At 38.2% G+C, this 72,089-nt stretch overlaps 1 non-coding gene and 1 pseudogene across 1 annotated transcript; one reads left to right on the forward strand and one right to left on the reverse strand.

Moving 5' to 3' along the window:
• Positions 1 to 26,505: 26,505 nt before the first annotated feature.
• Positions 26,506 to 26,602, reverse strand: LOC138819759 (U6 spliceosomal RNA; annotated as a pseudogene).
• A 41,359-nt stretch (positions 26,603 to 67,961) lies between these two features.
• Positions 67,962 to 68,064, forward strand: LOC138819757 (U6 spliceosomal RNA). Its single transcript, XR_011369611.1, has one exon. It is a non-coding gene; the product is annotated as a U6 spliceosomal RNA (small nuclear RNA).
• Positions 68,065 to 72,089: the final 4,025 nt, after the last annotated feature.

The following is a 72,089-nucleotide window of genomic DNA, read 5'->3' on the forward strand; positions in this document are numbered from 1 at the left end:
CCATTTTGTATATACATTATCTGATTTGGAGAAGGAAAGGGAAATAACATAATGATGAAAGAAGTGATCCATTGCAACAATGATATTCACAATACACTATACTGGCAATGAACTTTACAACTTTGGGGTGGTGGGGGTAAGGGGGGGGAAGGATAGGAGAACAACAATGGAGTGGGTAACAATATTCAACATGGAATGTACCTTACTCATGTAACTGTAACCACTCTGTACAGTACCTTTAAATAAAATACAATTTAAAAAAGTGAACCTACCCTAGAAAAAATAGCCTTTCAAAATAACCCATCTGTAATAGTACTTGTGTGGGATTCTAGAGTCAAACTGTTATACCTGTAAAGGAATATATTGGGAATCCATCTCAAACGGCAATCAAAAGGCTGAGAGCTGTGCTCTGGAAAGGTCAAACAGTTAAGTGAAGACAGGGGTATGGGTTATTAACTCAAAAGTATTTAAGTTAGAGCTGTTGTACACTAAAAGTTTAAGACTTTGGAGACAAGATGGATGTCTGTGCTATGGTTGTAATGACTATTGTTCCCTTCTGCTCCCGAAAAATAAGGGATTCAATTATCACTATGTATACAAACAATACCTCAGTTAATACTTGTAACCACAAGCTAGATTGATGCCTTAGTTTGTGGACATACCTGTAGCCACTCACTACCTCACCTCTGTAGTAGAATGAATATAAAGCATGATAAGCAGGATTTGAGGATCCAGAAGATAGCAATGAGGCTTTGGGTCCTCTGGTGTCTCTTTCCTATCACTTCCTGTGATTTCTCAGTTCTTTGGCAAGGTATCCCATCATCTTTGCTGTTCTATGTTTGTGGTTAGTGACAGTACTGATATTTTGAACACCTCAAAACAAACGATGGAAAAACATTTCCTCAAAGAAAATTTACAAATATATAGGAGCACCTGAAAAGGTACCAAACATCAGCAGTCTCCCTATGATCCTCTAGCAAGAAAGTATAATACAGGAGTATCTACCTTCTGATAATATAAGCGATAGACAATTGTCCCATTTTTACATTTGGTATTTGATACTGTATAAATTTTCAGAAACGCATATACATTGTGAAATAATGTAATTTTTTATTTTGGGGAGGTTTTTAAATTTTTTTATTTATTTTTATTGTGAAAATAATATACAATTACATGGGCAAGGTAATGAGTACATTTCTTTTTATTTTTTTATTTTTTATTTTTTTATTTTATTGTGAAAATAGTGTACAGAGGGGTTACAACTACATGGGCAAGATAGTGAGTACATTTCTTATCAAGCATTGTATTTATTTCATAGTTTACAAACCTCGTCACTGGAGTAATGAGCCTAATGTCTTACCATCTCAGTTGCCTGATTCCGACTTAGATGAGTGTGAATTGCATAATTATGAACATTTCTCCATTATACTTAACAGAAGGAAATATGAGGGTCAGGCCACTCCATACCTCTAAAGATTTTACATATATTACAGTAATACACACCTAAACGGCTCAGTATTCACAGCAAATTGGTGTGTTATAATTGTCTTCTGATCAGAAATACTCTAGAATTTAAAGTAGAATGATGGGCTGTACATTTTCAATACAATTTTTCTCAGTGGAAAATCTTTCCTGTACATTTTACTGACTTAGCTTCTACTCTGTGCTATACCATTATCAGGGAGGGTCACACTGTATCGAGCTACAATAGTGCAGCAACCTTAGCTGCCTTTGAATTTTACCTCTAATCTTAAACCAAGGTCAGTTCCGCAACTACAATCACATCATTAGTGGACACCTGAACTTTCCAAGCTTGGTTAAAAATTCAGCTATCATTTCTCATTGCCAGTGTTAAAGATCTCATTCCATTAGATTTATTGTGTTTCTACTTGTATTTCCAGCACTGCCTTAGATGTTGGTTTTTGATATAGAGCTTTTAGTTTGCATTTGATTTATGGAAGTGTTAGTGATGCCAGTTGAACTGCATATATTATAATGTACGTAATTTGATGTTTTGACATATGAATTTAATTTTATCAATTGAGGAAGTCAATCCACATCACTCACAAATGTTTCGTTATATGTACTTGTATTGCTTTATTGTGAATTTCCTAAAAGCCAGTCATTGGAGCACATGTCCTAATCCCATCACTTCTGTCACTGAGACGAGGCTTGAAAGGTCCAGACGACTTGGCACTTCATAGTGAGAAGGTTTCTACAATGAAGGATGAGAGAATAGAAAAAAGAGCAAATGAATCTTCCAACTGTTTTGTTACATGTTCTTTACACTTAGCCATTAAGACACCATAATAGTATTTTTATGACTTCTTACCTACTCTTTTCCAATTCTGAGATGTTTTATTTATGGATCTCTAAGAAATCATATAAGAATCACATAATAAATATATAAATCATATAAGAAATCTTAATAAATGGTTTGTTAAGGATATATAACCTAAAAGGAATAATTATAGGAAAGTACTAAGCACATAAAATGTAATGCACACCTAAAATTGTCTCTTTATTTATAACTTCAGCAGTTGTAGTTTATTTATTCTGATAACAAAGATTATAAACTAAGTTACAATAGTATTCCAAATGGAACACAGAACTAGATAAATGAAGGGTAGCACTAAAGAATGCTACTGATACCACTAATAGAGTAAGAATCAAATTTAGGCAAAACTTCAGAGTAAAAGCCACAGGACAGCCCCAACATTACTTTCATTGTTTCATATGAAGAAAAGACTTTTTTTTTAATTAAGACAAATTTTCACAGATATTAGTATCAATTGGGCATATATGTCTTAAGGCCTTCAGGAAGGATGCTGGGACCATGTTGATGGAAGTTGACTTCTCTGGGACCTAGTACAAATGTGCAGACACCATTCCAAAACTGCACCTGCATTAGGGTAATTTTAGTGCTCATGATAGTTCTTCCAGTTAGGAAATGAATTATTTTATGAAAAACAGAAGTAGGAAAGAAGGCCAAACAAATTTCCCAAGTACCTAATACTGATCAGCCGTCGACCCATAATTCAAATCCAGGTTTCCACCAGGCATATCTGAGGATATTCTGTAAGTCTCATATTCATTACCTTTCAAGATGTATGGAGCAGATGAACCTACATAATCTTCCTAATTATGGTTATAATGGCAATAACATTGCTACAAAATATACATATTTTTAAATGAAAAGGGTGTGCGTAATGACATTGTAGGTGATCTTTATACCAAGTAAAGCCTAAGCAAAAAAGAAAAGTAAGGGGCTGGGAAGGTGGCTCAGTGGTAGAGCGCTTGCCTTGAATGCATGAGGTCCTGGGTTCAATTCCTCAGCACCACATAAGCAAAAAGGAAAAAGTTGGAAGTGGCGCTGTGGCTCAAGTGGTAGAGCATTAGCCTTGAGCTGAAGAGCTGAGGGATAGCACCCATGCCCAGAGTTCAGGTCCATGACTGGACCCCTCCTCCCAAAAAAAGAAAAATAAAAGAACCTAGGCCCCAAATTTAAGTCATAGTACTGGCACTCATATACCATATATATATATATATATATATATATATATATATATATACATATATATATATATATATATATATATATATATATAGTTCCTAAAATATACAGTGAGTTAATTTGTCGAAACCTGGTCAGAGATTAAATATGAGGTGTGAAAAAGTATGTAAGTCTGAAATGACTCCAAGGTATTTTGAAAAGACAGCTGGAAGATTTATCACTTAATCAAATAGTAATGAGGGATTGGTTTGTAGATAGAGATCAAAGCTCACTTTGGGATCTTTTGAGTTTGCTAAAATCAGTAGTTAGGAGTTTTCAGTAGATAGGCTGCTATTAAGGACTTGAATTAAAGAAAACAGAACTGGAGAAAAAATACAGAAATAATTACTGTACTCAGTGGTAACAACCATGAGAAGGAATATTACAGAGCTAAGTCCTGGGATACACAAATATGTAAAACATGACAAATGAAGAAAAACAGTAATAAGTATGTAATGCAGACTTATATGGGTAGGTATTTTTAATGTTTAAGGGCTATGACGTGATTGTGTGATGACCTAAAACTTAAGAAATTGGTAAGGTCAACTATCCTTCGGGTCAACAATAGCTGATACTTTAAGTAAAACGGGGCCACAATAGTGTGTCTTGTTTTACCAAAGTGAAAATAGGCCAATATTTGGAAAGCCACTTTTTGGACATGTGGTTGGAGTGGCAATTGCTGCAGTTTGTTCAACTGTAAATAGAAAACTACAGGTTTAGCACAATGATAGAAATCTTTCAGGGATCTGGTAGATTTTCCCTCTGTCTTTCTGTCTTCAATTTCCCTTTTATTCTGAGAGCTAAAATATCATTAATGGAAGCCTGTCTCCATTGTGCCTTTGGCAATTAACAGATAGTCAGTCTATCACATGCCCAAATAAAAGAGAATGGGAACAGGTCAACATTGAGCACTCACAGTAGAACGATCTCTGGACTTTCTCAGGAAGAGCCTTATGCCATTGTGGGAGGGATAGGGCAGAATAATATGCAAAATAGACACCATAGATTGCAAGTATTCTCCTAAGTTGAAACTTGAGATATCAGATGTTTTAACTGAATTGTATTGATTTTTATGAATCAGTTAATCAGATTCATCATACCATATGATGTTACTAGACTGTAAAATGCATGCTTATTGAATTTCCTTTGTACAACATATAGTATGTTTTTAAATTTGGTATAAAATATTCGTCTTTTCATTTATTTATTTTTAATATGGATTACTCTAGTTCTCAAGAGTAGGGAAATGCCCTGGAACTTTGTAATTTGATGTCACATATAATTTATTTTTTTAATTCTTATTTATTGTCTATTGCAGCACCGGCTATATGTAATTTAACTGTAGTTTTCTTCAAGTGTATCATCCTACACTGAAGTTTTTTTCTTACAAGCTTTCTAATAAATATGTAATCTATTCAATTTTGAAAAGTACTGCTGTACCTCCCACTTATTTGTGGCATTTCTGAAATCCAAGTTCCTCTATGTTTCAGGGTGGATACTTTTGCCTGTAACAGTTTTGTTATTGAATACATACCATCTGGCTACTTAGGGAACAAAGGATGTGAAGCTACAGTATACCGATAAAGAACGTCCAGGTCAATTCAAGGGCAACTCATATACTCCCTGTGTTGGTGAATAGGAGCAAGAAAAGAAATTCGTATACATTAAGGTGACTGGGAGTGTGTGCATATAAGTATTCACTTATTTACTGTTGTTATACATTTACATATTCACTATTATTAATGATATGTTATATATATTTAAATATATATATATATATATCATCTATATCATATACATATATATATATATATATATATATATATATATATATATATATATATATATGATCACAATTTCCAAAATCCAGAGAACCACATCCATGGGCTTCGCTTTCCTATGTTGCTCTCTGGGTAATAAGAATGAAACCTGGTATTGTACTGTGGTAGAGAAATAACTCAGAGATTTAATCATTTTTCTTTCAATATGTTGCCTGTTCCTACATCTAAAATTAGGAAGTCTCTTAATACATAATACATGTTATAATATATTTAATATATAATACAATGTATAATATATTCTATATTATAATATATTATATAATAACTGACAGTATTATATATTTATAAGGAAAAATACAACAAACATATCAATGTCCATACTTTCCAAGCCATGATTAGGTCAGTAGAGTTAGGTGCATTATATCTCAACAGGAAAAGTCTACTGAAGTTCTGATGACCTTGAGCTATATAAGGAGAATATCTGTAAAAGGAGCCTCTCTTCAATTATGAGAAAAGATAAGTTTGGAAGTTTTTTCTTTTGTTTTATTTTTTTGTTTTTATTTAGGACGGACACTGGGCCTGAACTCTGGACCTGAACACTGTCCCTCACCTCTTCAATTCAAGGCTAGTTCTCTACTGCTCGAGCCATAGCAGCATTTCTGTCTTTTTCTGCTTATGTGGCACTGAAAAATCGAACCCACGGTCTCATGCATGCAAGGCAAACACTCTACCACTGAACCACATTCCCAGCCCAAGTTTAGGAGTTTTTGAGAAGAGGAATTTGGCATTTGCTTTGCATCCTGGATTAGTAAAAAATAGATATCATTTTGCTCCAAATTTTGTCTCCTTTTATGATCGCTAAACAGTTACACATGATCATCATTCCATCGCATATCTTTAAGTCCTTTTATTTCTTTTGTCATTATTGTTTCTTGTTGTTTTGCTGATCCTAAAGCTTGCACTCAGGGCCTAGGCATTGTCCCTGAGCTCAAGGCTCATGCTCTACCACTTCAACCACAGCACCACTTCTGGCTTTTTCTGCCTGGGCTTGCTTTGAATCATAATATTCATATCTCATCCTCTCGGGTAGCTAGGATTACTGGTGTGAGCCACCAGTGCCCAGAAAGTCACTCTCTTTTAGATATTATTCTAAAAGCCTCCTATCCAAGGTCAATCCTAAATGGACCTATGCTAATAGTTCCTTCATACTCTCATCTCCTGTTATGGCTATGGCGTGTCTTTCCATTGTATCCTGAACCTACTTCACTGTTCGCTTCCTAATCCGTGATTCTAGATGTATTACTAATAATTACCTAATTTTGTTGCTATAAACCCTAAATTACTTACCTATTAATTTAATTGAATTTTTTCAATATGTTTGTTGTTCTGTACAAATCTGAGCTTATATTCACCTCTTGAATCTACCTCTTGGCCAGACCATAGCCTGGGCCTATTCTACCTTAAATGCAAGAGGTTAGCCAAAGAACAGCCTATAGTATTCCTGCCTAGGAGTCAGGACAGGTAGCTGAGTGCCTGAAAGAAGCAATGCATTCCTGACATGAGAACGGGTGAGAGAGACAACAGCCTAGAGAGCAAACTGGCAGTCACAACATTTAACAACTTCTCCTTTGGGGAAACTGACCTCCTGCAAAGGAGCAGTGAGATAACTCACCTAGTGAATTTTTTTTATGAAGGAAGTTTTCATGTCTCACTACATAACTCCCTTGTAGTCAATGAGAGGGTCATTCTTTTGTTTCCTCCTTAGGCCTAGTCTCAGTTTATCTCCATCTTAGACTTTGCACAGACTCTATTCCAACCAGAAGGTCCTTGATGAGGAGGAAAGTGTGATCTCTTGGTTTCTGACTGGCCCTTTGGGACCTGAGGCCACTTTTAGTTTTCAACCTGTTCCTTCTGACAATGGGAAAGCTCATTCTATGAATTGTGCCCTAGTATCAAACCTCGTCAGAGAACGTCAAGGAATGACAGATTCTGCCTGAGGGAGTGACTTTCTCCATTTCGAAAGAGGTCAATTAATATCAGATTCTGAGTCCCAGGTGGAAGTTCTTTACCAGATCCTCCAAGCTGGATTGGATGTTAGCTCAGACTCCAAGGCATCCTCATATTTCTCCAGCTCTTTCTCATGAACCAAAAGGTTACAGTTGTTTAGTTCAGAAACAAGGAGAAATGAGAGTAGCAGAACCATTGGCAGTGTGAGGAATTAGAAACTTTTGGTGAAAAAAAGGGCTCAGAAAATCGAGAATCAGGGAGCTGGGAAGGTGGCTGAGTGGTAGAGAGCTTGCCTTGAATGCCTGAGGCCCTGGGTTTGATTCCTCAGAACCACATAAGCAAAAAGAAAAACGCTGAAAATGGCGCTATGGCTCAAATGGTAGAGCACTAGCCTTGAGCAGAAGAGCTGAGGGCAAGCGCCCAGACACAGAGTTCAGGCCCCACAACCGGACCTCCCCACCCCCCCCAAAAAAGAAAATCTAGTATCACTCACATCATTTGGGAATCACATCATAAGATTAGGGAATAAAAGTAATAAATTACTACCTAAATTACTACCTCCACTGCACTACATTACAAGTGTTCTGTCAAAAGTTAGCTGTCCTAGCACTATTTTGATCAGGAAAACGGAGCACATTCTTTCCTCACAAAGTCCTACTGAGTATCTTTATCCATACCCCAGGTTGTTCTTACTCCCTAATTCTCTGTTACTTTCCTTTGCTGGATTCTATCAATGACACTTGAAAGTGTTAGCATCTTCAGACATTTAATTACACTTTATTCTAATCCATTTGTTATAAAGTAAAACAAATTATGGGGAAACATATATCTGTCTTTTTGATATTGTGTAAACTTCCATTAAGATATCCCTATGGTTTGCACTAGTTTACAATGCCACAAAACCAAATATAGTTCCTGATTTATTTCAACCTCTCCAGCATTTTATTTATTTGAGTGGTGATAGCTATTCTGGTGTGTAAGATAGGATCTCAGTGACTTTCCTCTTTATTTTTCTTCTTATTTTCTATTTGGATATGAATTTCAAACATTTCATTAATTTATTAAACACTTACATTTTTCTTTCATTCCTGATTAGTGTCTTGCTTTTTCTTTTGGTATTTGATCAATTTTTAAGATTTGTAACATTTGATTTTTTTCCCATTACAAATACTCATTTTAGTAAAAAGATTTTTTTTTCATTACAGTTGTGCACAATTAACTTAAAACAACAGATTGTACATTTTTTATCACTGGATGTTTTTGTTTGTATTTACAGCCAGGAAATTGTTTCAATAAAGATGCTGAACTTCTTTCACTGATATACTAAAGTATAGTATCTCAAATTGGCATAAACTGAACTCAGAATTAACAGGCACAGCCTGGGCCACCACAGTCTGGGCTAAGTAAAACCACTAACACAGCACGAACTGCATTTAAAGAGAGCAAAGTGCTTCATAAAAGTTAGAAGAAAGACATCACCTTCATGAAGCAAATATTGAAGTTCATAAGCAGACCTTAGGAATCTGAATATCAAGAAGATCAAAGGATAAATATATTTAGAAGGACAACTTTAGAATTCAAAATTGGGGAGGTGGGACTAACAATAGATACCAAAACTCAATTCTGAAGGGCAAGAGTATTTTACCCCAAACCTCAGCTGTGTCTGACTTTCTCACACAACACACACACACACACACACACTCACACACACACACACACACACACACACACACACACACACACACACACACACACACACACACACACATCCCTATTGAGAAGTCTTTGCCAAAGTACAGGCATTCTAGACTTAGACTCCAAATACTCTGAAAATATCCATTGTGAAGACCTTTACTGAAAGTACCCATTGTAAGTAGACTTTTCCTGAAAGTTAGAACTCAGGTTCCTGGAAAAAACGTGAAATGTCACAATAACGTTCTGCCCATAACTCCCCTAGCAATAGCCATCAGCGGATGACAGGAAGTACCTAAAGCTACAGATTTTTTTTAATCTTTTAATTTTTTTTAACTTTTTTATTGTGAAAACATTGTACAGAGGGGTTAAAATTACATGGGAAAGATAATGAGTACATTTCTTATCAAGCATTGTAACCTCCTCCTTTGTTTCCCCCTCCCATCCCTTCCCATCCTCCTCCCGCACCCTCCATCGAAACCTCCTCCCCCCTTTCCCCACCAAAGTTGTAAAGTTCGTTTTTCTCCATAAGAACTTGTACATCTCATTGTTGCAATGGGTCCACCTGTATCCCTATTTAAAGATTTTGGTTTTTTTTCCCTTCTCCTCCACAAATTATTGTTTATTGCTTAGCTTGCAGTTGATAGCCAATAAGATTTTTATAAGATTACCCAGTTAACTGAAGGGTCGGGGCTATCAACTCTGACCCACTGCAGTGGTGACAGTTGTGAGTCCAGGCTCGATCTTGAAATAAATGACTCTAATGTGGTCACATGAGACTGGCTTCATGGTGGTCTTTGGGGATCGTTATCTAAGCACAAGACTAGTGTACACAGAGACACCCAGGAGCAGCTGTATCTGGGACAATGAAGCTTTTTTCCACTTCTTTTTAGATAATCAATCATGATGTTGCAGTTGGCTCCACAGCTGCTCCACAGCTGAGCAGGAGGAAGGAAAGGATGCCTTAGACTGCAGGACAGCTTTGTGTACCCCTGGATTTCTGTGTAAGAATGCAGTTTGTGACCCTCTAGGCAGGAGTCGCCAAGCTGAAATGGGGGTATGCTTTGCCTGGAGAATGGGATCTTGTGAGCCCTGCATTCATGGTGAAGCAGCCTGGAAAGCCCTGTGAACATCTCCGGGATGGCCTCTCAGTGGCTTGGAGAAGTTGACTCCTGTAGTTGGACATGGCAGGAGGCAGGAGGAGAGCAGGAATCCAGAAGATGGGAGAGGCACAGAAGCAAATGCATCTCTCCATTGAGACTCCTCGGCCATTCTAAGGAGGTTCACAACCCACACGTGGCAGCCACTGCACAGGTCCCCAAAGGCCCTACTTGTCTGGAGCAGTGCCTGATCCTGATCCAGAGCTGGAACTTCTCATGTGGCCCTGTGCTTGGCTGGGCTGGAACTGAGCCTACCAGCCATGCTTCCTCTGCCCTTCTGTGTATAGCCTCCTAGCAACTGCCCAGACTACAGCACCCACAACAGGCCACCTCCTTGGGCCAAGCTGAGGCTGTGCTGACAATTCCTGGTGCCTGTTTCAAGGCAAGAGCCAGGCCTAGATCACAGCAGAGCTGGCCTTCACTTCCAAGGGCATCGAAGGAGGCATGACAACCAAGGCCCAACCTTGCTGTCCTCACTGCCCCTAGAGGTTACCTATAAGTCCCTGCCTTTGTTCTTGAAATTCTTCAGGCATTGGTTGTCTCATTTTTCATTATCTATTTGGGTGGGACTCGAGACTTCTTCCTCTCCTCACCAAACAAACAGGCCCTAGCAAATTCACCCCAAATTCTACACCTCACAGACACTCCCCAGAACCCAGCTGCCTTTAGGGCTGCTGCTGCATGAGCTGTTGGCCAACTGCCTCTTCCTCCCTTCACAGCCTCTGTCAGGGCCTCCCCACCGTCCTCTCCCCACCGCTCTTAGCCCCAACCAAAGCTTGGCCTCCCCTGTGGCATCCTCCCTCTCCAAACAGACCCCATTTCCAAGCCCAGCAGGGCCACTGCTCTAGGGAAAATAACTGTGGGCCTGGCACAGCAGAATCAAAGGTGTCACAGTTTGAAGCCTGCTGAGAATTAGAGGCAGCATAGGTCTCTGATAACTGTCTTTCACTTCACTTATATCCATCAGAAATTCTCATTTACATAACAGAGTGTTATTCAGAAAATATTTGCTTAGTCATCTGTTATCAATTATTTCCAAGACTAGAAACTTTTAAAGTTCCAAATATTATAGGAAGATCTTTGATTCATGTTGAATGAATGTGACTAGGTTGAGCTGTTGCATACATTCGTGTGTGTGTCTGTGTGTGTGAGCGCACGCGCGTGTATGGGGGGGTTTATATGTATCATTGAAATCAAGGACAAGGAACTTTTTTCCTTTTTCTGAGATATGCATTATGGTGTTTCTTTGTTGGTGGTAAGCTCTGATTTCTTGCTTTTGCCTGATGTGCACATTCCAGCTCAATTTTTCAATTAAACCTTCTTATTTAATATTGAGCATATAGTGCTCTGATATTGCTTTGTCTTTAATTTGTCATCTAGGATCTTCTTTTCCTCTTAACTATTAACATTCAATATAAATTTTACCTCATGACTGTTTTTCCCCTTTAATTTTCATCTCGAAATAAGAATTAAAAGACCTTTGATCTCTGTATTCATGAAAAAAACCATTTTGAATTTTCTGTTTAATGTAATAACACCTGGACACATTTGTTAGCAAAAAGATCTTAAAATTTATTTTGTAGTTTTAGTTTTAAAAACCCTCCTCCGTGTTTTCAGTATGGGGAGACAAAGAGTTCCTAGTATCAATTATAAGAGTTTTATTCATTAAAATATCAGATAATTCAGAATTTTGAATATGTCTAGTGGCAAATGAATACATTTGCTCAATAGATTTGCTTGATAGACCTGTGCACAAACATACCACTCATAAGGGCTGAGAAGGTGGATCAGTTGTAGACAACTTACCTTGAATGCAGAAGACCCTGGCTTTGATTCCTCAGCACCACCTAAGCAGAAAAAGGTAGAAGTGGTACTGTGGCTCAAGTGGTAGAGCACTAGACTAGAGCTGAAGAGCTGAGGGATGGCAACCAGGCCCAGAGTTCAGCACCACCCACAAATTAAATCAATAAATAAAACTCATACTCAAATACATAAATTTAAAAGATTAATTACCATTTTAGTTAGGGGCAGGGTGCCAAGATATAGCAGACCTTTGTCACAAAGCTTTAAGAAGGATTCAACACCTGACAAGTACTAAAAACAAAAAGTAAAAATTTAGATCTAACAGCAACATATAGAATCGCCACTCAAAAAGAAAGAGGTACTAAGAATGAAATACTTTTTATAACATTTCTTAAGAGATTCTGGCTCTACATTAATAATCATATAATCTGACCTTCAAAAACTCCAGGTGAACCTGAGTCTTAAGGACCTCTACAAAAACTGGAATAGAGAATCATCCACCTGGATTTTTCAAATGGTTTTTGTTAAGGTAGTGTATATACAGATCACCATTTTATAAGTGGCTAATCAGTTCACTTCTTGTTTGACAATCTCATCACTTTGTTCTCTCTCTGATTTTCCATCCTGTCCCTGTCCACAAGTTTAGCTCATTGTGAATATAATATGTACAGAGTACAACTGCTGCATTGGTTTCCCTGTTCTCCTTGAATTTCTGTGGCTCCTTCAATGTCCATAAAAGGATAAACAAGAACAGAAATATCCCTCTTGTTTCCAATTCCTGGAATTCATTTCAATATAAATACCAGTAGTTTTATGAGAGTGTCAGACTCTGTCCACACATCCTGAACACTTATACTTCCTGCACCTAGTCATAACTCCCACTGGATTCATAGGTCCACAAAGTAATTCTTTTCACTTTCCACACAGGAAGAACCTGAGTGTCAGAAAGATTAAGTAACTTACTGGAAATACTGGGCTGAGCATAGTGGCTCAGATCTGAAGATCATAGTTTGAAACTAACTCAGGTTGACATATCCATTACATGATTATCTCCAGTTTGAGGCAACCTGGACATCAAAGTAACCCATACTAGCTACAAGAGTCTGGATATCCAGAGACTCAGAGAGAAGTTGGAAGAGCATCGGCAAATGCTCTTGCCCTATTCTAGGGAGTGACATGGTGCCAGCTTAGGGTATAGCTTCACCAGTGAAGGGTAGTAAAACAGGAGTGGTTATTTAAAAAAGCACTGGTCTGAAGCCACAAAATGAGGACCCCAGTCTGTGTGGACCAAAAAGTCTCTAGCATGAGGTTCTTTTTAAATTAACAGGCACGATTGTAGATTTTTGCAGAGTGGGATGGTGTATAGTTTCAGGCAATGTCTACTATGTCAGGTAATCCAGTCTGCTCTTTCACCTGTTACCCAATAGCCAGGTTTCAACACAAATGACTTCAAGGAGATTGTTAAAATTATACTGTGACTTTTACCTCTAATGAATCAAAATTCTGGCAAATGATTTCTGGCTTCCAGATGTTCACACAACATTTCTCATGATCTTTTCTACTAGTTTCGTCTTTATTATTGATGTTTATACTACTTTTTTGTTGTTGTCTTTTGTGTATTTACCATTTTTAGGGCTTGAACTCAATGTTTAATGGTCTCTGTTGTATTTTTTGCTCATGGCTTATGACACGCCATTCCTTAAGCCACATCCTCACCTTCTGCTTCCTGCTAGATAATTGGAGATAAGTTTTCACATTTTTGTCTGTTTGGACTGGTATTGAACTAAAATATTCAGGTCTTAGCATCCTGAGTTTCTATGATTCTACACATGAACAGCTAACACCAAATTTTCCAATAATGTTATTTTAATTATGTGTTAGAAGAAAGTGGAAGTATATTTGTGCTGTGTGCAATTTTCAAATACAAGTTTGAATCAATTTGATATAATATAATTATTATCAATTTTAAGTTAAATCAAAGAATATTACACATTCCAAAGAAATATAATTGAAAAAGTGCATAATCATTTTCTTTAAACATGTAATGGAACTATGAATTTCTTTCACTTTACAATTCATGTTTGATATAACTTTATGATTCCAACATTTTTTTGATATAACTTTAATTAGCAGACTTCCATGACTAAAAGTAAATATATCAATTTTATACTACAAGAAGCAAAGTTATTATAGTTATGAATAGATATTTCATCATAGCCAGAAGATAAGTTTTTGAGCATTATCACTATAAAGAAGTGTTACATGCAGAAATTAATGGATATGATGTAGCTTGATCATTACACAACATATAAATGAATGGGATTACCACTCCATACTTCATAAATGTGTAAAAAATAATTATATAGCTAGGCAGCAATGGCTCATGCTTGTAACCCTAGCTACGAAGGAGGCTGACAAGTGAGAATCATATTTATTTTTCATTTTTTATTGTGATCATACTGTACAGAGGGCTTACAATTACATGGGCAAGATAATGAGTACATTTCTTATCAAGCATTGCAGCCTCCTCCTTTGTTTACCCTTCACATCCCTTCCCAGCCTCCCCCGCCCCAACACCCAATCCTTGCCCCCCCACCAAAGAGGTAAAGTTCTTTTTCGACATGACAACTTGTACTTCTCATTGTTGTAACGGGTCCACCTGTATCCTTAAATGACTTTTTTTTCCCCTTCTCCTCCACAAATCATACCGACATCAAATATAGTGAAAGCAGGGGTTTTACTGTGGGGGAGGGACATACAAAGCAACAAACAAATAATCTTATAAATGTGTTAGAAACAAATGCATGAAAGAAAAAAAAAACATTTAAAATACATATCTTGTAATACCTGTTTGGTCAAGTTGGTCAAAATCACTCCATGAGTATATCTTAAAAGTATATCCAATTTAAGAGGTCAAATACATATTTTGTACTGACAGTCATCTTACAGCAATAACTTACTACCTAATTATATGTGTATCTTCTTACCTAACATTTACTAAGAGCTGAAAATGCTCTCTTTTATCTAACTTAATGATCTAAATTCTTTGATTATGATGATGTTATTATTTGACAAATAAAATGTGCAGAAGGGTGGTTCCACTGAAATGACAGGAAGGAACACTGATAAATAACAACATTGCAACACAGCTCTTTTTAGCCTCACTCTGTCCACATTGGCAAGCAACATTGCAACCTCACACACACACACACACACACACACACACATGTGTGCACATGTACACACACATATACATGCATGCCAAATTCAGGGCTTATTGCACAAAAAAGTTCAAATAAAATATTAGTGATTAGGAAAAATGATAATTTGACTTATTACAAAATAATACATAATCCAGTCACCACGGTTTTTACATTTTACCTGTCTCTCCACATGTGACCACTTAATTTATTTTTAGTTCATTCATTCATTCATTCTTTCATTCATTAGTTTGGTGCTAATACTAGAGCTTGAACTCAGGGCCTGGCTCTGTCGCAGAATTTGTTAACTTTTTTGTTTTAGGTTTCTCCAGGCTAGCATTTTACTGCTTATACTACAGCGCCATTTCTAGATTTTGTTGGTTACTTTCAAATGAGATTCTAAGGGACGTTTTTTGTCTGGTTTCAAAGCACAATCATCAGATTTCATCTTTCTGATGAGGTAGGATTAAAGACCTGAGCCACCCGTGTGGCTCCTACTTTTTCCTGTACTTATGTAATGCACATACTTAGATATTAATTTAAAACTGAGAACATAGAAGCAAGATGTACAGTGATAATATTGTCCTGTCAGAAATTCAAGTTAGTATTGCAAATTTCTTAAGATCATACACAAAAAAATATTTAAGAAGAAATCTGATGATGTGTGTGTATATTTGTGTGTGTGTGTTTGTGCTGTTGCAATATGTTCCACAAATAAGCACTGAGCAGGGGTGTCCAGCCATTCACAGTTATGTCATGAATATCTGCCTTGAGATACCAACTCATGGACAATGTCTAGGTGTCCACTATAGGCTTCCCGATGAAGAGGGGTATACTCATCCTCATCCCTAGTATTCATATGAGTGGCCTTTTTGGAAAGTCGTCTCTGCACTGTAGTAAGCTGCAAGGCAAGCACTCTACCACTGAGCCACCTTCCCAGTCCAAGGATTAAGATTCTTCTCTTTATGTAGGCGACTAAAAACGTATTTACTAATTTCTATATATAAATATTATTTCCGTCTCTTTTAAAAAATAAAAAAATTGTTTGCTCTGTAAATTGATTAGAAGCATGGATTTTGTGGCTAGTTAGGTCATTGCACATCTGTATCTCTTTTCCGCTTTCTCTTTCATGGATCTCATAGACAATATGGTTGCTCAATAATTATCCTAATTTATTTTGCTTTTATATTTTTGGTTGCATCATTTCACTTTCTGCTCTGCCATTTCCCAAAACAGCACCACACAAATAGAAAAATCCAGAAGTGTTTCTGTGGCTCAAGTGGTAGAGCGCTTGCCTTGATTTGAAGAGCTAAAGGACAGTGCCCAGGCCCAGAGTTCAGGCCCCACAACTAATTTAATAAAAAAAAATCTATATACTTGATAATTCTACTAAAAGATCTGACTGAAATCAGGTGAATTACACTTTTCCTGTACAATTAAGGAATAAGTCCAGGCTACGAAATCAACTAGAGAAGGCAGGCAGATTGTATCTGTGACAAAACTTTGTGGAAAATGGAATCACGGATTACTTACTGGTGATTCACTTGCAGTTGAACCATGATTCTGAACTGTTGCTTGCTGATTGTGAACTATTGCTTTGATCATTATATTCTCCAAGAAGAAAAAGTCAAATTTAATTGACAGCAAAGGACTACTAATACATTTTGACTTCTCATTAATCATCTTCAATCATCAAAATCACCTGAAGACAATAGACAGGCCTATTTGTAGATGAAAACATGTGTATTTTTTAAAAAAAACAAAGAATTGGGGAGTTCCGGGAAGATGGTGGAGGAGAAGCTGGAGTCTAAGTAAACTCTCGCATAGAAAGCAGTTTTAGAGTTCCAGTGAACAGTCCTAAGCCAGAGAATTACATGAAGTGAGCCATCACAGGACAGAGTGATAGGCCAGAGAGGGGAAACCCAGGCAAGGAGACACTTCTGAGCTCTTGCCTGCAGCCACCGAAGGGGCTGCCGCTGTGGCGATGGCGGGTAAGCGCAGAAGCCTACCTGAGCCACAGAGAGTATGTCATGAAGGAGCCAGACACAGGAGGCAAGCAGATTCTACTCAACACCAGCAAGAACCAACAAAGAGCAGACATCTTTATCGTGCAGTTTGTAGACCAGAGACGACCCAGGAACCAAGACTCAGCGTGAGTAGAAGCCTGACATGCTCACTCCTTCTCAGGGAGCAGAGGAGGGAAGGCCATCCCCCCCCAGCACCGGAGATCTCCATCTTGGATACCGACAAAGCTCAGAAGAGTTGCAAGCTCCAACTCAGGCCTTGGAATAAAACGAGTCATTTAGCAGGTCACAAGAACTTAACGGCAGCCTGACCTGCCAGACTCAGCTCCACCCAGGGAAAAGTCCCACAGCTCGGGTGCCAGCCCTTGGAGTGGCTTTCTCCACTGCGTAATGAGATCCAGAGGCCTGCTCCTCCCTCTAGCAGCCTCGACAATCAATTGAAATTCAGTAAACAGAAACCCTGAGAATGGCTCCAGGCTGGGCTCTGTGAGTTTTCACAAACTAGCCCCCTGGAAAAGCTACTGTTTGTTGAAAGGCCTCAACTCTACCCAGAACCTAGCCTCAGCACAGCATCCCCCTCTTTTCTGATACTCAAAGCAGATCTGCCTCCCAATGAACTAGCCAGGGAGGAGGATCGCCAAATCCTGGGTAAAGCAGAGCATTTTTCTGCCTGTTTGAACAAACTGACTTAAGAAACCAACCAAACCACAGGACCACAAGCAAACCAGAGACTCCAACAAGAGGCTGGTTACGGACACAAGGGAGATGCAGGACTTTTCCCACTCCTCCAAAAAAAAAAAAAATCAAAGAACTTTTTTCTTTCTTTCTTCTTCTTCTTATTTTTTCATTTTTTATTTTTGGTACCTTGTATAAAATTTTTTTTCTAAAACTTTTTTTTAAATCTTCAATCTTTGCCTTTTTTGAAAAATAAATTGTTTTCCAGAAACTTTTTTTTCCGCTTATAATTTTTATTTTACGAATAAGTGAGTGTGCGTTTTTCTTTCTTTTTTGGTTTTCTTTCTCTTTTTTTTTGTCTTTTTTAATTATCTTTTTGTTTTTTGCTTAGCTCTACTAAACTTCTCATCTTTTTCTTCATCCTTTCTTATCCTTTTCACCTTCTTCTCTCTTTCGTTCTTCTTTATGTGACTTAATTCTTGTCCTGCACATCCTCAGATAAACAAGTAGTTGACTATTAGACCCTACCCACATTGTGTACACACTTAATCCACAAATTTATTACTCAAGTCAAAACCTCTAAGACTTAAATTCCTTAATAGCAGTACTACCTCTTTATACCTATGTAATATTTTAAGCATTTTTATTTTTAAGTTTTTCACATTTCTTTTATATCCCTCCCCTTCTCTCAATAAATTCACATTCTTATCTAAATAGATTGTAATTGATTCTACATAATTTTATTAATTTTTACCTTTCTATTTTTTCTGGTCTTTTGTTTCCCCTTTCCCTTTCTTCTTTTATTCTCTCTCTCTACTTTCATCCTACCCAACCTATTTCCTGCTTTGAGGTTAGGTCTTAGTTAACTCTCCCTAAGCCTCCCCACATCAATCTATTCCTATTTTTACCCACATCTCATCCTAACCCTAATAATTTCTGGTCTTCCAAATTCTTCTTTGGGGTTCGTAGCTCATTAATGTATAGTTGTTTGACGTTGAATAGATGTATCTGTTGAACTAGATTGTATCTGTAGACTATTGACTGTGCAAATTCAGACTTGGGTTGATGCTTGCCTTAAGATAGTGTTCTAGCACAAAACTGGTGCTATTTTCATCTCAAATGGGCAGAGTAAACCGGAAAAACACAAGAAAAATTGCAAATCTGGGTATCTCAATTCCCAATCTTGATAATCAGGGGACAGAACAGATAATGAATAATCCACAGGAGAATTCCCAAATAGCTCTACAAACACTGCTGGCAAGCATGATAAATGAAAAGATTGAAAGCATACAAAGGACTCTGTATGAGCATGTAGGGAGGGAGAGTAGGCAATCCAAAAGTTTATACAGGAATATCATAAGCATGAGGAAGCTACTCAAAAACTGTTATAGGATTTGCATAAGCAGCTTGAGAATACTCAAAGAGAAAGGCAGGAACTGCGTTAGCAGGCTGAAAGCACTCAAAGAGAACTACAGGAGTCCCACAAACGGGAGGAAGCTAATCAAAGAGTAATAGAGGAATTGAGAAAACAGGAAGAGAATACACAAAGATCACTAAAGGCATTGATGGAATCCATTAACAATGAGCTGAAGGAAGTCAGGGATGCCACAAAGGGAATGCTGAATGGAACCCAACAGAAGGAATGGGAGTCCAAGGAAACCATACCCAATCAACTAAATGATCTGAGAATAAACACTGAACATCAAATTAAGGAGGTAAAGAAGTTCATACAAGATCTAAAACAAAGCTTCAACAAAGAATTTGAAGCCATCAAAGCTGACCAATTAGAAGGAAAAGAGATAAAAAACAAAGTAGAAAGACTTGACAGCAGGTTAGACAATGCAGATGATCGAATCTCAGGGATTGAAGACAGCCTAGATATTATAGAGAAAGAACATACAACCATCCAAGACAAGTCCAAGAAATATGATAGATCTATCCAACACTTGGAAGACACCATCAGAGGCCTAATCTAAGGATAATGGGTGTAGAGGAGCACCTGGAAACAGAAGTTAATGGCCTAGGAAATTTGTTTAACAGGATCCTAGCAGAGAACTTCCCAAACATGCAAAATGATAGGCCTATTCAGATACAAGAAGCTTTTAGAACTCCAACAGACCAGACCAGAATAGGACATCCCACTGTCACTTTATAATCCACAGGATCAACATAGAGCAAGGGAAAGATCCTTAAAGCTGTGAAGGAGAAAAGATTAATCACCTATAAAGGGAAACCAATAAGAATCACCTCAGATTTCTCAGCACGGACAATCAAATCAAGAAGAGCCTGGAATGATGTATGCCACGCCCTAAAAACAAACAACTATCAACCAAGAATACTGCACCCAGCTAAACTCTCCTTCATAACTGAAGGCCAAATAAAAACCTTCCATAACAAAGGAAAATTGAAACAATACATCTCCACCAAACCAGCCCTACGAAAAATTCTTAAAAATGTCCTACACATAGAAAACCAACAAGACCACAATAAAGGCCAAAAAACTGCACCCAAACTGAGAATCCAAGAACCATAGGAAGAACCCAGTTTTTGCAGCCCCCAAGAAGGTAGATAACATGGCAGGAATTCCAAAATACCTCTCAGTCCTTTCTCTTATTGTTAACGGACTGAACTCTCCAATTAAGCGACATAGACTGTCTAGTTGGATTAAAAAACAAGATCCTTCTATCTACTGCCTTCAGGAGTCACATCTTGCCCATAAAAACATACACATTTTCAATGTTAAACGTTGGAACAAAATTTACCAAGCAAACAACCCCCATAAACAGTCGAGATTTGCAATTCTAATATCAGATAAAAGAGACTTCAAATTAAAATTCGTGAGAAGAGATAAAGAAGGTTGCTACATACTAATAAAGGCATCTCTCCTTCAAGACGATATTAAATTCTAAATATCTACCTGCCAAACAATGGTGCACCCACATATATCCAAGAAACACTACTTTTCCTCAAATCCCCATATAAATACAAAGACATTAATTGTTAGGGATTTTTACACAACAATCTCCCCACTAGATAGATCAACTCAGCAAAAACTCAACAGAGAAACTAGAGACCTAAACAACTGCATATATCAACTAGATTTAATATCTAGTTGATATATCTAGTTGAATATTTCACACAGCAGCATCAGAATACAAGTTTTTCTCAGCAGTACAAGAAACATTTTCCAAAATAGATCACATTTTAGGCCACAAAGCAGACTTGTCTAAAATCAGAAACATTGAACTTATACCTTGCATTCTTTCTGAACACAAAGGAATAAAATTAGAACTCAACACCAAAAGCCACCAAAGAAAGTCCGGTATCACATGGAGACTGAACAACACACTGATGAATCACGAGTGGGTCATGGAAGAGATTAGAAAGGAAATTCAAATGTTCATGGTATTCAACAAAAATGAGCACACAAATGACCAGCACCTCTGGGACACAGCAAAACTCCGAGGGTAATTTATACCTCTGAACTCCTACATCATCAAACTGGAGAGATCTGAAACCAACAATGTAGTGACACATTTAAACCTCCTTGAAAAAGAGCAGCAAGATAAACCCCAATCCATTAGAGGAAAGAAATAATTAAAATTAAATCAGAATTAAATGAATTACAATCAAAAAAAAACTATAGAAAGAATCAACGAAACAGAGTTGGTTCTTTGAAAAAATTAAAAAATTGACAAACCCTTAGCAAATCTATCAAAAAAAGAAGGGAACACACCCAAATAAATAAACTCAGAGATGAGAATGGAAACATCACCATGGAAACAACCAAGATTCAGAACATTATAAGGGAATACTCCTCAAAACTTTATGCTAATAAGTTTGAGAACTTGACAGAAATGGACCTTTTCCTAGAAAATATTGACATGACAAAACTAAACGAAGATGAATTAAACCAGCTTAATAGGCCCATATCAAGCATTGAAATAGAAACAGCAATAAGAGACCTTCCAGCAAAGAAAAGTCCAGGACCAGATGTTTTTACAGCGGAATTCTACAATTCCTTCAAAGCAGAGCTCACACCAATTCTCCTTCAACTCTTCAATGAAATTGAAAGAGAAAGCTCACTATCGAACACATTCTATGAAGCCATCAAAACCCTCATCCCCAAACCAGGCAGGGACTCATCAAAGTAAGAGAACTATAGACCCATTTCTTTGATGAACATTGATGCAAAACTTCTCAACAATATTTTGGCCAACCGACTTCAACAATTCATCCAAAAAATTATACACCACGATCAAACAGGATTCAATTCAGGGATGAAAAGCTGGTTCAATACACGCAAATTAATTAATATTATTCATCACATCAAGAGGGGCATGAGTAAGTACCACATGGTTTTCTCAATAGACACAGAACAAGCATTCGACAAGATCCAACACCCCGTTATGATGAAGGTATTGGAAAAATTAGGAATCCATGGGACATTCCTCAATACAATAAAGGCTGTATATGACAAACCTACAGCCAGCATTATACTTAATGGTGAAAAATTAAAGCCATTTCCTCTTAACTCAGGAACAAGACAAGGATGCCACTCTCTCCACTTCTCTTCATTCTGGTATTAGAATGCCTAGCTACAGCAATAAGACAAGATGCAGACATAAAGGGAATCCAAATAGGGAAAGAAGAAACAAAACTCTCCCTCTTTGCAGACAACATGATCTTGTATTTAAAGAATCCCATAGACTCCACTCCCAAATGACTCAAGCTGATTCAAAACTTTGGCAAAGTAGCAGGGTAAAAAATTAACCCTCAAAAATCAATGGCTTTCCTGTATGCCAACAATGAGAAAAGTGTGGCTGAAATTAGGAAAGCAACTCCATTTGTAATAGCTCCACAAAAATAAAATACCTGGAATTAATTTTACCAAATAAGTGAAGGACCTCTATGATGAAAACTTTAAAATCTTGAAAACGGAAATCAACACAGAACTTAAAAAATGGCAAAACCTCCCATGCTCCTGGATTAGAAAGATTAACATCGTGAAAATGGCAATACTTCCCAAGGCTATCTACAAATTTAACGTGATACCTATCAAAATTCCAACCTCATTCTTCAAGGAAATAGAAGAGGCAATCCAAAAATTCATATGTAACAATAAAAGACCCCGAATAGCAAAAACGCTCCTCAACGGAAAACACACTCCTGGAGGAATATCAATACCAAATTTCAAACTCTACTATAAAGCCATAGTAATCAAAACAGCTTGGTATTGGCATAAGAACAGACCTCAGGACCAATGGAATAGAATTGAAAACCCAGAAATGAACCTACAGACCTATAGCCATCTAATCTTCGATAAGGGAGCTAAAACAATTCAATGGAACAAAGACAGCCTCTTCAGTAAATGGTGCTGACAAAATTGCTTAACTACTTGTAGAAAACTAAAGCTAGATTCTTATGTATCACCCTACACCAGAATCAACTCCAAATGGATCAAAGACCTCGAAGTCAAAGCAGACACTCTGAAAACATTAGAGGATGGAATGGGAGAAACCCTAGGTCTCCTTGGCTCAGTCCCAAATTTTCTGAATAGAGACCCGGAAACACAACAAATCAAAGAAAGGTTGGACAAATGGAATTGCATAAATTTGCAGAGCTTCTGTATGGCAAAGGGCATAGCTAGCAAGATCAATAGAAAGCCAAACGATTGGGAGATCTTCACTAGCCATACAACAGACAAGGGTCTCATATCTAAAATATACTTGGAACTCAAAAAATTAATTCCCCCAACAATAAATCCTCAAAGAAACAACTGCCCATTATATAAGTGGGCGAAAGTCTTTAAGAGAACCTTCTCTGAATAAGAAAGAAGGATGGCCAATAGACACATGAAGAAATGCTCAACATTCCTGGCCATAAAAGAAATGCAAATCAAAACAATATTGAGATAACACCTCACTCCAGTTAAAATGGCAAAAATCAAGAACTCTAACAACAACAGATGCTGGAGTGGATGTGGACAGAAGGGAAACTTACTTCATTGTTGGTGGGAATGTAAACTTGTTCAACCACTTTGGAAAGCAATATGGAGGTTCCTGAAAAAACTTCACATAGAGCTCCCCTATGACCCAGCAATCCCACTTTTGGGCATTTACCCAAATGTTTACAAACAAGACCACACTAAACCTACCAGCACAACTATGTTTATTGCAACATTATTTACCATAGCTAAGATATGGAACCAACCCAGATGCCCCTCAGTAGATGAATGGATCAAGAAAATGTGGTATATATACACAATGGAATTCTATGCCTCCATCAGAAAGATTGACATTTCCGCATTTGTTCGGAAATGGAAAGACTTGGAAATATTTATATTAAGTGAAGTCAGCCAAGCCCAAAGAAACATAGATCCCATGGTTTCCCTTATTTTCAATATCTAGTATATGTATGACTCAATCAGAGAAGGTCAGATAAGGTGATGTTAGGAAAATGAAATCTTAGATATGTATTTAAAAGGTTTTTTTCCTTTCATGCATTTGTTTCTAACGCATATAAAAGATTATTTCTTTGTTGCTTTGTATGTCCCTCCACCACAATATAACCCCTGCTTTCACTGTATTTGATGTCGATATAATTTGAGGAGGGGATGGGGAAAAGCAATTCGTTTAAATAAGGATACAGATGGATCCGTTGCAACAATGAGCAGTACAAGTTGTAATGTCGAAAACGAACTTTACAACTTTGGTGTGGGGGGACGATTGGGTGGGAGGTAGGAGGAGGCTGGGAAGGTATCTGAAGGGTAAACAAAGGAGGAGGCTACAATGCTTGATAAGAAATGTACTCATTATCTTGCCCATGTAGTTGTAAACCTTCTGTACAGTATGTTCACAATAAAATTTTTTTAAAAATTCAGAATTTTATAGCTATTAAAAAAAAGAAAAGAATTTAGGTAGTCATACAAAGGACTTCTATTTTACTACTGCATTATACATTTTTTCTAATGTTGGTTACCAACATTACAAAGCTATTAGAAAGCTATTAAAGCCTTTATGTTGAATAGTGAATTCTTTCACACTCTAACATGGTATTTCCCAAATCATTGACATAGAAGGCATTGTTTCCTATTTTCTCATTCCTAGAATAAGCTGCACATGAAGACCCCACTGGTCCTCATTTTCAGACTGTACTTTGAATACCGAGGAAAATCTTTCCTCTGCTGTCTATCAATTCCCTACTATCCCGTTAGATTAATTCAAAATATTAAAAATGGAAAAAGAGAAAATAAATCATGGTGAAAAAACATATGCAGGAAATTCACCAGATTTTTCTGCTCAGTTCAACCATTGTGAACTCATGGTGAAATACATGGACATCTCATTCCCATTTGCACTCAAAGTCTCTGGTTAGGCAATTCTGACGAAGACAAGGAACAAGATGAAAAAGTGAGAAACGGTATCAATTGCACGAAAAAAAAATGGAGTAGGATTCAAGCAAATATATTCTTTGGGATGCTGAAATTAATCGGCTTACTATGCTGTGTAGACTACTTTACAAAAAGGCCACCCAGATGAATACTAGGGATGAGGATGAGTATACCCCTCTTCATTGGGAAGCCTAGAGTGGACACTTAGACATTGTCCATGAGTTGGTAGCTCAAGGCAGATATTCATGCAATAACTCTGAATGGCTGACAACCCTGCACAGTGCTTATATGTGCAATAATACTAGAGTGGCTTCTTTCTTAATTCATCATTATGCAGATACCAATACCCAAACTAAAGGCCTCTTGATTGCCTTGTATCTTGCTGCTGGGAATAGAAATAGAAAAGATACTCTGTTGAACCATTATATCAAACCAGGTCTGAAGAACCACTTGGAAGAAACTGCATTTAATATTGCCAAAAAGATAAGTATGTATCACTACCTCTATGAAGTTGTGGAAGGCTCTACTAATTGTTCTCCTAAGTCGTAAGGGTGTGGTTAAGTTTCTTAAATTTCAAAAATGCCAGTCCATCCTTTGTGTCCCTTAAATTTTTTTTCAAAATACAAAGCAACAGCAATATCTTACTTTAAAAATTCATGGATTCCATGGTATTCTTCGAAGTGAATTGCCTGACTTTGATGTCAAAATGTATTCAATAGTTGTTTGTATTCATCTATAATGATTTCTGCAGTTTGTGATTTTTTTAAATCAGAAATAATTTTAACTTATCTGTTGAAATGCATAGTAAAGAAACTAAAGTTTTTCCTCGTAGTTTTCTGAAAAAATGTATGTCTATGTTTGTATGATATCCATAATCTATTTCATTCACTCCTAGATATAATAGTTGGAATTCTACATTGTTATATAATGTATAGGTTCATAAATAAATGTGTCATTTCAGATTGCATTCCATATAGAAGAAGTTTAAGATTTCTTTTTTTCCTAGGTCCTTATTTTATTTCTTTGGGATAAAATTATAATGTTATCTAATTTCAAGTTTTGTAAAGGTTATGCTATGTAAAGGCCTTTCTAAGGTGAAGAATTAATACACTGATGTCAAACTAACCTTTAATTCTATAAATTACATGTATTGTTACACTTGTTTTTTGTAATTAACTTTTTAATAACTGTTTTTCATTTCTTGCATCAGAAGAATGAAAAATATGGAATACTTCACAAATTTTCATATCATCTTTGTGCAAGTGCCATGTTAATCTCTTTATTGTAATTTGGGTAGACCTGCTTCTGAAGTATGTAGTACCCTCTAAATTTAAGTACTTAATGATTTAATCTTTATACAGGCATCTATCCATGGTTCATTATTTGTAACAAGGAACCCTTTTTGTTCCTAAAAATGCTATTGATCTTATTACTCTAAAAATCTGTGTATTGTGGAAAAAACATATCGTTTGGTCGATTACTTACATTTACAATTTTTTTGTCAATGTCTATTTTGTCATTTTCATTTTAAATTTCATCATACTTTAAAACCTTTTCAGCTAAGTCCAAAGGTGATGGCTTTTCAATACTTATTTATCAACTCAGTTAGCTTTGTAGAGCTAATGGATTCAAAGTAAGTCTTGCTTAAGAGCTACTTCTAAACTTCTGCAGCTTAAAATTTCCCAAATGAGGTCTTACTGGGACAAATGTCTACCTGAACCTTTACCCTTCTTCCGTGTAGGAACAGACCAACCAGAATATCTTACCCTGACAGCATAGATTTTCTTACTGGAAGAAAACTAATCTTAGTTACAAGGAATCATAGAGAGATGAACAGTTCAGACCGAATTGTTCGGAATGGAAGGTATTTTATCAAAATATAATTGTTTATTATACTTATCATTTCAAAAGTAGCTAAAGCCAAGAAGGTGAAAAAATTGTTCATATGCATGATTACCTACTGTTCTAGCCTGTCCATCATCCAACCTGGCAGGAATTTACACTACTGATTTTCTATCACCAAATATTTCCATAGGTCCTGAAGAAGGCCATATGTTTCTCCTTGATATTAGGCCTTAAATTGGTAATGTTTTAATCATATTGTTTCCTCTTGCCTCTAGGCTGTAAATCTACAAATGGTAAAGCTTGAAGTCTAACTCTACCAAAAACTGAGATAGAGATAATGGAATAATACTTTAAAACAGAGTTGCTTTTGATTCCCTAACCACAACACAATAATGTAAAACAATTTTTATTTTATATATACTTATATATTTTATATTTATATGTGCTGATTTTAAATTTTACACAGTGAATCTAGAAAATAATTGAAGACTCATCTCAAATGCTCATTTCCTACGTTATTTCAGGACCCCAATTCCTTACAAGAATTAGCAGAAATCAATTGTGAAATGCAAGGCAACTTAAAATGAAAGATGAGATCACAAAATCTGAGAGAAAGTACTGTAATTCAAACTTTCAATTTACACATGACCAGCCCATATGAGTGAACAAAATCACAAATGAACAAGATTATTTTTAGTACCCCTCTCCTAATGAATAATGAAAGATTTCAGTGCAGCCAAAAAAAATAGTTTCTGTAGGGCTGGGAAGGTGGCTCAGTGGTAGAGCACTTGCCTTGCATGCCTGAGGCCCTGGGTTCGATTCCTCAGCACCACATAAGCAAAAAGAAAAAAGCCGGAAATGGCGCTGTGGCTCAAGTGGTAGAGAGCTAGCCTTGAGCTGAAGAGCTGAGGGAAAGTGCCCAGGCCCATAGTTCAGGCCCCATGACTGCACCCCCCCAAAATATAGTTTTGTAATGATAGATCCATAATTGGTCTACCAAGGCTAGGAATACTTGATTTAGAGGTCAAATATCATTTAGAAAAACATTAACTGGGAAGATCCTTAGTTTTTCAAAACACTGGTAGTTCAGTAAAACTAGGTTCTGTGGTATAAAAATGTTGTCATTCTCAAACCAATGATAACCTACATTTAATCTCCTGAAAGTATACTCATTTTCAAATAAACTATTTAAAATCACACATGCCAAACCCTTGACATGTAGATGATAGTGCATTACAATGTTTTCAAGTGTAGGGAGCAAGTTACAATAGAGTTGATTTACGTACCCAGCACTAATACCAAACAAGTTAAACCATTCATTAAAGTGTAGAAATAGTACCCCTCACCATTTGTGTTGTTTAGTAGGTGCCTTCCAGAAATGTGTTAAATAGATCAGCCTCCCATATTTCAAAACCAAATATTAGCTAACAAAGTAAATTTCATCAAATAAGAAGGTACATTTGAAAAAGTCACTAATAGCTGCCTTATCATGTGTTGTTTTATGTTTTCCCTATCTGTTTAACATAGTAAGAAATATGATTTTAAGTCTTGAATATGGGTACTGATGAGAGATGTGACAAACATAAAATCTGTCTTCTATTTCTGTCATATTCCTTTAAGAAGTAAATTTTAGTTTTGTTCTTTTTTCCAAAACGTATAGGTAGTAGAAAAAATTATCATATGTAAAATAAAATAATCACACACCATTGTCCAAAGCTATTTATAAAAACTGGTAGTTAGGAATAAATTCTAAGCCATTTTTAAACTTTCTTATTGATTAAAGATTAATCTTCCAAATGAATGAGAATAAAATCATGTCTAAGTGCTTAACATCTCCAGTCTTGCAAATTGTTATTGCAGATGAATGAATTATGGAAATATAAGCTGACAACAGTTCAAGTCTATGTGAGAGTGAAACTCCATGGAATGTATATAAACCTTTCAAAGTATTAACAGGCAGTTTAACAGAATGACTATCAGGAAATTGAAACCAGAGAGGAACAATAGTCAAGAAATAGAATGAATGAAAAATGGAACAAGGGGCAAGTACAGCTAGAATACGCAATGTACATATGTAATAAAGGAAGTGGTAAATCTGAACTAAATCATGGAGAAAGGGTTGGTTGAGAATGATAGAAGGAGTGACTCTGATCCAGGAACATTAGACAATTAGATGGACATATTTAATTGTAACACACTTGCACAACCTTTTGAAATTCACTTAAAAACAACAATAAAAACACACAAAAATCACAACCAAACAGCAATCTCTAGAGAGTATGAATATGCCCTCTCAAAATTTTAAGCAGTTAAAGAAGGGAGGTCTTTGGAAAAGCAAAGAAAGCTGTTCAAAGAGGGAAGTTTGGGGTAGGGGAGAATTTTGAACAGATTTAACAAGATTGTCTAAGGTTATAAATCACCTATATATACTGCAAATATTTTCTTCTGCGAGTGCTCTTTGTCTGAACTGGATACTCCAGTCCTGAGGCACACTTGATAGCTTGTGAAGAAAGAACGGAAGAAGCAAGATCAAGAACCTATTACTCCACTGGAGAGAAAATAGTACTCTATGTTTTCTCTCAATCTCTTCACTACTCCATTTTCATACTTTTAATAACGTCATGTGATTTTGAATTTTCTTTCCTTCTTTGTTCTCACAAAGTAATTGTTCAAAATAATTCATTAAATATTTTTTGCCATTATTTTCTATCATGCTGTTTACTTGTTCAAGCGAGTCCATTAAACTTCCCATTTTCATTTGGTTGCCACGAAAACCCAACAACTATGTTAATGAGGAGCAACACTAATGCAAAACTTTGTCTCCAAAAATCCAGTCCAAGGACCTATAATCATAAGTATTTGGCTATAATTTTTTTTCTTTTTTCTTTTACCTTGAAATTTTCTTGTGTCTAAAGTGCCCACAAAAATAAGTACTCCACCACTTTTTGGTTCAATCACTTCTAACCTCAACGATATATTTTGCTAACAAGATATTTGGAGGAAACCTAAGAATACTCCACTATTATCTTCTTTCTTAAGACTTTTATCTTCTCTCTTAAGAATCTCCTTAGATACCATATCAGGAACAGTGAAGTTATTCTTTGCAAAATTATTTAAATAGATTATTTTCCTCTTGGTCTTGTATTTGCTCAACATGATGTATGGAGAAGAATAGAGTTAAATCACCTATTCCTTGGATGACATTGTCTGTTTCAAAGGACAATACTTCTATTTCCTACTTCTATGTCCTCCTCTTATCTCTTGCTTGATTTCCAATTAATCACAACTTCTTGGCTTCAAGTCTAGTGAAGCTGAATGACTATAAGAAGTCCCCCACTGCTACATCTTCATGGTTTCTCTTTGAAAGCTCTTTTACTTGGAGGTGGAATTTATTGTCATGTCTTCATTCAATTTGTTCTTCATTACACTGATCCAAATAGGCTCTGTAAAATCATTTTAGGTAGCAAAAACATTAAGACAATCTATATCAAAAAGTTTTGGTCCCCTCCACAGCTGAAACCAAAATGCCTAGCTAGGGTTTCTAATAACATGTTTTCTTACCTTTTAATTTGCTCAATTATTTTCTGATCCCCAAACTTTTTGGCTTATGTAATAAAAGAAGTCTTCACTATCTCATGTTAATAAGGATATTATAGTTTTTTAAGCTACTATGAAATGAGAAATCATTGGTTTGAATTATCCAATCAGATTTTGTTCTGTGTTTCAGTGCTTCACGTGCAAAGACATTATGGAAAGTATTAAAAAAGAAAAGTGTAAACTCTATACGTTCTTTCATTGTGAGGGGCACTTTCTCACTATATATTTTGACTCAAATTATCTTTTTAAGAGAATTACTGTTTAGCAATTAAAGGTCAATTCACAAATTTTGATGTCTTATTTTAAAAAAAACTTTGAATTTAAATTCCATTACAACCTTGTTTCACGCAGTAAGAGTATATTTCCTGGGTAAGGAAAATTATTATGGGAACCTACAGGATTTACAGCAAGGTTTGTGAGGTTTGTTTGTTTATTGTGAAAATGAGCCATCTTACCCACATTGCTACTTCTCAGCTAAGTCTCCATGAATTTCTTTGCATGAAAGCCTATTTTCTCAGGCAATTTTAAATTTTCTTAATAGGCTAAGTTAAAATTTTGAACAATTAAAATTTACCTGTCATAATTTTAAAACTCTTTTGAAATTCCTTTATCAGAATCGCGAATTTACCAATCCTAATTCCACCTTTACCATCAAAAACAGTTAACATGTTGTTTTCATGATATAGTATCCATGAAACTATTATTTTCCACTGACTTTGTTATGCATATATATGAACATGATGCTGAGCAAAATGAACTCTAAGATATGGAAAGAGATATTTATTCGCAGTTGTTGTTTTTAATGTACTATGTGATTTCTATTTTCCTTGGGTTTTTCCCCTATTGTTTATCTCCTACTGTGTTTGATATTGGTACCTTGTGTATTGTGTATACATTTACCTTAATTAGGGAAGGGAAGAGGAACAAAATGGCGAGACAAAGGACAAAAGGCAAACCAATGCAATAGCAATACTCAGAAGACAATATGTTGGAAATGTACAATAGAACTTGTGAGGGGTTTTGGGGTGAAGGAAAACTGTGAGAAAAATGAAAGAAGGGATAATAAGTTTGAAAAGTTATGTATTCACTGCCTTACAATTGCTAACCCAGTGCACATCACTTTCAAATTAAAATTAAATTAAAAAATAAGCTGCCTGAAATAAAATTTCACTGTATTGGTATAGTAAATATTGTTCTTTATGTACTAACTTTTAAAAAATCAGTACTATTTGGCATCTAATTTGAATGAATTACCCCTTCTTTATGGGAGGGCCATCAACTTGAATGTTATCCAATTAGACAATTTTTTTCACAATATAATTGCCAATATTTTCAAAAAAGAATTAACTAGTACTTTCTCATACTAACCGAAAACCGTTTAATTCTATGGAAACCCATAACTTTTAAAAGTAAATAAGTTGGTTAGAGGACAGAATATGTATGTTCTTCAAAATTCCTATGACTAATAACTACTCACTTTCAAATTCTGAACATTCCATACCTGAGAGATTCAAAATAGTACCTGTTTCCATGTTATGTAATTCTGCAGTAGATGCATTTTCCAATGGGGTGTTACAGATTGAGAAGTGAACAGAAAAATAGCCACATTCTGGTATAGGATAAAACTGTAAAGCATCGGTTATAATTAATTCTTCAAGAGCAAGCAATTGTTTATCAGATTAAGCTATTATTTCTATGACCATCAATCCCATAATTTATGCCATAAAGTCATCCTAGATCAACAGTTTTCAACTTGTAGTGTGCACCTCAAAATTCCCTTAATTCACATCACAAATAGCTTATCTCTATTGGGAAAAATACTACACCTCTGCTAATGTGATGCCCTCCGTGTTCTGGAAATAACACCACAATAAACTGGTTGCATCATTTTTCCTACCCTGGTATTCTTGCAAATATTATTTATATTTATACTTTTTTAACTATCATAGATATTCAGGATGCTAAGATCAGAAGATTACAGTTCAAAGCCCATGAGGCAGGAAGGTTCCCTAGATTCTTATCTCCAATAAACTTCTCAGCAAAAGCCAGACACAAGTGGTACTGAGTTTGAAGTGTTAGGGCAAAAGCCTTGAGCTTAACAGGCTCAGAGACAGTGTCCAGGTCCAGATTTCAAGCCCTATGACAAAGCAATAAAACAAAAACAAAATAAAAACAAACCCCAAACCTAGCATTTTTCTCACTGTATACAGAGGCACGTAATTAAGGAAATTGCTTCCTGTGTTACATACAGGTAGAAGAAAGAAGATGTCACACAATAATTCTCTTCATACCATGTTATACTAAAGCCTCAAAAAATTGCTTTTTTGTCGCATCTACCTCGACCAGCAAGGAAGACATGTCCCGGGATTCTTCTCAAAGCAGTTTATTCAGGAACCTTGTTTGCTAGCTTCTCCTGCTTCTCCCTCGCCCCGCACACGCACTCCGGTTATAAGCCTCCTGGATGGCCAACCCCGAAGTGCCAAGTGGCAAATACCAATAGGGTCACAAACACGGAAGCAGGCCAGTAGCCAAGCTATAGCCATATAAGGAGTTGTTTTTCACAGAGAGCACTCGCCAACGGGAACGCGGAAGGCGGAAGCCAGTGCCATCTTTGGTCATGGCCATGCCATGTGGCCCCGCCATCTTTGGTCAGCTCTCGCAGCTCTCTACACTTTTTCTAAATTTATAAATTAATGTCATCAATTTGTTGGCAACTTGGTCTACATTATTCATATTATCATTTTCTACATGAGCAGTTAGAATTATCTTTTAACTGAGTTCTAATTATAACTCTCTTGAAACAATATGCTAGGCAAATAGAATGCAAGAAACATTTATAAATTTGTCAATTAAACCCTCTACCTAAAAATAATTTGTTGTATCATATAGAATATGAAATTACAAACGAAATCAAAGTATTTTTTGAAGTCTAAACTCTAATTTAGCAAGATCTATAAAGACCTACATTAGATGAACTTTGCTATTCCCCCAGGCTTAAGCTTTTGTAATCCTTCATCCTTTCCTTGGAAACTAACAGAATGATGATTACTTACTTTTTCAAATTTTGGATGGGAATCATGAACCATTTTGCATCTACGAATGTTCTGTAATGAAGAGAACATTTAAAACACAACTGAGGATTATATACCAGTTGCATTTCAATAGAAAACTTGGCTTTTCAAACAATAATGAAGAAATTAGCCCAAACTTCCAACAGTATATTCCTATCTTGTTTGGTTTGTTTTATTAAGACAAAATTATACTACCTGCTTCAGGGAAGGTATCAGTAGTAATTGCAGTCTCTAATCTCCTGTCAGTCTGAGTGCTCGAATTCAAGGCTTGTATCACATTGCCCCACCATAGTTTCTTGGTTTATTTACTTATTTGTTTGTTTGTTTATTTTTGGGTCTGGTAATGGGGTCTGAACTCTGGGCCTGGGTGCTGTCCCTCAGGTCTTCAGCTCAAATCTAACACTCTACCACTTAAGCCACAGAGCCACTTCCAGCTATTTTCTTTTTGCTTATGTGGTGCTGAGGAATCGAACCCAGGGCTTCATGAATGCAAGCCAAGCTCTCTACCACTGAGCCACATTCCCAGCCCCTGCTTGGTTTATTTAATCTAGATACAGATTAGAAATTCTGAACTTCTCCAGTGATATTATCCACTGGACTTCTCAGACTGTTCATGTACTATTTTCAAAGATGTTCTAACATTTGACACAGGGTATGAACATTTTCAATGCATCTGCCGGGTCTCTCATTCATTCCTCCATAGATCCAATCCCTTTAATATTGATTACTTGACTCTCTTACTATCTCTGGTCTTTACATATGTAATATTCTCAAACTTTTTTGAGGAAAGTTCATTTGAGGATTTTCTCATTTTAAAAATTATTACTTGATTCCAGTCTTACTCAGGACATATTTTCTATTGTTTTCTAACTTTTCTACATATTCTGAGAGTTGCTTCAGTGGCACATATAAGTGCCTCTGTGTGTATGTGTATGTTTATATGTATGTTTGCAAAAGCCTCAAGCTCTTATTCATAATTCTTGCTCATGATTGTTATTCCATCACCTGAGCCATTCTTCCAATCCAGCTATTGGCTGGTTAATTATAGATAGTATCTCAAACACTATTCTGCCCAGGCTGGATGCAAACTGAACTTCCCAGAGTCCTTTACATTCTTAGGTTTCATTTATCCAGTAGAATCAACTTTTAAACTACAAACATTTTTTGAGTTTAAAGTCTAAGCTGTAGTCCAGATTTTTAACTCAAGATTTCATATACAGATAGATGAATATACAAATTACATATGCTGAGTGTACACTGTTAGAAATGTGATCCTAAGCTGGGTGGTGTTGAGATCTGAGGATTGGGGTTCAAAGCCAGCCCCGGTAGGAATGTCCCGGAGACACTTTTCTCCAATTTACTGCAAGAAAACTGGAAGCGGCACTGTGGCTCAAGTGGTAGAGCATTAGCCTTGAGCTGAATAGCAGAGGGACAGTGCCCAGGCCCAGAGTTCAAGTGCCAAGACCACCATCAACAAAAATACATAAGTAAAGGAAAGAAAAAAAATGTGATCTTATCCACCAGTTCATGGCTAGTATAATCCCTGCTCTCTCAAGATGGACTTTTTTTTCCAATTAAGTTCATGCTTTTATATCTGACTTGCATTTGAAACAGAATTATTCTTCCATTCTACTTTCTACAAAGTTGTGTCATTAGCAAGCGTTATTTAGAATATACTTTGTGTTCCACGTAGGCGTAATGCTTTTTCTATATCACTTTCATAAATCTACATACTGGACATGGATTTATTGCTTCAACGTGGTCTTATTTGTAGAGTCTTCTGTAGTGTATTGAACCCTTATACTTAAACATAGAATTTCTCTTTCTCTTATTATTGCTATAGTTAACATGAGTTAACAAATTCATGTACACTCGGGAAATAATGTGCAGCACATACACTCACACACAAAAAAAATGATCTGAGAACATTCTCCCCTTTAAAATTCGCCTTAATTTACAGAGAATTTACAAATTTTGAACTCAATATACTCATGGATAATGTATTTATAAGAAATATAAATTTCATATTTTCTCTTTACTAGTTGTCTCTGAAACACGTGTTAACACACGTCCAAAGGTGTCCTTGTGTTATTTCGGTGAAGCCAGAAAACATTCATTATACCTCAAGCAGCACCATAGATTGTTCCTGAAAGTAATTGTTACTGGATGTGGAAACTGATCCCAGGAGAGGAATGGAACATAAAAGATTGATAAAGTTAAAATTAACTTGTGCTTTCCTTTTTACTGTAAAAGAAGAGAATCCAAAGGCTTGAAGGAAACTCTGTCCCTGACATTGTCTAGTGTGTTTTTACTCATATATAATTTTTCTGTAAACTTCTATTTGAGAGAATTACAGAAAGATTTAATGGGCCATTTGATGACCAGCATAGAACAAAAGGAGATAACGTTGTTTTAAATATGATCTACTGCAGGGGCTGGGAAGGTGGCTCAGTGCTAGAGCACTTGCCTTACTTGCCTGAGGCCCTAGGTTAGATTCCTCAGCACCGCATAAGCAAAAATAAGCCAGAAGTGGTGCTGTGGCTCAATTGGTAGATCGCTAGCCTTGAGTTGAAGAGCTGAGGTAAAGCGCCCACGACCTGAGTTCAGGCCCACGACTGGCACCCCCCCCAAAAAAAAAAAAATTCTACTGCAAAGAAACAAAGACATGTTAGTTTAAAAGTGTTTTAGGGATGGATATTTCACCCCTGAGATGATTCTTTTTTTTTTTTTTTGTCGGCCTTGGGGCTTGAACTCTGGGCCTGGGCACTGTCCCTCAGCTCTTCAGCTCAAGGCGATCGCTCAACCACTTGAGCTACAGCGCCACTTCCGGTTTTGTGGTAGTTTATTGGAGATAGGAGTCTCATGGTCTCTCCTGCCCTGGCTGGCTTTGAACTGCGATCCTCAGATCTCAGCCTCCTGAGTAGCTAGGATTACAGGTGTGAGCCACAGCTCCCGGCCCCTGAGATGATTCTTTTGTTGCAGGAGTCAGTTATCAATTCCTTTAGTTTGGTCCTGAGATCTCTAGAGCAATAAGGATTCAAAAAAGCATCTAGTGCGTATGATCAGCAAAAGGAGCCACTTTTCAGATCAGTACTCCTTTAAGAAGGGTCCCAATGAAATATCTGTTTTTTTGTTTTGTTTTGTTTTTTGTTTTTTGTTTTTTTTTTTAGCTTGTGTTGGTTCTGGGGCTTGAACCCAGAGGCTGGACCCTGTCCCTGAACAGTTTTCTTTCCTGCTCACCTACCCACAAAACTAGTACTCTACTGCTTGAACCAAAACTCCACTTCTGTATTTTTTGCTGTGTAATTACAGATAAGTGTTTGACAGACTCTCCTACCTGGTTTGGCTTTAAACTAAGATAGTAAGAAAGCCAAGTGACATCAATTGTATAGACTTCTCTTTTCAAAAAGAAATTTTAGATGAAGTTTATTGTAAAGCTAATATTTGACAATTTTTTCTTTCTTTATTAATGTGAGCATACCGTATAGAGGGGTTACAATTACATGGGCAGGATAACGAGTGCATTTCATATCAATCATTGTTGCCTCCTCTTTGTTTCCCCTTCCCATCTCTTCCCATATACCCCCTCCCCACACTTGATCCTCCCTCCCCACCAAAGTTGTAAAGTTCATTTTTCAACATAACGACTTGTACATCTCATTATTTCAATGGGTCCACCTGTATCCCTGGTTTAACAATTTGTTTTTGGAGAATATGTCCAGCAAAGAATCCATAACATAACTCAGCAAAAGTAGGTGCACTGAATCATTTTGGAATTATTCTCTTTTGCTTGGGAAGATTATTGATCTTGTCGTTCCTTTTGGGGAAACTTAAAGTCATATTTCACATTTTTTGTTGGTTGTGGGGCTTGAACTCTGATACTGGGTGCTTAGCTACAGCACCACTTTCTGGTTTCTGGTGGTTAATTGAAGGTTAGGGTCTCATGGACTGTCCTGACAAGGCTGGATTTGAACCACAATCCTCTGGTCTCAACCTCCTGAGTAGCTAGGATTAAAGGAGTAAACCACCAGCACCTGGCTCATATTTGCATTTATGTGCACTGAATGACACTGTGTAGACAAAGAATGGAAATTTTAACCAAATGATGACATTGCAGCACTTTAGAAAAATTGAAGTAGCAATAAATATGTCCTCCTTTTCCATTTTGTAACATTAATGACTGATGAGCTATGGGACCCTTACATTAGCATCCTGTGACATCTGAATAGGTGTATTTAGTATCAGGAAATGTTCATAGAGAAATATAGAAATAATATTTTTAGAAAGCAAAGGAGAGAAAGTATGAAAGAATAGCATAGAAGGAGATAGATTTATCAAACAGAGATTAAGAGCTAGCCTAAGAGATTTAGAATGCTAAAGGCAATGAGGAAAATCCTAGTTGACAACTAGTTCTACAATAACCAAAAATGATTCTCAAGAACAGTTTCTGGTATACCCTAATTACTATCATTTATTCCTTCTGTCTGGAGTTATTCCTTATTTTCTGTCACAACTTTTAATTAACCTCTGCCTTTTGGGTGCCATAATTGACCAAAAAGATTTCAAGATTACACATAGCCTACTCTTCTCTTTCTGATTATCAATGATGACACAAATCCTGGAATCGTTGAATTTCCAGAGTTAAACTTTAACTGACATCTAAGCACATTCCTGGCATTAATTGCTGTGACTTAATGAACAAAACTTTTTTCAACACAGTAGCCTCATATAAGCAAAGTACATGAATCAGGTGTCAGTATGGAAGGACCAATTATATATTCCAAGTATGGGTTATTTATTTTGCATTTACTGTTTTTTTTTTGTTTTTTTTTTATTTGTTATTTTCTTTTTGCCAGTCGAGGGGCTTAAACTGAGGGGTAGGGAATTTTCCTGAGCTTTTTTTTTTCTTCTTGCTCAATGCTCGCTCTCTATCACTTGAGGCACAGCACCACTTCCAGTGGGGTTTTTTATGTGTTACTAAGGAATTGAACCCAGAGTTTCATGGATGGTAGGCAATCACCGTACCATGAAGCCACATTCCCAGAGCCCTAAATAACTTTAAGATGGCAATACATTTTCATTACGTAACTAAGTATCATAATTTTGGCCAGGTGCTAGAAAATGATGTAGAAAAAAATACAATACAATAAGTCTAGTAAGGCTGGATGGACAATGAAGAACTCTCACGGTGTAGCCAGGGAACATAGGTGCTTATCTCATGGAGCTGTTTCAACAAGCTGAGCGAGACAGCTCCTGACCCAGAGCCAACCTCCAGAATGAGAGGGCCTCCTTGGGTTCCAGCCACATGGGGATGCTGGGCCCCCTCCTCCAGCACCCATTCAACCAGTTCTTGTGAGAGATAGAGAAAAAAAGTCAAAATTACAATTAAGTCTGGTGCCAGTAGCTCAGAATTCTAATCCTAACTACACAGGATGCTTGGATATGAGGATCATGGTTCATAAACAGCCCAGGCAGGAACGTCTGTGAGACTCTTACTCCAAAGAGCCACCATAAAATCAGAAGTAGTGCTCTGGGCTCAAGTGGTAGAGCACTAGCCTTTGGCTGAGGCTCTCAGGAACATCACCTATGCCTAGAGTTCCAGCCCCACGACTGACAAGAAGTGGACTTCCTACCACAAGAAGTGGATTGAATAGCACCCATTGTCCTAGGGAGCAAGGTAGCGAAGTCAGGCAGAGCTTCTTGTGAAGTTGAAGTCATAACTAGTTCACCTGGCTTCTCTCTGCCTTGGTTTCACCAGCTGCAAAACTCAACATAGTGAAGGATCCTCTTCCTCATGGGTATAGGGTAATTATGAAAGAGGGCAATGTTTTGTTTCATAATCCCACATCTGTTACACAATTAACAGGCCCCACCTGAGCCCTTTTCGGCTACCTTCCTGTTATTTGCTCACAGAATTGCGGAGAACCTTATCTAAAGGCTGCTCCCTCTGTACCTAGCCATGCTCCAGAGTTCCCTCTGTATAAATCCTTTGTTTCCTCATAACTCCTCTGAGGACAATGAGGTCTAATGGTTTTGACCCTACCCAGAGCTTCACCTGTGGTCAAGAATCAACTGCTGTGATTTTTTTTTTGCCTGCTCAAACTGACTTAAGAAACAATTCAAGCCACAGGAAAATCAAACACCACAAGCAGACCAGAGACTCCAACAAGAGACAGGTTAAGGACAGAAGGGAGATACAGGATCTTCCAATTCTCCCACCCCCCAAAAAAAATCAAATAACTCTTTTTTTTTTACATTTTATAAATTTTTTTCTAAAAGTTTTTTTTTATTTTTTAACTTTAATTTTTTTCTATTAATTTTTTCTTCCTCTCATAATTTTTATTTTAGAGGATATGTGTGTGTACTTTTTTTTCTCTTTAAAAATTTTTTTTGTTTAGCTGTACTGATCATTTGATCCTTTCTTTCTTTCCTTCTCACTCTTTTCACTTTTTCTTCTTTTTCATTCTTCTTTGGATGATTTAATTGTTGTTCTGCTCATCCTGAGATATGCCAATAGTTGATTATTAGATGTCATTGTGTACAAACTTCATCCAGAAATTTATTACTCAATTTAAAACCTCTTAGACTTAAATTCCTTAATAGCAGTATTACCTCTTTATAGGTACATAATATTTTAAGCATGTTTATTTTTAAGTTTTTCACGTCTCCTTTATATCCCTCCCCTTCTCTTATTCTATCCACATTCTTCTCTAAATATTACGTTTTCATTTTGCATAATTTTTAAATGTTGCACTTCTTAATTTTTAATTTTTGTTTTTCTATTTTTCTTGTCTTTTCTTTCTCTTTCTTCTTATTTTCTCTCTCTCTACTATCATTCTATCCAACCTATTTCCTGCTTTGAGATTAGGATTTAGTTAATTTAACTCTCCCACTGCCTTTCCACATCCCTATATGCCGATTTTTACCCATATCTCTACCTAAACTTAATAATTTCTGTTTGCCAAATTCTTCTTTGCGGTTTGTAGCCCCTTAATACATAGTTGTTTGATGTTGAATATGTATATCTGTTGAACTAGATTGTATCTGCAGATTTTTGACAGTGAAACTGCAAACTGTGGTTGATGCTTGCCTTAAAATAGTGTGCTAGCACAAAACCAGCGTTACTTTCATCCCAAATGGGCAGAGCAACCTGGAAAAACACAAGAAAAATGGCAAGTCCGGGTATCAAACTCCCACTCATGATAATCAGGGGTAAGAAAAGATAATCAATAATCCAGAGGAGAGTTCTCAAAAAGCTCTACAAACACTACTGGTAAATATAGTAAATGAAAAGATTGAAAACCTTCAAAGGACTCTGAATGAGCGTGATAGGGAGAGAGAGGAGGCAAAACAAAATTTAATACAAGAATATCATGAGAGTGAGGAAGCTACTCAAATATTGATACATAATTGCATGAGCAGATTCAGAACACTCAGAGAAATAAAGGAATGTCGTAAGCAGGCTGAGATCACTCAAAGAGAACTACAGGGACTGCGTGAATGTGAGCAAGCTAATCAGAGAGAAATACGGGAATTGAGAAAGCGGGATGAGAATGCAGAATGATCACTAAAGGCATTCATGGAATCTATAAACAGAGAACTGAAAGATGTCAGCTAGACAACAAAGGGAATGTTGAATGGAACCCATCAGGAGGAATGGGAATAAAGAATCAACTAAATAATTTGAGAATAAACACTGACAACCAAATTAAGGAAGTAAAGAAGTTCACACAAGATCTAAAATAATGCTCCAACAAAGAATTTGAAGCCATCAAAGCTGACCAACTAGAAGAAAAAGAAATTTAAAACAAAGTATAAAGTCTTGATAGTAGGTTAGGTCATGCAGAAGATCGAATCTCGGAGATTGAAGACAGCCTAGATATTATAGAGAAAGGACATACAACCATCCAAGACAAATCCAAGAAATATGATAGATCTATTCAACACTGGGAAGACACCATCAGAAGGCCTAATCTGAGGATAATGGGTGTAGGGGGGAACCGAGAAACAGAAGTTAATGGTCTAGGAAATTTGTTTAACAGGATCCTAGCAGAGAACTTCGCAAACATGCAAAAATATAGGCCATTCAGATACAAGAAGATTTTAGAACTCCAAAAAGACCAGACCAATATAGGACATCCCACCATCAAATTATAATCCACGCATGATCAATTCAGACCAAAGAAAAGATCCTTAAAGCTGTCAAGGAGAAAAGGTTAATCACCTCTAAAGGGAAACCAAGTAGAATCACCTCAGATTTCTCAGCGGAAACAATCATAGCAAGAAGAGCCTAGAATGATGTATACCATGTCCTAAAGACAAACAATTATCAACCAAAATTCTGTACTCAGCTAAACTCTCCTTCATAACTGGAGGTCAAATAAAAACCTTCCATAGAAAAGAAAAATTAAGACAATATATCTCCACCAAACAAGCTCTACAAAACATTGTTAAAGACGTCGTACACGTAGAAAACTAACGAGATAACAATAAATGCCAGGAAATCGCACCCAAACTGAGAATCCAAGAACCATAAGAAGAACCCAGTTGACGCAGCCCCCAAGAAGATGGATAAAATGACAGGTACTCCCAAATACCTCAGTCCTATCTCTCAACATTAACAACTTAACTCTCCAATTAAGATACTTAGACTATCTAGTAGGATTAAAAAGCAAGATCCTTCTATCTGCTGCCTTCAGGAGTCACATCTTGCCCATAAAAATAAACACATTTTGAATGTGAAATGCTAGAACAAATCTACCAAGCAAACGGCCCCCATAAAAAGGTGAGAATTGCAATCCTAATATCAGATATAAGAGACTTCAAATTAAAATACATGAGAAGAGATAAAGAAGGTTATTACATACTAATTAAGGGATCTCTCCTTCAGGAGAATATTACAATTCTAAATATCTATTCGCCAAACAACGGAAGACCCAAATTTATCCAAGAAACAGCACTTTCCCTCAAATCTCACTTAGATACACAGACATTAATTGTTGGGGAATTTAACACACCACTCTCCCCACTAGATAGATCAACTCAGCAAAAACTCAACAGAGAAACTGGAGATCTAAAAAACTGCATAGATCAACTACAATTCACAGATTTCACCCAGCAGCATCAGAATACACATTTTTCTCAGCAGCACATGGAACATCTTTGAAAATAGAACACATTTTAGTCCACAAAACAAACGTCCAAATTCAGAAACATTGAAGTTATACCTTGCATTCTCTCAGGCCACGAGGGAATAAAATTAATCTCAACACCAAAAGCCACCAGAGAAAATCCTGTAACACATGGAGGCTGAAGAACATACTGCTGAATCAAGAGTGGGTCATGGAAGAGATTAGAAAGGAAATTCAAATGTTCATGAACACACAAATTACCAGCTCCTTTGGGACACAGCAAAGGCAGTACTCAGGGGCAAGTTTATAGCTCTGAGTTCCTACATCAACAAATTGGAGAGATCTGAAACCAACAATGTAGTGACACATCTAAACCTCCTTGAAAAAGAGCACAAAGATAAACCCAAATCCAGTAGATGCAAAGAAATAATTAAAATTTAATCATAATTAAATGAATTAGAATCCAAAAAAACTATAAAAAGTATCAACAAAACAAAGAGTTGGTTCTTCGAAAATAACAAACCTCCCACCTAAGAAAAGTACAGGACCAGATGGCTTTACAGCAGAATACTATAAGGCCTTCAAAACAGAGCTCACACCAATAGTCCTCCAAATCTTCAATGAAATTGAAAGAGAAAGTTCACTACTGAACTTATTCTATAAAGGCATCATAACTCTCATCCCAAAACCAGGCAGGAACTTATCACAGAAAGATAAATATAGACCCATTTCTTTGATGAACATTGATGCAAAACTTCTCAACAAAATTTTGGCTAATTTACTTCAACAATTTATCCAAAAAATCCTACACCATGATTAAATAGGATTAATTTCAGGGATGGACAGCTGGGTCAATATTCACAAATCAATTAATATAATTCATCACATCAACAGGAGCAAGGATAAGAAACACATGGTTATCTTAATAGTTGCAGAAAAAGCATTTGACAAGATCCAACGCCTCTTTAGATGAAGGATCTGGAAAAATTAGGAATCCATGGAACTTTCTTCAATACAATAAAGACTATATATGACAAATCTACAGCCAGTACTATACTTAGTGGTGAAAAAAAAAGCCATTTCCTCTTAACTCAGAAACGAGACAAGAATGTCCACTCTCTCCATTTCTCTTCAATCTAGCATTAGAATGCCTAGCCCCTAAAGGGGCTCCAAATAGGGAAAGAAGAAGTAAAACTCTCCCTTTTTGCAGATGTCATGATCTTGTATTTAAAGAACCCCATAGACGCCACTCCCAAATTACTCAAGCTGATTCAAAACTTTGACAAAGTAGCAGGGTATAAAATTAACCCACAAAAAAGCAATGGCTTTTCTCTATACCAACAATGAGAAAATTGTGGCTAAAATTAGGAAAGCATCTCCATTCGTAATAGTCCCACAAAAAATAAAATACCTAGGAATTAACTTAACCAAAGAAGTGAAGGATCTCTATGATGAAAATTTTAAAAACCTGAAAAAGGAAATCAAAAGAGATCTTAGAAAGTGGCAGAAACTCCCATGCTCCTGGATTGGAAAGGTAAACATCGTGAAAATGGCCATCCTTCCCAAGGCTCTCTACAAATTAAATGTGATACCTATCCATATTCCAACCTTATTCTTCAAGGAAATAGAAGAGGCAATCCAATAATTCATAGTGGACAAAATAGAAGATCCTAAATATCAAATATGATCCTCAACAGAAAGAACAGTCCTGGAGGAATATCAATACCAAATTTCAAACTCTACTACAAAGCCATAGTAATCAAAACAGCTTGGTAAGGCACAAGAACACACCTCAGGACTAATGGAATAGAATTAAAAACCCAGAAATGAACCTACATACCTATAGCCATTTAATATTTGATAAGGGAGCTAACAAAATAGAATGGAAGAAAGACAGCTTCTTCAGTATATGGTGCTGGCAAAATTGGTTAACTACTTGTAGAAAACTAAAACTAGATCCTTATATATCACTCTGCACCAGAATCAAATCCAAATGAATCAAATAAATCAGAGTCAATTAGACACCCTGAAAACATTACAAGGGAATAGGAGAAATCCTAGGTCTCCTTGGCACAGGCTGAAATTTTCTTAATAGAGACCCAGAAACACAAGAAATCAAAGAAAGGTTGGACAAATGGGATTGCGTGAAATTGCAGAGCTTCCGAATGGCAAAGGACATAACTAGTAAGATCATTATAAAGCCCATGAATTGGGAGAAAATCTTCACTAACCATACAACGGACAAGGGTCTCATATTTAAAGTATACCTGGAACTCAAAAAATTAAGTCCCACAACAACAAATCTTCAAAGAAACAACTGCCCAATAAATAAGTGGGCTAAAGACTTAAAAAGAAACTTCTCTGTAGAGGAAAAGAGGATGGCCGATAGACACATGAAGAAATGCTCAACCTCTCTAGCCATAAAAGAAATGCAAATCAAAACAAAATCGAGATACCACCTCACCCCAGTTAGAATGGCTATAATCAAGAACTCTGATAACAACAGATTCTGGAAGGGATGTGGACAGAAGGGAACCTTACTATATTGTTGGTGTGAGTGTAAATTTGTTCAACCACTTCGAAAGCAGTATAGAGGTTCCTCAAAAGACTCCACATAGAGCTGCCCTATGATCCAGCAATCCCAATTTGGGCACTTACCCAAATGTTCACAAACAAGACCTCAATAAAGCTACCAGCACAACTATGTTTATTGCAGCCTTTTTTTTTTTTTTTTTTTTTTACCATAGCTAAGATATGGAACCAACCGAGATGCCCCTTGGTAGATGAATGGATCAACAATATGGGGTATATATACACAATGGAATTCTATGCCTCCATCAGAATGAATGACATTGCTCTATTTGTTAGGAAATGGAAAGACTTGGAAAAAATTATATTAAGTGAAGTAAGCCAGGCCCAAATAAACATAGGTCCCATGGTTTCCCTTATTTGCAATAACTAGTATATATCTGAGTCAAGCAGAAAATTTCCAATAAGTTCATGTTAGGAAAATGAACCCTAAGGTGTGTATTCAAATTTTTTTCTTTTATACGATTGTTTCTAGTACATTTATAAGATTATTTCTTTGTTGCTTTTTATGTCGCTCCCTCACGGTACAATCCCTGCTTACACTGTTTTTGATGTTATAATTTATGGAGGGGAAGGGAAAAAACAAATCGTTTAAATAGGGATTACAGGTGGACCCATTGCAACAATGAGACGTCGAATTTGTATGTCAAAAATGAACTTTACCACTTTGGTAGGGGGAGGTGGAGGATCGGGTAAGGGTGAGGGGGGAGGATGGGATGGGAAGGGGAAACGAAGGAGGAGGCTACAATGCTTGATTAGAAATGTACTCATTATCTTCCCCATGTAATTTTAAACCCTCTGTACAGTATTTTCACAATTAAAAAAAAGAAAAAAATGATTCGGCTGCTGTGGAGTAAAAGTTAGGGATAATCCATCTAAATCAATGATTGTGTATGTTGCTAAATGTCTACCATCCCAATTACAGAGTTCCAGGCCTGGTGGAGCATACCTGTCACAGAAAGGAGGGCCTCTATCCAGTCCAGCCAGAGCCAGGCTCTGCTTCAGAAATGCCCAAGACAGAAAGGTGGCTCCTCACAGACAGGGAGAGGACACAGGTAGGGGGTCATGGTGCCCCCAGAGGGGTATCTGACCCGGGGTAAGGGTGGTTTTGCGGCAGCTACTCACAAGTGCTCCTGGGAGAAGTTGCTTGAGGCTGCTCCAGGTGGGGCCAGCAGCAATGGCAGTGGCATTGCAGACACATGGCCTCAGAGAAGAGAACCAGACCCAGGGACCAGGTTGGGGCTTTACATGCCCTGGCAGGGTGCCATTTCCTGATGTTTGAAATTCCGAACCTTGGGAAGGCAGGGAGGGGGCTGGGGTGTGGGCAGGCATCTCAATTTCCTTCTATATTCCAGTCACCTTGAGTCTCTTCTCACCACTCAGCCATCTCTACCTTCCTCAACTGCTGGTAGTGGTGTAAACTAACAGAGGGAATCCTGGTGCTACCAGGCAGCATGGAATGTGGGCGTGGCCACCATTCTTGTATCTCTTTGGTCATAAAGAACAATGAAAGAATGAGGGTGTGGCCAGAATCCTGTGATGCAAACAGTATGTGAGGAGTCAAGAAGATAGCAGCTCCCCTAGCCCTTTTCCCAGGGAACAATGTCCAATTCAGTTGGAGACAAGAGGGTGACCTGCTTTAGCCGGATGGCTGCACAGATTGTTGTGTATGGCTGTGTGTTCCCAGTCCCAGACCTTGAACTGAGGATATGGGCACAGTCTGTGATCTGCTTTTGCTCAAGGCTGGCCTTGTACACTGGAGCCACAGGGATTCTGGCTTTGTTGGCACTGAAGTTGGACTTTCCTTCCTAGGGTGACTTTGACCATGATCCTCCCATCACAGCCTTGTAAGTATCAAGGATGACTGTTGAGAGCCACTGGTGCCTGCCTAATCATTGGTCTTACTGATGTTCTTGGACAGACTGGTGAGTTCCATATCCTTGGGTTTAAGTGGTGGGAGCTGTAGCCCACAGTTGGAATCCTGGCCCTGCCACCTCCAAATGGAAGGCTATCCTTAGAAACTTATTCCTGTCCATATGATTACCAATGGAATATGATGTATGTCATGACTGAAATAGCATTTCTTCAATGATTCTAGGATAAAATTATATACAATTATGTTATAGGACACTAATCAATGTTAATTAATGCTTTATGAAGCATTTAAACAATCACATTCATAAAATGGAGGCATAATGAAATACCTAGGAATTACTATACTATTACATAATATAAAGGTGCCATTTTTCTGCCAGGACTGGGATTGGAACCTGTGGCCTTGGTAACTCTGTTGCACAGTGTGGGAAGGGGAAGCTGGCTTCCTTGAAGTCAAGAAATTCAACTCTGTTCTTTAGGCCTGAAATAGATCCCCACCACTTGAAAACATCCTATTCATGTACAATTTACATATATGATTTATATTTATATACATATGGTGACTCCATATTGCATTCAGTGATGTTATTTTATTTTTTTGTTTTATTCATATATTGACAATTTATTTTGACTATTATGGCACATAAAACATTGATTACATTGATTACATAAGATATAGGTCTGCATATGTATTCCACGTCATATGTGACACCCAAGACTTTCACAGAAAAGGAAAACATGTCTCACCATCAAATTCTTACTCCACAATTCAATTTTTGGTGAGTGCTGTCATCTGAACTCACGGCCTACAACCCAACAAGGCCCAATTCATGAATGGGTTAGTGTCAGCACTCTATCCTGGGGCAAATTGAGCTGACAGGCTGTTCCCAAGACCTGAGATCAAGCCCCAGGTGTTAGCAAAATAAGAACAGATTGACATGCAGATGACAGTACACTAATAAATATGTATTGTTATAGAGTGTTAGAGATGTCTATAAATTATTCAGTTATATAGACTACATTCCTATCAATTCCTGGGTACTAATCATGCGTCCATGTAATTAATGTTATTGTTTTCATCCTTATACTATTAATGAAATCAATCACTGTCCTGAAATTATTGTGTTCCTGTAAGTAATAATATTCTTTTTATGCTTCATAAATATTAAATAAAATCAATTAGCCTCCTGAAATGATGCTGCCTAAATTTATAGGAGCATCATTCATGATCAACTCATTGAACCTTGACACTGATAACATTCCATTTTTCTTCCTATGGATGGGAACCATTTTCTTAGTATCTCCTGCCATTTGGTTGGTGTTAGGAGAGGGATTCAAATCGGGGCCTATGTTGCCACGTGGGCCTATGACTTCCCAGATATTCTGGCAGCCTTCAGCAACGCATTTGAAGTACCCTTTGCAATAGTGTCATTCAGACCCATGAGGGTCACCGAGCAAAGGAAGAAAACATAAAAAGGCCACATTTTTTCTGTGCATAGCTTTCCCTGCAAGACCTGGGGGTCTAGGATCCCAGAAGCAGCTGTAGGTCTAGTGGCTGCACCCCAGCCTAGCGTGATTGAAGCTGAGGCAGAGTTGCCACAACCTGAATTCAAGCCCTTACTGAGAAAAGTAAAATAAAAAAAATTAGCTCCCTGGCTTGCAATTCGTGATATTTATTCTTCCAGGCATTGGATTTGAACCCAGGAGCTGGGTAAATCTAGTGAGGGATAAAATTGTAAGAGTGAGACTAGAAATGTGGCTTAGTGGTAAAGAGTTCCCTTAGCATGCATGAATGCCCGAGTTTAATCCTCAGTGTCACAAACTCAGAAAAATCCAATAGCTGTGGAGTGGCCCAAGTGGCTAACTTGAGGAAAAAGAGTTCAGAGACAGTACCCACACCCTAAGATCAATCCCAAGGACTGCCAAAAACAATAGACGAGATGTCAGTGGCTCACACATGGAACTCTGGAATCTCAGGAGGATGGGAGCTGAAGATCACAGTTCAAAGACAGCCTAATCAAAGAAAGCCTTTTAGATGCTTATCTCCAGTGAACCACGAAAAGACCCCATGTGGCACTGTGTTTCAAGTGGTAGAGTGTTCGCCTTGACTTGAGGGGCACTGAAACATGCACAGTGGACGTCAAAATAAGGGTGAAAGTTAACCCCTCTGACTCAGGTGATCCTGACCGTCGTAGGTCCGCTCCCTATTCCCCTGATTGGAGGGGAGGTATGGCACCCTACGAGACCTGTGAGAGGGACTTGCAAGACCCAGACCCCTATCCCATGGAGGGGTTAAGGGGTGGGGAAGTAACCTACTGGAAGACCTACCCTGGAAAGTAAGGGCCACCCGAGAGCTCGGATTCTAGGCCACAGGATTCACTTCCCCAAGCGTATCTGTTTAATCTGTCACCAGGGGCTAACAGGCCCTTGGAGTAGTAGGCCCTTGGAAGCTAAGGATCTTAAAGAGCTCCGCAAGGCAGTGGCAGAGGATGGCCCAAACTCTCCGTGGGCCCAGACCCTATTACAGGGCATTGCTTATTACCCATGTGTCCCTAAGGACTGGCTGGATATGTCCAAAGCCGTCCTTACTAGTTCTCAGTTTATTAAATGGTGTGCTTTCTTTGAGGAGGAATGCAGAATGTGGGCGGAGAATAACTGTCAGGCTCAACCTGCGATAGCTATTACTTATGCCATGTTAGCAGGGATGGGGGAAGGGTACTCCACTGACATCCAACAGGCCACAATACCTGGCCCGTACTGTGACCAGGTGAGGCAGGCAGGACTTGCCACGTGGTACAAACAGGATGATAGGCCTATTGAGTCCCCCATAGCAGGAGTGAGACAAAAACCGGGTGAGCCTCTACCAGATTTCATAGACCGAATCCAATCGAGCATTCACAGCAAGCTGCCAGAAGGGAACCTCCATGATCAGTTTGTAAAGCAGCTGGTCTGGGAAGGCATGAATGCCGACCATCGCATGGCCTGCATGGGATTGAGAGAGAGTTCCCTGGGCAGCTGGGTGGTGGCTTCCCAGGATGTGGGAATGCAACAGCACCAGTTCCAATCATTAGCTTTAGCTTTAAAGGCTCAGACATCTGCAATGACTGAGGCTATTACCCAGGATTTGGCAGCCCAGGGCCAAGGAACCCCAAGATCATCTGGGAGAGGACTTGTTTTAAATGCAGGCAGGAAGAGCACTTTAAGAGGGACTGTTTACAACAATCCACCAACAATCGTCCTGGGGGCAAACCATCCCCTACACTCTGCCCCACGGGCAGGGAGGAAAACAAGTTTGATTTAGATGGGAAGCCTTTAAAGTAGGGGAGGGGCATCCTCCAGCCCCACTAACTCAAGGAGTAACCCCATCTGTTGAGAGGCCCAGGCAGCCTTGTGGCAGGGTGACCCAGGTCCAGTGGACCGTCCCCCTGGTGGAAGGACTCTGCCCTAAAATGAGTATTCTCGTAGGCAGAAAGAGGTTTCACTGCTTAATTGACACTAGGGGCAGATGGAACCATACTCAGGGAGGAGGAAGTGCCCTTGGACTGGAAGCTTTCACCTGGGCCCCTGTTATTGGGGGTAGAGGGCAACACCCAGTTCCAAGAGACGGTTGCCCTTATGACATGGACTAGCCCAGATGGAGAACAGGAAAAGATATGCCCTTTAGTAGCAAAAAACTCCCTGCCAATTTACTAAGACAAGACATGCTAAGACAAATGGATGCTGTGGTCAGTACAGACCATCAAGCATCCTATGATGATATCCTGGATGGGGATAAAGCACAAAGGCTTAAACAGGATCTAGAGGGAGTGAAGGAAAAGGATTTTTTTAACTTTCATAATTACAGAGAAGAACATAGGTTACCCACTCAGGTGCACCCCCAATCCTAAAATGTCACTTCCTCCGGAGTACCTCCCATTAGGTGGAAGCCGGGAAGCCCAATCTGGATGGAGCAGTGGCCATTGACCATATCTAACACCAATATTTGTTATTCAAAAAGCCTCCTGGGCTTGGCATATGCTCCAAGATCTACATAAGATACATGAAAGGATGGAGCTAATAAGAACACCCCTAAGAAGCATGCCCTGGACTCCTGCTATACCATCAGAATATACCTTGGTTGTGAAAGATTGTTTTTTTCTATCCCCGACATGACATTGGAGAGGACCTGACCCCTTAGTTACTATGGGCAGGGGATTTGGATGTGGTTTTTCCCATAGGGGAGACAGCCCCCATTTGGATCCCTGCCAGGAACCTTAAGTTTTTACCCATCTCCTCTATACAAGAGGATGCCCAAAGATAAACTAACAAAGGGAAGAAACAGCCATGGGCAAGGCTTGTGTTTAAAAGAGAAAATCCAGAAAGATATCTAATAACTATCCCCAAGGGCAACCAGCCCTTGAGAAGCTCTTGTGTTCTCTAACAATTGCAGATGGCGATACTCCAGCTGTTGGCTGTCCTGACCCTCCCAGTCCTGGCAATGGACCTACGGAATCTGCATCAACCTCAACGGTTGACCTGGGCAGTTATCAGCGCTGGCAATGCAGAAAACATCAATAGCACCACAAGAGAAGCTGTCCCTTTGACCTGGTGGCCTGACCTTCATTTTGATCACCACCGTATGTCATTTTAATATTACCTGCTTCAATTTTTCTTTTACTAAATGCTTGTATGGCGGCATTGAATCCATACTTATTGTTAAACAACTACCTTTTGTTACAAGCCCCACCTCTGGACTCTGAAGTGGCAAAGACTGCTATTCCATCCTTAACTAATGTTAAAGGACTGGTAATGACATTTCCTGGCCTGGTAATGCTTTTGCTAATGGTTTTTCTATACATTCCTTGCATAATACCTACACTGCAAAACTCATTTGAGCTTAGCCAGCCTGTTACATAAGATCAAGCTCCAAGTGAATGAATTTCCCCCCTAGAGGAATCGCAGCCAGAGACAGGTAAGAGGGGGTGTCAGTCTAACCAACCTAAATACAGGGCCTTCAGCTTCACTCTGAAGAACTTCCCGATGACAAGTAAGGCAGACAAGGCAATCCACCCCAATGTAAGACAGGTGGTTTCGCTTCTTTAAACAAAGATGGGGGAGATGATGTTGGGAGCCATTGACAGTAAAGCTCAAAGGTCATTTTGACCCCTGTGCTAGCTTAAAGGAATGTACAAGGAACTTGCTTACTTAAAAGACACCAGGTGCCCAGGATTGCTTTGCTATGTCTGCAGTTTGTTTTAAAATTTCCTTGTTTTTCTGGACTATAGTAGAACGGCCTAAGTGTGGTGGCCCACGAGGATGTACCGTGTCACATGTGTGGAACTCCCAATACCCAGGTTGCTCCCATGTTCTAAAGAGGACGATCTTACGAGATACTGATACTGACTTTTATATATGCCCAGGAAATAATTGAACTGCTTCGGACATTTCTAACTGTGGTGGGACTGATGTTTATTACTGTGCTAGGTGGGGATTTGAGGCAACTGGGACAGGCTCTTGGATCATGCACAAGGGCCCTCCCTATCCTTGTCTGGTGAATCTCGACCCCCAGACTTGCCTCGAAACCCCTGTGTGGCAAATCCTATTCTTACAAATGTAATCCTGTTAAAACAAGAAAAAAGTGAGGGGGAATCTGCAGGACACATGGGCAGCAAAGAGGTGCTGAGAGAGTAGAGTGGGCTGAGCCCAATTTGCCTTACGTTCAGTGCGGAACCAGCCCATGAAAGCTTAGTTGCCTGATAGGGTGTGACCTTGACAGTGGTTAGTTCCTGCCATGCCACCCACACTTTTTGGCTTTAAAAAGGGCTGCTCTCTGTTAATAAATGAGTTTTTCTTCCTGCTTGATTTGGCTTCCCACTGTGTATGATTGTCTCCCGAGCTGAGGGAGGCTAGGGAACGAGCAAGCGCGGCACTGACCTTTCCTCGGACCCTGTTCATCTTTCGTTGGACAGACACAGACCCAACACCTAGGTATATTTTTGCTAGTACTTGTCTTGAACTCAAGGCCTGGGCACTGTAACACTCTACTACTTGAGCCACAGTCCCAATTCTGACTTATTCTGTGTACCAAGAAATCGAACCCAGGACTTCTTGCATGTTAGACAAGCACTCTTTCAATAATCCACATTCCCAGCTCCCTCATTTTTTCCTTAATGGTAGTTTTTTACATAAGTAGGCTGCCATTTTATGTCCCCAAGTTTAATTTTCTGAATACTGGTTACTTCTACGAAACCTGTTCTTCTCTTCCCCTGCCTGGTTTGTTACTGTTCCTGCATTGGCCTCATAATAAAATGTAAATAAAATATGCTGAGAGCGTCAGTGTATCATATAAGGACACAGCCTGGAACCCTGGAAGAGAAAAGCCATGGGCCTGCAATGAAGAGAATGATACAGTATGCATAAGGAGCATATCTGAAAAATAAATCAGTAAATAAAGGGAGAAGCATTGCATAAGGTCTGTTTGCATTCTGGGAGGTAGTATACAGATTAAGTAGGTAGAGCGCTAAAAATTTTTTGTAGCCATACTAAGGCTTAAACTCAGGGCCTGTGCGTTTCTCAGCTGTTTTTCCCAAGGCTGAGGCTTTACCACTTTCACAGCTCCACTTCCAGCCATCTGGTCGTTAATTGGACATGAGCGCCTCCCAGGCTTTCCTTCCTGGTCAGGCCTGTGAATCCTGCTCGGTTTTCTCTCTTACAGCTGGAGCTCTACTCTCTGGAACACTGTACAACTTCTGGTTTACTGGTGGTTTATTGGAGATAAGAGTCTCACAGAATGCCTGCTCAGGCTGAATTTGAATGGCAATCTTGCAAACAGGATTCAATCGGCTTTCCTCAGGAAGACACCAAGGAGCCCCTCCATACAAAACCTTAGTCTAAATCTCGAGAGGCACTAGAGAAAAAGAGATACATGAAGACGAGTCTAGTGTGCTCTACATACTTAAGGTTGGAGACACACAACTCTCATAATTATTAGATCATTTTATAGACAAAAGGAGCAATGAAGACAGTATAAGGATCGCTCCAGCTTTTGGTCCTCTCATCTTGAGACAGCAAATTCACTGCAGCTCAATGCTAAGTGACAGAACGTGCGTGTCCTGTGGACATTTGCTCCCAAATCCTGTGACACTCTTTTCTCACTTTTGGCTTCAAACCTGTGACCTGACTGAGAGGAGAAGATGAGGAGAGAAAATCCTTCTCAGAGATAACAGCTATAAAGAACATTGGGTAGATAATTTATAAATTCAAACCTTTGGAATGACCCTGTTAAGAAGTCAGCTTGTCCAGATGAAAAAATGAAGAAGAAAAGAAAGAAGGTGCCAGTGGCTTCTCACTGTAATCCCAGCTTCAAAGGGGGCTGAGGTATAGAGAATCTGAGTTTGAACCCAGCAAGTATAGCAAAATCCATGACACTGTTATTTCTAAGAGATCACAGGAAAACCCAGAAGTGGGGCTGTGATTCAAATTTAATGCACTACCCTTGAGCAAAAGGAGTTCAGGGACAATGCCTAGGCTCGTAGTTCAACCCCAGGACCTGCCCCCTCAAAAAGAGCTTGTACCTCCATGTCTTTGGGTATGTATGGATATATTCCTAGAGGTGAAGCTCCAGAGTAGTTATGATGAATGACATCAAGCTAGGAAATTTGTATTCAATAAAATGATTTCATAACAGAGACTGCTTTCATGACAGTGCATAATACAGAGCTCCGCTCACTGTTCCCAGTGTAGCCTGAGGGTGTCTCTGCATCCCAGGCCTGCTGGAAAAAGTCTCTCTCATTGTCTGGACAGGCAGACAAAAGGCCTCACTCTTGTACAGCTGTGTAACAAACAACTCCATCTGGGTTAGATAGTGAGGATGATTTTGGGCAGGCTCTGAAGGTCAGGAGAAAAAGTTCTCTTTGTATCCCAAACTCTCTGTCTCCCCAGTGCTCTGGTTTGACAGGAAGCCTTCATTTGTGACACCTCCTGTGGCAGGACAAGTCCTGTGCACTTATCCTGCCTTTGTGAGACTATATTTCGGTGTCTCAGATACAGTGCTCAATATAATTCAAGAGTCCTTCTGGCAGACAACTAGGGTACTGAACTTCATTGTTTCATTGCCAGTGATGATGGGCCTATGATGCCTCTCCTAGGTTTCTGGAAGCTTGGGAAATCCAAGCACATGTCTGATATCACAAAGGTTCCTGTCATCTAGGGATGGTGAATCCCATCAGGTTTTGAAACATTTGACCTCTCCTATTTGGGCCCTGGGTGGCTAGGTTTGGGGGTTGAACACAGGGCCAGGGTGCTGACCATGAGCTCAGTGCAGAAGCCCGGTGCTTTACCATTTTGTGTAACAGCATCAATTCTAGTCTGTGTGTGTGTGTGTGTGTGTGTGTGTGTGTGTGTGTGTGTGTGTGTGTGTGTGTGTGTGTGTGTGTATGCACGTGGGTGGACAGGGGCACGGGCACATACACCATTCTTGGAGGTTGAACTCAGGACCTGAGCACTGTACCTAGTTTGTCTTGTACAATCATGGCCTTCTCCCACTTGAACCACAGAGCTACTTCAGTATTTTTTTTTTACTGTTGTGGTCCTGAGAAATCAAACCCAGGGTTTCATATTTGCAAAGCACTCTACCCCTAAGGCATACTCCAAGCCCTCTACTTCAGGTATGTTAGTTTGTTTCTCTATATTGTTATTATTGTAGGAGTTGATGTCTGGGCCTGGATGCTGTTCTTGAGCTCTTCAGCTCAAGTCTTGTGCTCTACCACTTGAGCAAAATACCATTTCAGCTTTTCTGGTGGCCCATTGGAGCTAAGTGTCTCAAGGACTTTCCTTCCCAGGCTGGCTTTGAACTATGATCCTCAGATCTCATCCTCCTGAGTAGCTAGGATGAAAGGCATGAGTGACAAGCACCTAGCTTCCACTTCTGGTTTCTTAGTGGTGAACTGGAGATAATACGCTCATGGGACCTTTTGTGTCTGGGATAATTTGGAACCCAGATCCTCAGATCTCAGCTTCCTCGGAAGGCAGGATGAGAGACCTCAGCTATAGACCCCTAGGCTGTGGCATCTGCTGCAAGGGGCCCATGGCTCCAAGCGGTGGAGTGCTAAACATGAGCCCAAGAGGTAAGGGTCAGAGTTTAGACCCCTATTTCAAGGTTTATGACTGAGAAAATACAAAACAAACAATTGCCTGAAGTAAACAACTCACTAGTCTACAGTAATACATAATTTTGTCCCTGCCATGGATACATATATGAGCCTCAATATTCTTGTCTGCATAATCATCTCAGTGGGGAGATCTTACAAGGACCCAATGAAAGAATGCACCTGGTGAAGGACACAGCACATGGCACTCTTTGCATTGCACCCAGCACCCAATGCACGACTCAGTACACTACAACCTGTGAAGGACTCAGCACATAGCACCATGTGCAGGACTCATCACAGAGTACCCTATGGATGACTCACACGTAGCTCTGTTCCACAAGCTGTCATTAGACTTAGGGTGCTCTAATCAATATCACCATACTTTGAGGCACATTTCACAAAGCACACAAGTTCACACCTAACAGTTTAGTTGGATTTTTTTTTGGAGGGTGGGGAGGTTAGTCATGGAGCTTGAGCTTAAAGCTTGGGGATATTATTGTTCTAATAACATTTGCAAAAGGCTAGAACTCTACCACTTAAAGCCATATTTCAAAGAGTCTAGCAGACTTCCTGTCAAGTTTTAAAGCCCCAGAGAGGCCAGGATATCGGGGGTAAGCCAGGGTAAACCAGGATGATGGGGGTAACCCATGGAGCTGGGTTGCAGCAGTTTATATCTGACTAAGTCAGGTTAGGTGGCAGCTGTCAGCACCAGACTCCTAGCTTGCTCTTTCATGTGGTATTTGAAGTCCTGTCCTTCTATAGTTGCCATTAGAACATTGTACCTCTTTTTGGCGGCAGTCCTGGGGCTTGAAAAAAGGTTTTGACACTGTCCCTAAGCATTTATGCTCAAGGGTAGAACTCAATTGATTGAAAGACAGCAGAACTTCTGGGTTTTCTGTTTATGTGGCACTGAGGAATTGAGCCCAGGGCTTCATGCTCACTAGGTGAGTACTCAACAACCGAGCCCCAGGAGTGAACAGGTATAAATAGAGGTTGATGTATATAAGCAATATATACACAGAAAGATGTCTGTATATTATTAATTTATAGATATTACTACAAATTATTACTTATTAAATTATTAATGATGTGTCCCAGTTAACAATTAATAAAGCATTAACTAAATTACTCAATATACTGTTATTTTTATCACATATGTACATACATCCATACACATAATTTCATATTTAATAGAATGAGACATATATATATATATATATATATATATATAGTTAAATTATGCATCATGTGTTACTACCAATTATTAGGTATCTATGTTTCCATGCAATTTTTATTCTGGTAATACTTAATAAAATATTAAACTTAATCCACATCCTATAATTTTAGTGTCTAATTTTATTCTAGAATGATTCACTACTAATTCAATCTGCTTTTCATTTATTGTAGTGACAATTCTTCCACCTATGACATTTTTTACATTTATGACATCCTATTACATATAGATTTGCATATATTACATATAGATTTTCATCTGAATTATACATCCTACCTGTCACCAAGCACTTTCAAAAAAAAAAGAAAACGTGTCACGCTCGGCTTCTCACTCCAAGATTACATTTTTTGGCAGTGGTGGGATCTAACTCAGGGCCTAGAAGGCTCAATTCATGAATGGCTGACTGTCAACACAGCAGCTTCTAGGCAATTCAGCTGCTAGGCACTTCCCAGTCCCTGAAATCGAACCCCGTATGCTGACCCCATATTGTGCTTAGTGTACTTATTCATTTTATTTTTGTTTTATTCATTTACTTACCATTTATTTTATTGACTGTTATTACACATGAAATATTACATTTATTACATAGGATATAGATTTGCCTATGTATGAAACTTCACACCTGATACCCAGGTCTTTCACGGAGAAGGAAAACCTGTGTCACCATTGGCTTCTTACTCCACGATTCAACTTTTGTGTGTGCTGGCATCTAAAGTCACAGCCTACAAGGTCCAATTCATGAATGGATGAGTGTCAGTATGCCAGCCTGAGGCATATTGAGCTGACAAGCATTTCCAGAACTTGAGATCCAGCTCCATGAGTTGACAAAATTAGAACAGATAGACATACAGATGGTAGTACACAAATAAATATTGATTTTTATAGAGTGCCAGAGATGTATATACATTATTTGGTTACATAGGCTACATTCCTATCAATTCTTGGGTATTTCGTATACCTCCATGTAATCAATATTATTGTTTTCATCCTTAATTATTAATTAAATCAACCACTGCCCTGGAATTATTGTGTCCATGTAATTAATAGTATTCTTTGAATATGTCAAAAATATTCATTAAAATCCATTGGACTACTAAAATCACTCTATTTATATAGTAGTATTCAGAAACAACTAATTCAACCTTGCCATTCATAATCTTCCATCGGTATTCCTGTGAATAGGAAGGAGACATAGGATCTCCATCCTTTGGTAGGGGTCAGGACCTGGCTTCAAACACAGGGCCTATATTGCCGTGTTGGCCTATGGCTTGCCTGGTAGCCCACCAGCCTTCAGCAGTACCAAGTTACCAACATTCTTCAACCGTGTCATTCAGAAGCAGGATGGTCACCTTGCAAAGAAAATAAATGTAAAACTGGTAGTCATCTGCAAGTTGCTAGTTTTTTTTTTCCATTATTTTTTTTTCTTGTCAGCCTTTGGGTCCCAGGAACCCAGGTTCGGCTGTGGGTCCAGTGGCTGCACCCTAGCCTGGAGTGATCAAACCAGAGGCAGAATTGCCATGACCTGAGTTCAAGCCCTGTGCTTGACAAAAGAAAAATACATACATACATATATACATACATACATACATACATACATACATACATACATATATACATATGTACATACATTAAAAATATATTAAAAAATCATGAGGCTCCTTGGCTTGGAATTCATGCCATTTTTTCTGCCAGGCCTGGGCTTCGAACTCAGGGTCTGGGTCAGGGTCTGGGAAAATCCTCAGCACTGTGGGGGATGGGGAAGATCACCATTCTGGAAGACAAGAAAGTCAGGCCTGTTTCTATGGCCTGAATTCAAGTCTTAGCCCTTGAAAAAATAATATTCGTATATATTTTAAGTACATGAATTTTATTGACCTACAAATTTTTACTACATATTACAGTTAGAGTATTCATTTTATTTTGTGTTTTATTTGTTTCTTATATATTTTAGTGAATATGATTACACATATAATATTTTTTGCATCTTATTACATAAGACATAAGTTTGCCTATGTATTCTACATCATTCCTGAGTCCCAGGAATTTCATCGATAAAGAAACCAAGTGGGAAAATTGGCTTTCCACCAGGATTAAGTTTTTGGCAGTTCTGTGACTTGAACTCAGGGCCTAGCAGGCCCACTTCATGAGTGGGTAAATAATAGCACACCAGTCTGATGCAAGAGAAGTTGGCGGGCAAATTGAGGACCTGAGATCAACCCCTAGGAATGGCCGATATATAAACAGATAGATGATTAGACTGCAGTGTGTGTGTGTGTGTGTGTGTGTGTGTGTGTGTGTGTGTGTGTGTGTGTGTGTGTGTGTGTGTGTTGTTAGCTATTTTTGACCAGGGCTAACCCTCTAGCACTGGAGCTACACGGCTCTACTTCTGGCTTTGTTGGCACTGAAGTTGCACAAGGATCTCAAGGACTTTCCTGCCTAGTGTGAATTTGACCATGATCCTCCTATCACAGACTTGTAAACATTAATGAGGACTGCTGAGAGTGACTGGTGCCTGCCTAATCATTGGTCTTGCTGTTCTTGGACAGACCAGTGAGTTCCCTATCCTTCAGTTAAAATGGTGGGAGCTGGAGCCCACAGTTGGCATCCTGGTCCTGCCAACTCCAAATGGAAGGAGATCCTTAGAGACACTCATTCCTTTCTATATGAATATCAATGGAACATGATGTATGTTATGATTGAATGGGCAGCTCTTTAATAATTCTAATTATACACAATTATATTATAGGACACTGATCGATTTTAATCAATACCTCATGAAGCATTTAAACAATCACGTTCATTAAATGGGGCATAATGAAATACCAAGAATTGGGCATCACATAGTATTAAGGTGCCATTTTTTCTGCTAGGACTGGGATTGGAACTCATGGTCTGGGTAACTCTGATTCACTGTATGGAAAGGGGAAGCTAGCCTTCTTGAAGTCAAGAAATTCATATCTGTTCCTTAGGTCTGAAATCTATCCCCAGCACTAGAATACATCTTATTTGTGTACATTTTAAGTATATGATTTATATTTACATACATAGGTTGACTCCATATTGCATTCAGTGTTGTTATTCATTTTATTTTTTGTTTTATTCATGTGTTTGTGGGGCACAAGGGCAGCAAAGATGAGACTGAGAGGAAGTTGAGTGGGAACAGCTCAATTGTTTACCTTAAAATCTGATTGGATATAGCTTAGGTGCATAATAGGGTGTGACCTTTATAGTGATTGGTAGGTTCCTTTCCCTCCCCTTCCATTGCTCGCAGATTTTCCCTTTAAAAGGTACTTGCTGTCTGGTAATTGACCAGTTCTTGCTTCACTTGACTCCCCACTGTGTCTGAATATCTCCCGGGCTAAGGGAAAGGACCAGTGGTACACTTAACATTCCCTGGCCCCATCCATCTTTCCGGGGCAAACAAAGACCCAACATGTATTGACTGTTTATTTTATTGACTAATATGGCAAAAAGAACATTGGTTACATTGATTAAATAGGATATAGCTCTGCATATGTATTCCACTTATATCTGATACCCAGGACTTCCACAGAAAAGGAAAACATGTGTCACCATCAGTTTCTTACTCCATGATTCATTGTTTGGGCGTGATGGCATCTAAACTCAAGGCCTACAGGGCCAAATTCATGAATGTGTTTGTGTCAGCATGCCATCCTGGAACAAATTGAGCTGATAGGCAGTTCCAGGATCTGAGGTCAAGCACCAAGGGCTGACAAAATAAGAACAGATTTAAATGCAGATCATAGTACACTAAGATATATATATATATATATATATATATATATATATATATATATATATATATATATATATATATATATATATATATATACAGAGTGCCAGAGATGTCTATCCATTGTTCAGTTATATAGACTACATTCCTACCAATTCTTGGGTATTTATTATGCCTCCATGTAATTAATGTTATTATTTTTATCTTTAATAAACTATTAAGTAAATCAGTGTCCTGAAATTATTGCGTCCCGGTGAGAAATAGTATTCTTTTAATGTTTTATGATATATTAAATAAAATCAATCAGCCGACTGAAATCACGAAGTCTAATTGTGTACAATTACCATTCATGAGCATGTCATTCAACTGTGACATTGATAACATTCCATCAATATTCCTGTGGATGGGAACGAATTTTTAGGATATCCCACCATCTGGAAGTGGCATGACTGTATTCGAACTGTAGGCCTATGTTGCCGTGTGGGACTATGGCTTCTCCAATAGCCCTTAATTAAAAAAATATTTAGCTCCCTGGTTTGTAATTCATGACATTTTTTTCTGCCAGGCCTGGGATCTGAACTCAAGGTCTGGGTACGTATGCAGCACCGTGATGGAAGGGAATCTGAACATGCTTGAACACATGAAAGTCAGGCCTGTTCTCTAGGCCTGAATTCAAGCCTAAGAGCTTGAAAACATACTCCTTATATCCAATTTAAAGATAGGATTTATGCTTCCATACACACAGTCAGACCATATTTTGTTGGGTGTGGTTATTCATTTTATTTCTTGTTTTATTCATTTATTTACTATTTATTTCATTGACTCTAATGACCCCTCTACCATTTATTACATTGTTTACATCCTATAACAGCATCCAGATTTGTAAATATGTTCTCCATCATTCCTGACACCCAGGACTATCACAGAAAAGGAAAACATGTATCACACTTGGCTTCTTACTCAAACATTAAATTTTTGGATATGCTGGGATGTGAACTCAGGGTTTAGCAAGCCCAATTCATGAATGGATGAATGTAAACATGGCAGCCTTTAGCCAATGAAGCTGTGAGGTGGTTCCCAGGTATTGAGATCTAGCCCCAGGTTTGGCTAAAACAGTGATACATGTATAGGCAGAGGGTGGTATACAAATAAATATATATTAGTAACGAGCGCCAGAGGCATCTATCCATGATTGAATGACACCTACTACATTCCTACCAACTCTTACACATTTATTATATCACCATTGAGGGAATATTATTCTTTTCATGCATAATAACCTATTAATTAAGATCAATCAGCATCCTAGAATTATTGCATCCAATTTTAGACTAGACAGAAGCATGATGTACTCTTTCAGTTGGTATTCCTATGCAGAGGAACGAGTCTTTTGTGATCTCCTGCCATTGGTAGGTGTCATTACTGGGATTTTTTACCCGGGGCCTATGTTCACAGGTTAGCCTATGGATTCTCTGATAGGAAGCCAGCCTTCAGGTATGGCAGGTCAGGTCCACTTTGCAGCCATGTTATTCAGACCTAGGATGGTCACTGTGCAAAGAAAAAAATGTAAAACCCTCAGTCCTCTGCAGCTTGCCATTTTTTGTGCTATGCTACATATTTCTTATTCTTCCTGAAAGCCCTCTGGGCCTAGAATCCCTGGATTGGCAATGGGTCCGAGGGTGCCCCACCCTAGGGCGATTGAAGCTGAGGCAGAGTTGCCATGACCTGAGTTCAAGCCCCTTGTTGGCAAAATAAAGAATAAATAAAAACATTAATTAATTATTTAACTAAATTAAAAAACAAACAAAGCTCCCTTGTTTTGCATTTCTACAAGTTTTCTTTCCTAGCCTGGGATTTGAACTCAGGGTCATGGTAAATATGTAGCAATGTGAAAGAAAATGCAGATTTGCCACTACTTGAGTTCAAACCCCATGCAAATCCAAAATTAAAAATTAAGTCACTGAGCTCAGCAGGGGGAGTAGTTGTGGGGATGGGAGGGAAGGAATGGTAGGGGGAAAGCAAAGGAGGAGGCAACAATGCTCAATAGGAACTGTACTATTTACCATGCTCATTTAACTGTAACCCCTCTGTACAACATATTTACAATAAAAAATGAAAAAAGTAGTGCTTAGAGAAGCATTTTGGGGGTAAGAGAAAGTGTCTGAATAGATGTACAAAATTCTACACTGCATTTTTTTAATGTTCAGTATGTAACTGAATAAACATAACTGCTTCCATTAAAAAATTTAAGTCACTGTCTTGGAACTGGGGCCAGTATTTCCATCATTGCTGGGATTTGATCTAACCATCCAGGTAACTCTTTTGCACCATGAATGTAGGCAAAGCTCACTGTCCTTGAGGAAAAGAAATTCAGGCTAGAGATCCCAGCGTCTGAATGAAAACCCTGCAATGGAAAAAATATTTCTATATATGTGTAATATATGATATATATTTACATCTGTATGTTTATTACATATTTTAACTTTTATTATTGATTTTGTATTTTTTTATTTTTTATTTTTCATTTACTTATTGTTTATTGTATTTAGTATTATTATGCACACAATATTTAGTACATGTTGTACATCTATTATAAATTTGTACACAATAATTTAGGACATTGACTGGTTTTTCATTAATATTTTATTAAGTGTTAAACATGAATCATAATTAAATGGAAACATTTTTCACAGTCTTCACATGTTTAGAGTCTCTCCCATGTATGAACTTTGTCTTCTTTATCTTTATAATTTTCCTAAAGGAATTTCTTTAGATGATTTTTACTCAGAAGCCTTATATTGGGGATAGTCAAGTTGAGGGATAAAATTGTAATGGTGGGGCTAGAAATGTGGCTTAGTGGTATTGAGCTGAGTCAGCATGCATAATGGTAAGGTTTGAATCCTCAGTGCCACATACTCAGAAAAAGCCAGAAGCTGTGGAGTGGCTCAAGTGGTACAGCACTAGGCTTGAGAAAAAGGAGCTCAGAGACAGTACCCAGGCCCTTAGTTCAAGCCCCAGGTCAGGCAGAAACAACAGACCAGATGCCTGTGGCTCACAACAGGAAAATTAGCTTCTCAGGAGGCTGAGACCTGAAGACCACAGTTTAAAGACAGCCTAGGCAAGGAAAACCTGTTAGACTCTTATCTCCAATGAACGAAAAAAGACCACATGTGGTGCTGTGGGTTAAGTGGTAGAGTGTTCGCCTTGAACTGAAGGGCTCAGGGACAGTGCCCAGGCTTGAATTTGAGACCAAAAACTGGAAAAAAGTGAGGGTTAAGCAAAGTACATTGCCTGTTTGCAAATTAGAACATTCTCTGGAAAAAATGAATGTTCATGTACACCAGAATTGGAGTTAGAGTTCAAGGTTCAATTGTAGCCCATTCATATGCATAGCCTCTCAGATTCTAGCATTATAACCTTGTGTCCTACAGGTTTCTGAAAGGTCCAATGTTGAAAGGCCTAATATGCTGCCCAAGCCCTTTGTGATAAGCAGCTGACTTGTAATGCGAACATTATTACAGTTCTGAACCTAGGAGAGCACCAGTAGCTCATGCCCATCACATTAGCTCAGGAGGCTGAATTCTGAGGATCACAGGATGAAGCAAGCCAGGGCTGGAAAGTCTATGACTCTCTGACTTCTACTGCTGAAAGGTCAGATGTTCAAGAGCTTCCTGTGTTTCCCGTGGTAATGAGAAGTTGCTTGCACTCTAAATGTTCTTAGAGTTATTGAGTTATAAAGCAGGAAATAAACATCATTGACCAATCCTGGGTTCACATGAAGTTCTCAGCTTCCAAGCCCTAGTCTTGTTAGCAGGAAGAACTCCAGTGTAACAATATTTGAAGGCAGAAACCAGTTTCAAAAGCCAGACTATGCGAAGAGACCTAGGCCTACAGGATTAGGAGCTAGAATGTACACACTCAACAGGGAAGTGAGCTGCAAAACCATTTCATTCATTCCAGACACAGCCAGCAATGAGGGGAAAACTTGAACATTTGTCAGAGTTACACAATGATCAGGCTTTTCTCAGCCTCTTCAAACAATGACTAATTAACCTTCCTCCCTCAGGTGAAGGAAACCTCAGGCTATCTTTAGGTTAACAATAGAGAGCCTTGCTCTTTGGTCTTAGGGAGTGGGGTTTTGACTCTCCATCTGTCAGATTTGAAGGCCTTTCTTCTCGCTCTGCCTGTCCATTCTCCTTCCTTCATTCTCCACATCATTAATGCAAATCCCCAGTCCAAAGAGAGGCAGGGTCCTTTCTCTTCTGGCTCCAAGCACCTGAGTTAGAACCTGGCTCTGCCCTCTTGACTCTGGGGCCCTTGGCTGACTGAGAAGTGGGAGACGGTCTTCCTGCTCTGTGGTTGTATGAAGAACATGTTGGTGTCCTGGCACGCTGCAGAAGGCCTCATGACTGGGGAGTGTTCCCTTCTTTCCTCCTGACATCCAAGACCAATTCTGGCTTTTTCTTGAATGTGCTACTGAGCAGTCAAACCCAGGGCTTCTTGCATGCTAGACAACACTCTCTCACTAAATCACATTCCCAGCCCCCTCATCTTTTTCTTAATGGTAGTTTTTACATAAATATGCTACCATTTTATGTCCTCAATTTTAATTTTCTGAATATTGGTTACTTCTAAGAAACCTGGTCTTCTCTTCCGCTGCGTGACTCTTCCTGCATTGGCCTCATAATAAATTGTAAATAAATGCTGCTGAGGGTGACCTGCTTTAGGCAGATGGCTGCACAGATTGTTGTGTATGGTTGTTTGTTAACACTCCTGGACCTTGAATTCAGGATCTGGGCACAGTCTGTGAGCTGCTTTATTGAAGGCTAGCCCTCTAACACTGGAGTCATATGGCTATACTTCTGGCTTTGTTTGCCCTGAACTTGGACAGGGTTCTCAAGGACTTTTCGGCTTAGGGTGACTTTGACCATAATCTCCTATCTCAACCTTGTAATGAGAAGTGTGATATATATAATCAGATAGACCTGTATTTGCATTTTGTATTAGATCTGCTTGAAGAATGCAGCTGCTATTCTACCCTCCCTTGAGCCCCAGAAACTCCTGGATCTGGAGTTGAAATTAACGACCCTCTGGCAGGGAGTACCTGACAAAGTACACATTCCAGATCACTTTCCCCTGTGCCTAGGATCGGAGATAGTGGCTGCTTGGCAAAACCACTTCCCCCGGGTCGGGGTCAGAGATAGTGGCCATCTGGCAACAACTTCTCCTAAGTTACCCTAGAAGTACAGTCTAATTAGTTTAGAGCACAATAGCTCACTAACCTGACCAGTTATTAGCCCCAGCCCTTTTCCCACTTTGTATTGCGCCAATCATCTGCTAGAATTATGACTTAAATTTCCCACGTGGTATATTAATTCATTGCCAATACATACTGAGGCCTTACCCCTACCAAAGAACATATGAAAAGTGTTGTAACCCTGTGCTTGGGGCCTCTCTCTGCAATCGGATATCAGTGCACAGAGGGGTCCGTGCTCGAGCTCGTCAATAAAAGACTCATTGCCGCTTGCATTGATCTTTGGTCCCTGGTGGTCTTTTGGCGGGGGCTCCAAGTCTCCGGGCATTATAATAAGTATCAAGGAGGACTTCTGAGAGCCACTGGTGCCTTCCTAAACATTGGTCTTGCTGATGTTCTTGAACAGACCAGTGAGTCCCTATCCTCGGGTTGAAGTGGTGGGAGCTGGAGCCCACAGTTTGAATCCTGGTCCTGCCACCTCCAAATGGCAGGAGATCCTAAGAAACTCATTCCTATCCATATGAATACCAATGGAATGTGATGTATGTCATGATTGAATGGGACGTTCTTAAATGATTCTCGGATAAAATTGTAAACAATTAGATTATAATACACTGATCAATTTTAATTAGTACTTATGAAACATTTAAACAATCACATTCATTAAATGGAGGCATAATGAAATATATCAGAACTGGGTGTCACATGGTATAGGGGTGCCATTTTTTCTGCCAAGACTTACTTTAGTTAATTGTTATATCCCATTTTCTGAATGTAATTTGGTATATGAAACTAGGATATATTATAAATCAATTATTCAAAGTTTTTATCATAAATATTTATAGCAAAATATAGAGATAAATCCAAATTATATATATATATAAGCAAATTCCCAAAATTAAATATATTTAAACCATTAAAATTTTTAACAAAACTTAACACTTGCTGCAGTGTTCATTATGACAGGAGCCTTGTATAGAATAATTGAATTCCTCCTCCTACACATCTCTTGAACAACAAATATCTGGAATTATTTTGTTTTTGACATGTCAATCTTGACTTTATTCTTAAATGTGTGCTTATGTAAGAAGTACATGGCTTTAAATTTCATGAAAATTCTTTTATACTTACTTTTTGTTGAATTGTCTAGTTTAAGAAAATCAATTACACTTTATATATAAAACATGTTCTATGCTCCATTCAGCATGACGTACTCTAACATTGGAACAATACAGACAAGATTTGAATGGCCCCTGGGCAAGGATGATAGGCAAATTCCTGTACCATTCCATACTTTTACAACAACAGATGCTGGAGGGGATGTGGACACAAGGGAACTGTACTGCACTCTTTGTGGGAGTGTAAACTTGTTCAATCACTTTGGAAAGTAGTATGGAGGTTCCTCAAAAGACTCCACATAGAACTCCCCTATGACATAGCAATCCCACTTTTGGGCATTTACCCAAAAGATCACAAACAAGACGGTACTAAAACTATCAGCACAATCATATTTATTGCAGCATTGTTTAAGATAGCTAAGATATAGAAACAACCCCGATGCCCCTCATCAGATAGATCAAGAAAATATGCTATTTGTACTAATGAAATTCTATGCCTCCATAAGAAAGAATGGCATCGCCCAATTTGTAGAAAATGGAAAGACTTGGAAAAAAATTAAGTGAAGTAAGCCAGGTCCAAAGAAACATAGGTCCCAGGGTTTTCCTAATTTTTAATAACTAATATATGTCTGGGATAAGCAGAAAAAGTCAAAATCTATGCACATATGACCAGATAAGATGATGTTAAGGGAAATGAACGCCCAAATAGGAACACAAGTGTTTTTTTTTTCTTGCTATTGTTTCGAACGTACTTATAACAGTCTATGTGATTTTTTTTGTTTCTTTATATGTTCCTCCCTCATGCTATAACCCCTGTTTTCACTGTATTTGAATTTGGTGTGCCCACCTCTTGTATATACGCTCCTCTAATTTGGGAAGAGGAAGGAAAAAAAATGCTTAAGTAGGGATTCAAGTTGACCCATTGTAACAATGAGATGCACAAGACACTATGGTGAAAAATGAACTTTACAATTTAGGCAGGGGAAGGGGGGAGGGGAGTTTACTAGTAGAGGTAAGAGGGAAGGGACGGTAGACGGAAAATAAAGGAGGAGGTAACAATCCTTGTTAAGAAATGTACTCATTACATGCTCATGTAAATGTGACCTCTCTGTACAGTATTTTTAAAATAGAAAAGTATGAAAATGTTCTGAGATGGGAGAGTTTATTTCCTTTATTTTACTCAAACAATATGGCTAACAAAGAAATTAATGCAAAAAACTGATATGAAGGTATTTTGAATGAATGTGTGTGTGTGCACGTGCACATGTTCTCATGCACTTGCATGTATGTTGGTGTGCTCACAGTTTGAAAAAAGGGCTTCAAAGTCTTGCTAGGCCTTTCCTCTCTAGATTGGTGAGCTACTATATGAGCTACATCTCCATTCCTAGCCCTTTGCTAACTCATTGAAATTTTTGAAAAATAATCTCATGAATTTATTTTGCCCTGATTGGCTTCCACTGGTATCCACAGATCTCTGGCTCCTGAGTAAATATGCCGAGTAGTTAGGATTACAGGTGTGACCAACCAGCACAAGGCATGCAGAGTAATTTTAAAAGTAGAAGAAAGTTTACTTCACGGGGGCCTGTTTTATCATCTCCTACTTTTAAAGCATTTTGGAGTGATTATTTGTGAATTTTTTTTTCATTTTTTGGATTCTTAAGAAAGTAAGTGATGATATTTAAAAGTTATTACTTTTTAAAATGGAACCTGGAAAAATGGGACAGAATATATTTGTCTTTCTTATAAGCTCAGCTCTGTGCATGATAACCCAATGTCACCAACACAGTCTGTGTTGAAGAAAAAATGTAACAGAAAAAATAACCATGGGCAATAATTGCTATGGTATTATTTCTTGGACAATATGAATATTGAATTGAGAGTGTAAGAGAATGGAGAGATTTTACCTACCTTTTGTGTATTGCTGAAAGACTTTTGGAAACTTTGACTCATTTTCTTCCTCACAGTGTGTGTTTGGGCCATGCACTTACTGCCTTTAATTACAATTTTTCCCAACACTAAAATGGTAATAACATTAGCATTATAGAAAATGTTATCTTAAGAATTAAGGAAAATAAAACTTGTGAAATACTTAACATAAACTTCCATGAATGAGTTTTGAGTTTAGCCAGCAGTTTTTTTTAAATACTAAAAAGAATGTGATAAGTATTACAGAAACCATTGCATATAGTGAGCAAACAGAAGTAATGTAATCTATTGGCCATACTCTTCTTCCAAGGAAGCCAGTTGGATTATTTCTCATGCTGTAAATCAAACTGGTTATCTTATGTCTTGAGAGTGTAAAAATATCAGGGACAAAATAATGAAGGAATGTTGTAGACTGAGGTGAAGTTCATATGAAAATGTGCAAAACTGATAAAAATTCAAAGCATCTGAGCATTATATTGTGTTTTACATCATTTAAGGTACATTGCAAAGTTAAGAAAGACCTAGAAGAATGGATTCTCTTTTCGATGTCTTATCATTGGTTCTTGGATGAACACTTTCCTCATTCTTGTAAAGGCATCATAAGATGAGGGGAACTATATTATTTTTTGTTTGCTTCTGTCCATTTATTCTTCATTTGAAATCTGAACTACTTGAGACTGAAAGAAAACAAGGAAATTAGACACGCAGTCTTTGGAAAAAACAATCATTGTGAAATAAATAAAATGCGTATGTATTTTATTTATATAGTTATATAGTTATATAGTTATATAGTCTCAAGCATAAACAGAAAATGATTAAGCAATATCATGTTATTTAAAATTGAAAATGTTAGGAGTTGCTTAATATTGTTGCTTTCTAATACCTTGAATTAATTATTGATTTTGTATTTGAAAGATTAAAGATGATATTAACAAGAAACTTGATTAAAAGTGTACAAAAGTTCTGAATAGACATGTTCTCCTTAAAGCCCTGAAAATTTCCAGTGGGCTTACAAAGTTATTTAATACCACTTCTATGCTGGTTTAATTCTTTTTGAGCAGAACTCATTAGAGAAATGTAATTCAAAATTACTATGATACTACTTCATAATTATTGTAACTGTAAGTTCCGTTCCACCGTCCTCACAGCAAAGTCTCCACCTAGTATCTGCGTTAAGCAACTGGGACACTTGGAAGAGGTCACATCTGAATTTGATGTGGCCACACCTTTCTCCACCCATACCCTAGATAAGGCTTAGCCCAGGCCCAGAAGCTCTCTCTGCTTTTCTAGCTCTTTCTCAGCTCTCTTCTCTGTCCTCTCTCTCTCTGTTCTTTTCTAGCTCTCTCTGCTCTCTCACTCTGCTCTCTCTCTGCTCTCTCTCTGCTCTTTTCTAGCTCTCTCTGCTTTTTTCTATCTCTTTTCTAGCTCTTTCCTCTCTCTTTCCCAGCTCTCTCTCTTTCCCAGGCCTTTCCCAGCCACGTGGAGTGCCAACCTTGCCTGGTCCCAGCAGGTCTACTGAATAAACCTACCCCTTACCTGAATACCTTGTGCGTGGTGCTGTTCTTATTTGACTACCTCATTTTAAAAACCTAACTAACTTTTATCAAAAAAATCAAAGGAATCACGTGTGGTGGTAAAGGCTTTTAACTCCAAGCATTTAGGAGGTTGGATTTAAGTCTAAGGCCAGTCTGGAGTACTGAAGAGAATAAAAACCTGCCCTTTATTACCTTTTAACAAAGGTAATAATGCTGGGAGTGGAGAAAAGGAAATTTTCTACACTCTTCAACAAAATGCAGGTTAGTATTCTCCTTGTAGAAAGTAATATGCAGCTTTCTAAAGAACTCCAAAGTTGAAATATAATCTGCCCCACCAATCAAGTGATTATTTCTCTATTTGTAACTCAAATATATTTGCAGTTCATTGTAATCATCATTCACAACAACAGCCAAGATATAAATCGAAGTTCAGTGTTCAACTACAGACTTATAAAGCAACTGTGGTACATGCACAAATATCTTTTTCTGTTTCATCCTTAAAATAGCAAGAGACTTCTCCCATTAGCCACAACTTACAATGACCTGAAAGATGTATTCTAAATGAAGAAAAATATTGTCTTCTGATCTTTGTAAACACACACACACACACACACACACACACACACACACACACACACACACAAACATCAAAAATTAAGAGAGAAATTTTTAACAAGTAAAGCAACGTGGAATTGTTGGGGCATTTAGGTCACAATGTAGAAGATAGTAGATATACAGGATGAA

Source organism: Dipodomys merriami, unplaced genomic scaffold, assembly GCF_024711535.1.
Source record: "Dipodomys merriami isolate MVZ:Mamm:240054 unplaced genomic scaffold, mDipMer1.0.p SCAF_815, whole genome shotgun sequence".
NCBI classification, from domain to species: Eukaryota; Metazoa; Chordata; class Mammalia; order Rodentia; family Heteromyidae; genus Dipodomys; species Dipodomys merriami.